This window comes from Tauraco erythrolophus, chromosome 2 (assembly GCF_009769465.1).
Source record: "Tauraco erythrolophus isolate bTauEry1 chromosome 2, bTauEry1.pri, whole genome shotgun sequence".
In the NCBI taxonomy this organism is placed as follows: Eukaryota; Metazoa; Chordata; class Aves; order Musophagiformes; family Musophagidae; genus Tauraco; species Tauraco erythrolophus.
The window spans coordinates 70021069-70072367 of NC_141466.1; the positions used below are offsets into that span (position 1 = coordinate 70021069).

The 51299-nt window shown below is 41.6% G+C and overlaps 1 protein-coding gene across 1 annotated transcript; it reads left to right on the forward strand.

Annotated features, from left to right (window-relative positions):
• The first annotated feature begins 10525 nt into the window (after positions 1–10525).
• On the forward strand, positions 10526–37413 carry RP1L1 (RP1 like 1). The gene is made up of 4 exons (XM_086625651.1): positions 10526–11164; positions 28878–29043; positions 30896–35622; positions 36628–37413. The coding sequence occupies exons 1-4, from the start codon at positions 10526–10528 to the stop codon at positions 37411–37413; spliced, it is 6318 nt and encodes a 2105-aa protein (XP_086481777.1).
• The last annotated feature ends 13886 nt before the right edge of the window (positions 37414–51299 follow it).

Consider the following 51299-nt stretch of genomic DNA (forward strand, 5'->3'; position numbering starts at 1 on the left):
TGTTGAAATGTGGAGGGATCTGATTTGATTTAATGTCTTTTGAAATAATTTTTTAAGAGTGCAAAAAACACATTAATGACAATCAAAATGGATAATAATTTGGAAGGAACTGAGGACATCAGAAAGGAAAGAGAAATGGTATAAAGGGGCCTAGAAATGTTAGAAATGGTCAGAAAAATGAGATCCATACTGGAAAAAAAAAAAGCAAATGTCACGTATCAATGGTTTAATAATCTCAAGTAAATGTTTTGTTGGAAATGTAAAATTGGGAAATGACGGTGGTGTAGTGGAAATTAACTTGTGCCTTACGGTGGACGAAAACACGAGGATTGAAACAGTTATTTTGTTGCACATGTGGATAGCCCCGCATTGAACTCAGGAGGTGTGTGCAATGAAGCGTCTGTGTGTTTACAGAGTTGGGAACTGTCCTGAGGAAGAAGGGTTGGAGTGGGTTTGCATGGAAACTGGAAAAAAATCTTCCAACACCTGCAGTTGCTGGAACCTACAGTGAGTTTCTTCTACTGAAATAAAATCCTAGAATGGTTTGGGATGGAAGAGACCTTAAAGATCATCTAGTTCCAATCCCCCTGCCACAGGCAGGGACACCTTCCACTAGACCAGGTTGCTCAAAGCCTCATCCAACCTGGTCTTGAACACTTCCAGGGATGGGGCATCCACAACTTCTCTGGGCAACCTGTTCCAGTGCCTCAGCACCCTTAATGCAAAAAATTTCTTCCTTAGACCTAATTGAAATCTCCCCTCTTTCAGTTTAAAGCCATTGCCCCTTGTCCTATCACTGCATGCCCTTGTGAAAAGTCCCTCCCCTCTCCAGCTTTCTTGTAGGTCCACTTTAAGTATTGGAAGGCTGTAGAAGACATACAGCCTTTAGCTGCCAAGTCCAGATCCAGTTATAGACTGAAATCTCTTCAAAGCTTGTGATGACTTTCTTGGTTCATCTCTCAGTAGTTGGTTCTTGGGTGTCATTTTTTCAGCATGCCTTGCCTCAGGTCCTGGTTTTTGTGCATATTCCCACTTCTTCAGCTGATCACTCTAGTCAGCTGTTTTGCTTTCCTGGATACTCACATAATCAGTTTTGCTCAGCCTCTTTCTTCATTCACCTTTAAAGACAGGAAGACGAGGAGGATAAGCTTGGATTGTTAAGGGAGTGGGTGCCTATGAGTTAACCAGCCTAGGAAATCTCATCTGGTTGTCTACAAAACTTCTTCCATGCCTAAGCTTTTATGCCCTCCTTGGTGATGGAAATAACCCTGGAATGAGAGACGGGAGGTGGAGGAGGCATATAATCAAGGGATGTGCATACCGGACAGACTTCATGGGAAGACAAAAGGACTTGCTAACACCTTGCTCAACCCACAGTTAATCCTTGTGATGCATGTATGTTTTTGTGATCTTGTTCCTTTCCTGTAGTCAATTGTATCAGTTCTAGGTTTCTGGCACAGAGCAAGCTGCTCTGTTATTGCCATGTTGTCACCTCCATCTCATGTGATAAATACACATCTATTTATCGGTTTCCAGGCATGAGTATGCAGATCAGCTTGGACATAAAACTTCAAGACCAGCTCAAAAGGAAACACAAAGTTATTCTCCCAGTATTACCAGAAATGTGAGTAAAGGGCAGTGCAGGTTACCTAAAATCCTGGATCCTTAAACCAGCAATATTCTTAGGAAATGCCTGGCTGTGACACTAGAAATACCCTCTGAAACCAAATCATTGTCCCCAGCTTCTAGCGATATTTCTGAACTGGTGCTGGAGCTGAGATGTGAGCAGTCTGAAACAGCCAGATGGGACTGTTGCTGTCGGAGCCTGTTGCAGAGACGTCTCAGAGTTGCATCACAGAGTTGTTACTTTGATAGACCACAGCTGGGTGTTGAACAGTGTGTGGCAGAATTGGCCTCTCTGCCTCTGGCTTCTTAAGGCCTTGGTTTCACTTTAGGAAAGACAAATCCTACATTTCTTTAGCAAAAGAAGACCAATCCTCTGTATTAGGGCTTCTCTGCTCCCTGCAGTGGAAGAATGCTTTAATTTCACAGTGGACTGTGATTAAAGCATCTCAGGGGAGCTGTCGCAGTACTATTGTATTGAGGAACTCGGAGAACTGATTGATGGGGGATGACGGGATATGCAGGAGAAGGAATAATGAATGGGCACTGCTGTGTCCCTGTCTCCTTCTGCTCACCAAGAGAACCTAACAGATGCTCCGTGTGTCGTCCATCATCTTGTTTTATTACCTTGTTCTCATGTACAACTATCCTATGTTTCTTCCTAAGCAGAAAGTAAATCTCATAACTCAGGAATATGAACAAAGCCTTCGTACAGGGCTGGGGACCCAACCTTGGTAAGGTCTGTCCTGACCAAGGTCTCAATCCCGTAACCAGATCTTCATGGCTTAGTCCCTATCCTCTGAACTGCTACTGATACCATGAGTTTTGGTCTTCAACTTCTTAAATGCAGCTGTCATTTGCATGGTGAGGGTGACTCTTGGCAAAGTAATAACATTTCTCAACTGTATTTTATCTCATGTCAAAGGGACTCAAGTTCATAATTTAAGTCCATGAAGACTGATGTATCAACTATAGAGATATTGTCTACAGAATAAATGCTTTTAAAAGTAAGGAACATGGAAAAAACACTATTTTTTAGCTACATCAGAGGGGTTTATTTCTTTGTACCCGTGGTCAATGGCTGAAAAATTAATTAGATAATGCATCTGGAATAGGAGGGAGATTTGCTGTAGGTGAATCTGATCCCTGAGACTAATTCTTATCCTCCAGAAAGCTGGGCTTCTTGATTACTTAGGTTAAATGCAATGTAATCCTTTGCATTGAAGGCTGTAGCTGGAAATACAACTTAGACTGCTGCGCTTTGAAAATTGACTTGTTTCAAAATGATATGGACCCAAATGAAGAAAAAGCAGTACATTCTTTCAAAAAAACCCAACCCCAAACCCAAAACAAACCCTCTACCAAAACCCCCCCAAACCCTAGAAAAACAACAAAAAACCCTGTCTACTAAGGTCTGCCTTATAATTACGAATTCAAATTTAATTTTCTTACGAGAAAATCCAGTAATCACAAAAGGGAAGAGCTAATAATATTAAAGTAATGAGAAGTGGAATATTCTATCAGATCACAGAAAATATCTCTGATGATGAAACAGTTCAGATTGCTACAAAGGATTGATCGTATTAAACTGTCAGCTGGATCTTAATTACCACAGGAGCCTGAGCCAAGGAGAATGCAGACAACCTTTAGAGAAGCTTCCTTCTCTCTGCTCAATCGCAGAATAAACTAGGCTAGAAGGGACTTTGGAGATTCTCTGGTCCAACCACACACTCATAGCCAGGCCCAATAAATCAGGTTGCTCAGTTGAGTTTTGAGCATCTCTGGGGTTGGCTGTTCCTCCACCTCTTAGGTCCCAGTCTTTGATAGCCATCATTAAGATTTTTATCTAATACCTAGATGACATTTTGCATGCTGCCACTTGCATCTACCACGTCTTAAGGCTTTACTGTGTACTTCTGGGAAGAGTCTGGCTCTCTATATACCGTGTCCTATGAAGTTATAGGCAATGATATGAATGCCTCCAACTCTCTTCCCCAGTTTCAACAATTCTAGTGCTCTTACCCTCTCCCTGCACATCATGTGCTCCTATTTTGTCCTACCATCTTGGTGGCCTTTGCTGGACCCACTCCGGTATGCCAGTATCTTTCTTGTACTATGGAGCACCAACCTGGACACAGTGTCCAGATGTGCTTTCAAAAAAGCCAAGAAGAAGGGAGTTATGACTTCTCTTGCCCTGCTTAGGACACTCTTGCTAATACATTGCAGTATGTAGATGGTGCTCCTTGTCATGACGGCTCACTGCTGACGCCTGTTCAACTTCTCATCTACCACGACCCCCACACTCATTTCTGCAAAGCTGCCATCAGTCAGCCTGAGTCTGCATTGCTGCATGGGGGTTTACTGTCCCTGACACATGGTTGGTGTTTTCTTCTCCTGGGGGTCATGCCAATTAATTTCTCCAGACTTTCAAGGTCCTTCTAAATGGCAGTCTTGCCCTCCAACACGCCGACTGCTCCCAACAGTTTGGCATTACTGGGGAGCTTGCTGAGAGTGCCTTCTGTCACCATACAGGTCACTAATGAGGATTTCTGAGTGGCTGTCTCAAGTGCTGCCCTGCCTGTCATTCCAGCCTTAGGGCTCAGGAAGGAACAACCTGCCTGTTAGACTGCTGCTTTGAGTAAGAAATCATCCAGATCATAGACACGGACACTAATATAAGAGCTTGAATAAGTGCATACTCCAAGAGATGACCTGAGAGAAGTTAACATTGTGCTTGTTTCTGCTCAGGACCCTTACTGTCCTTGGCTGTAAGAAATACATATTTCTTGTATTACATATTTCTTGTATTTCTTGTATGCTGGAGAGGGACTTTTTACAAGGGCGTGTAGTGATAGGACAAGGGGCAATGGATTTAAACTGAAAGAGGGGAGATTTAGGTTAGATATAAGAAAGAAATTCTTTACATTGAGGATGGTGAGATACTGGAACAGGTTGCCCAGAGAAGTTGTGGCTGCCCCATCCCTGGAAGTGTTCAAGGCCAGGTTGGATGAGGCTTTGGGCAACCTGGTGTAGTGAAGGATTTCCCTGCCCATGGCAGGGGGGTTGGAACTAGATGATCTTTGAGGTCCCTTCCAACTCTAACCATTCTATGATTCTGTTCTATGAAATAGGACATGGGCATAGTATAGCTTAGTAGAGGAGATATCCGTATAGTAAATTCTCAACTGAATCCCAGAAGAGAATGAAAATAAATAAACGATCTTAGATGCAATTAATCCAAACCCTCCTAGATGAATCTTCCCCATGTCCTCCTCTGAAAATGGTAGAGGAAAATGATATAAGCTGTAGGTACCATTAAATCCAGGTTGTTTTTAGCACAGAAGATAGAGGCTTGCATCTCCAGCATGCCCTCTAGCTTACTGGTCCAGCGGTGTGGTTGAAGGGATGGTGGCAGTGGTTGCAATCACTAATGCACTGTTCCTACCAAGAAGTGAGTTTACTTGTATTTAACACCAGCTCTGACAAAGACCTGGGTGAAGAACTCTGTGTTTTAAGCTCATTCAGCCATAGAATAGAACGGCAATGTCAGCTGTCAGAAATCTCTTTTCCAATCAGTGAAAAACTTAAAAGTCCTACACAAAGTTTGATGATCTTTTTCAAGTGATTTTAAGTAACAAATAAATTGAGGGAAAAATATGCAACCTACCTGTTTTGTTTGCAGAGAGTTCTTATATAATCACAGACAAATGGATATACTGTCTTCCAGTTCAATGCTTTTCTCTTTCAATGAATCAAACAGCTCAACTTTTGTCATTTTCCATACAATGCTATAGACTGGTCAGACCATAAATACTCCTTGTTAATAAAATCACTTTGACATTTAAAAAATATTTTTCTTTCTCAAAAAGGGCACAGAGCAAATTGAAATGAACCTTTTTAGAGAAACATGGTTAGATCTTACAGAACAATGATTCATCTTTCTTGCCAGAAACTCCCACCTTTTCTGGGAAAAATTTCAAATGAAATAATCTTGTTCATGATTTCCCTAGAATGCACACCTGGAGTTTTCAACCAGCTCCATTCCAAATATTAATGGTGACACGTAAAATTTTAATCTGTCTGGAAGAAATGACTTTATAAAAATGAACGCTACAATTACTTGTATGGGAAGAGAAACTTCCAGTAAAAGTCTGCACACTAATTTATCCACAAAAGCCATACAAGAATTGTCATTAGGCTTATTCAGGCTAGAGAAAAGGCACAGATGTTTAGCACTAAGTGAGATGAACTAGTGGAGCGGTTGCTGCTGGACAGGGTAAACTCTTGATAATTTAAAGTATTTAAGTTAAGTCTGGATGCTTCTCATGAAGGCCTTCTCATCTCTCAAATAGTGGTTACAGACTTGGTGCTTAATTCATAGAGTCAAGTTCTCTGACAGCTCTCCTGCCTCAGCTCGTGCACTTTCTAGAGTGGTATCTTGAGTCCTCTCCTTCTTCTATGTCCCTAACAGAGAGAAGGCTGCAAACAAACCTCGGTGATAACAAGCCTAGTGTGAGGGACAGAAGGTGAAGGCTGATATGAAGATATGTGCTGCAGATGTATTGAGTTTTGACTAAGGGTTCACATAATGGATGCCCAACCACATGGTCACACAGTTGTCTCTGTGTGAAGTTGAGGGGCACATATTTGATAGGATTTAAAAGTCTGTGACTTGCCTATGTGCTATAGTTTAGTCTTTTTGAGATGTCATTTTGAACTATGATGGGAAATTGAAAAATAGAGGCCAGGCTGCCTGGCACAGCCCTGATTGAGTAGAACAGCCTTCATGAGAGATTCAGTCTTTCCCACGGGTGGACTCCTACAAATTTTCCAGTACAGCTGCTGACCTCTTATATTAGAAGCAAGCCTACAGAGAGATGACTTTGCTCTTCTGGGTCAAGGATCCCACAGGAATGGTCTCTGGACCCTGAAAGATGTGCTTTCCTCAGGTGGAAAAGCAATGCTGTATAAGGAGGACGGCGTAATCGCGCGAACACCAAGCTTACGTTTAGAAGATTCATGTTAAGGATCTGAGAAGTAAAACTTGGTGAACCCATTCTTGCAGGATCCCCAAATCCCTGACCTTCCAATAAAAGCCCTTTATGACTCTGGTCTCTCTGCAAGCAATTGCTTTCTATAAAAGAAGGTGCTTAGTGCTGTAAGTGATATTGGTGCACAGGCGCAATGGCTGCGTAAGTAATAGATAAGTGTTGTTAGAAGACAAGAATTCGAGTCCATACAAAAGTGAGGTTTCCCACTGATTTTGTACCTGAATCCAACTGATTGATTTTTTTTTGCTCTCTGTATGTGTTTTCTTTGCAAAGAGGAAGTGCGAGAGAAAGCAGGAAGACTCTCTTAGGTGAATTATGAAAGAACAAGTCATTTCCCATTATTTATCACTCACAGGTTGCTTGTCTGTCCTTATTTCATGCCCAAATCTCAGTGATCCAGCTGTTGAGCATTCATATGAGAAGCCAACTTTGACATCTGCCATGAATGTGAAAATATTTGGGTTAGGACTCACCAGACTTTCCTGTTAAAATAATATTTCACTGAAAAATTTCTATGAATCTCAGTCATCTATGTCCTGAGTAAGTGACTATCAACCAGCCGAGAAGTAACAAACATATACACAAACCTTAAGAGCTACTGTCATCTTTACTCTAGCTCCATTGATTTCCCTGGAGTTACCCAAAAGATAAATCTGATTCCAAAGTATTGTTCATGAGTGAGTAGGTTGATGAGCTGATGAGTGGGGTGGGGTGGCTCAGGAAAGTTATCCAGGTCTCTGAGGGCCTTTATGCAAAAAATTACCTCTTTGGTAATATACAAAAAAAAACCCAACTATTACCTCTTTGGCCTTGACTGCATTCTCACTTATACTGGTGTGATTTGAGAGGAGTGCCACTGAGTCAGATTTATACCTGAGTTACCTGGGCACAAGCAAGAGAAGGATTGGGGAAACTGTGCCTAAAGCCCTGGTGGATTTGAGAGCCTTCTCCAGCAGCTTAGGTAGCTTTTCTTTCTATCCTTAGCAACACAGTCCTGATTAACCCTCCAAGCTGTGGTCAGTCATTCTGAGGACAGTTTGATTGACAGCATGTAATCTGCTAGCAGTTTTCCTTGCATTGTCCAGTGCATTAGATCCTGGAGGTGGTTGGTTGGCTGTGTTGGTTTTATTTTTTTTATTATTTATTTTGTTCATTTATTATTATTTATGTTGATTATTAATCTCTTGGACATTCTATAAGAAAAAGCCATCCTGAGCAAGAGGCATGAAGTATATCAATGTAAGTACAAAAATCTACATTGAAACTCCTCTCTCACGTATCTATAAATATATGGTTTTGGGCAAGATGACCATTTTTGTTGCCTTGCCAGATATACAGTAGAATCCCCTTCCCATTCTGAAACTTCAAACGGACAATACGAAACTTGTCCCTGTGGGAACTCTTTATATTTCATACAAGGTTTTTGTGGAAGGCTCTTTCTTCACATTATATACTGAATGTAAAAGCAGATCTGACAGACCATCTAGGCTTGGGTGGGTAATCGACTCTGTCACTCAAAACTTAAGGGACAATGTTACTTTACACTGGTGATCCCTTAACAGTCTCGTGAAATTATTCCCAAAGAAAATTATTATTGGGAAAATATGTTATGATTTGTCCCTTATTTTAATTTTTGTACTTCTTTCAATATGATTTAACAGCTTGAAAAAGTAGAACAAATCCTTGGGAAGCAGTTAGATTTCTGGGAGTGCAGCCAGCATATTGTAGACCACCATTGGTTCAGGGACTACAATTTGGATAAGGGGTTTGTTTGGAAATTATGCTGCTGGTGTCTGAAAGCTCTAATGGGGGATTCATGGAGAAAAAGTTAAAGCTACCTTTCTGAAAGCTGTTGAAAAATAGAGAAAGGAGATACTTTTTTCCCTGGAAGACAGAGTGACGGATCAACCTTTAACCGGGAAGTAAATAAATGAATAATTGCTTAGTGAAATATATACATGGAAAGAAAAAATCATACTGAAATCTTTGTCAGTGTGTATGGATAGAAAAAAGCAGAGATTTGTCAAAATAATAATCTTTCAAATGGTGCCTAATGTCTTTTCTCACCTATCTGAGGTTAAACTTGTATTTATTGCAGGAATGAATTTGCTGTAGTACCAAGTCCACAAATATTTCATTTGACAGTAGCATAGTAAGAAAATGATGGCTTCATTCTAAAATGTGGAGAAAATCAGCATTTAGAGCTTTTTGAATGCTGCACTGTCATGCAATCAATGACAAAATTCCTATTAATTACAGTGGACACCAAACTGGTCTTCCAAAGAATAATTTGTGAGTGGCATGACTGTTTTCTTGAAACTAGAACTTTATTCAGCTGCTGCAAGCAGTGTAACAAGGAGAAAGCTGAAGGAAACGTGTCATTAGAAATACATTTATTGTTTTCTAACTAATTTGTGAACACTAAAAAGAATTTATTTCTTGTGAGAGATTGTTCTAAAGTTACCATAGAAAACTGCTGTCAAGTAAGAACATAATTCAGAAGGTAAATGGGATGTAGATGCTTGTAGCCAGAACCACCTTCTGCAAGCTGTAAGACAAGCTACCGTGTTCTTTACTAACAATTCAAATGGTTTGCTGCCTATCTGCGAGCGGTAACTCCTGATCAGAAGATGACACATCTAAATGCCATTTTGAGAGTCTCCATTTAAGTTTGAGTAACTAACTCAAAAGTGAACTGTGAAATCACTGTTCATACTAATCAAATAGACATTTGTCGTACTCATTACAACCAATATTCTAGCAGTTGTAAATAGTGTTAATCTTTTTTTTTTTTTTCATGTGAAAATCAAAGTATTTTCTTCTTTGGCAGTGTAGCTTCATTCCATGTGGGGTCAGAATTTTTTAGTGATTGACTTCCAAGAAAATGCATTTCATAAGGACAAGCAAGAGAGTAGAGTCGAGTCTCTTTTCCACTTGTCTCCATCATGGCAAAGACATTAAAAACACTTGGATTCCAAAAGGTGGGGTTCGACCACCAGACACAAATGCCAAAGTCAGCTTAGATTTAGAAGTGAAGGACACCAGCTGCTCCAAGACAAATTGGGCAGATCGTTTTTCTCATGTCTATGCTTACCAGGCTGATTTCAAATTTTCCCGCTGTTTAGGAGAACCAAATTTTGCAGTTCTGCTTGAAGTTTTGTGATATTTCTTACTGTTGTTTGTTTGCATAACTGCCACGGATTTCCATCCAGACCTTACCTTAGCACACTATGGCATGAGATATGCAGTTGTTCTGAAACCAGGCTACTCTGCCCCTCTGTACACTCAGGACTGGTTTTGTGCTACGATGTGCAATCACTACATGAACAAATTCAGTTTTGTTTTGTTTTTCCAGCCAGTTCACGGGGTTAAAGGGTTACATGAGAATCTCAGCTCCCTGTTTGTAAAAATAAAACCAAAGTAATCACTGGCTCTGGTAGTTTCAGAGAAAACCTCAAAAATATAAGCAAGGAAAACACAAAACTCAAAAGGCCAACAATACACAAATATCAGTTTTTGTGGGTTTTGCTTGGGGTCTGACTCATGTTTTTTTGTGCCTCAGGGGTGACTAACACTGACTGAGTTCTCATTGGCATCTGCAGAACAAGGATGGTTTAACTGTGAGGAACAGAGTTATGACTACTTTTCCTGCTGTGTTTCCTCATACCTACCTGAGCCAGTGAGTTCATAACTCCATGTTGGTACAATATGCTCTTGATCAAGCATAGATGGTAAAACTCTTGTGACGAAAACAAACTTTGCTCCCGTACTAGACAGGCACTGATTCTGCACGATTCAAACAAACCCTATTTTGTTTTTACTTCTCTTGTAGTCACCTTTAAGCAAGAGGGATGACTCAGGTGCCTGCTGACTACCTGTCAAACACCAGCTCCTACAACTATGAGCAGCCCCTTCCCTCCGTGGCTCGGACAAGTACTGTCACTAAGGTACTTCCAGCCAAAAAAATAACCTTTTTCAAGAGTGGAGATCCTCAGTTTGCAGGAGTCAAGATGGCCATCAACCAACGAAGTTTCAAGAGCTTCAATGCTCTCATGGATGACCTCTCTCATCGGGTCCCACTGCCATTTGGGGTACGGACCATCACCACCCCAAGAGGAATACATTGCATCAGTGAGCTGGACCAGCTGGAGGATGGAGGATGCTACCTTTGCTCTGACAAGAAATATGTCAAGCCTATTAACATTGCTTATGGGGGACACAGACCAGGTCCTCCACGAAATGGTCGTCCCTCCAGTACCTTGAGAAGAGCAGCTCAGGAGGGCAAGCTTGAAGATTATTCCACACCTTTCACTCATCATGGCCCCAGAATACCCAAGAAAATCACTCTAGTTAAGAATGGAGAAAGTAGTTTTCGGCGCACAATTATCTTGAACCGCAGAAATGCCAGGAGTTTCAAAACGCTCCTGGATGAGATTTCAGAGATCCTGCAGTTCCCAGTGAAGAAGCTCTACACTGTTGATGGGAAGAAGGCAAGTATCCCTGATAACCGGTGCTGGTCAGTTATTCTAACAGGTGTTTAGAAGCACACCACCATTTGCATTCCCTGTGAGGTAAATCCTTTAGCTCATAGTTTATCCACATTGCATTAATCCTTTGGGCTTGTGTAATTAGTGTCACATTAGTTACTTCCCCACTAATTACATGAAAGGATGATGTAGAAGAATCTTGTTCAGCCATTCAAGAACTTCCTACCTCAGGCACTGTTTTGGGTCAATTTGAGGCAACTTCTGGCAGAAGCCAAGAAGCTCAATGTTTTGCAGCTGGGTATGAAAGCCTAGATAAACTTCTAGTAATGGAGTTTCCCACCCTTTCCTGAGAGGCACGTCCCAACAGAGGCTTACCTTTTCTATACCTAACAACGGGGAATTCAACAGAATAAGACAACCCTTAGGTAGCACCTTGTGGTTACATAGTTCCTAAGAGAACAGGGTCCTGCTCATGATGTGGGATCCTCAGCATTATGGTAATATAACTAATGCATGTATAAGTAAATAAGGTATGAGTGGTATCAGGAGACACATTTGTATTGATGATTTGGTGAATGTGCCAATTGAGGTGGACTCTTACAGTAAATTAAGCTGTTGAAACTTAAATTAACAGTCCATTGAACTTGGAGCTGGCCAAAAATAGGTGTCTAGATGCCCTCAGAATCAGTTAGGTTCTTTTTTCTTAGCTTCCATCAATTTATTTGCAAGGTGAAGTTTGCTGTGTACCGCAGCTACAACTATACTACTAAATTAAGAAGTGTTAGAGCAGCATGTCATCCTTCTTTTCCCCATTCTGCTAAATTCTCTACATCTTCCCTTGTTTCGTCTTGTCTCAGAGTAACAGTCTCCCAATAGTTTAGATTTAGAGCCTGGGGCCGTTCACCATAAGTGATTTGGATGTGGCCAGCCTGTGTTTGAGGAGCCAGGCTACTTCAGCTGACCTCCATTCTGAAGAACAGGGTGTGACACCTCTTTCTTTACTACTACAAATGTAGCCAACTCGAATTAGGAAAAAAACCCAAGAAACCCAACCCTGCTGCCGAGATGTGTTATAATCTACAGATAAGTGTTTCATTTTTATACTGATTTCTCCAGTTTTCAAGACTTGGAATCCTGTTCAGTCCACATGTCTTGTGGAGTGGTGTTAACTTTCTCTTCACTTCTGTTTTTGAAAATTTTCTCTCATTTCTCTAAAGAAAAGTTTTGCCTTCTACTTTTTATTCAATTCTTAATGCTCTTCTTGTGATTCCTAGAATCAAAGAATCATTTAGGTTGTAAAAGACCTTTAAGATCAGCAAGTCCAACCTTTAAATGAGTTTCCCACAATTTTCCTTCTAGTCATTATAACACTAGTATTTTAGCTGGGTTATATACTAAATACACACTCTGTAAACACAATATCTTCACTATTATTCAACTTCCATCTTTCTTTCCATCTAACGACCTGCAGTTATCTTTTACATTTTCAGCTCTGCAGTTGTGGTCATCCTGTCTAAAGGTGTCTATACTCCCAGAGTCAGATCTCATTCCAATGTGCCAAGACGTGGCTAGAATGACATGGGTACTAACCAACCCAGAAGTGATCACTGCAGAGTGTTTGAAGCTGATGGCACCTATTAAGTTTTACACGCTAATGTCTTTGCTGACAGTTTGAGTGACAAGCTATGTAGATCTCTTCAGGAGACAACGTGTCAAAAGCTTTGTCACTGGTTTTGCATCCCTGCTCTCAGTTCAACCTTTGTTTCTGGAAATGGTTCAGCCCAAGCTGCACATGAACATCACTTGAAAAGATATTGATGCGCTTTGCTGCAACTAGATTATCTTCACTGGCATGCCACAGAGTTTAATATTATCCTCTATGTAGTCATAATGATATTTCCCACAATAAATCCCAGGGGTCCCACAGAGGCTTTCCCTCTCTGATTTTTTTCCTCCAGGTTTTCCATCTGCACAAACGTAGGTGTGGATCAAACACTATCACTTAATCCCTTCATGGTCTCTTGAGATTCTTTTTTCGGATATGAAAATTTTCATTACCATCTTGTCAATAGGCAGTTCATCTTCTGTACCTTATTAATTTAATTTGTGCTCCTTTTATTCTTGTGCAGAATATTGCAGTGATAGGTGACTCTGGGTCCAACCCGATCAATGTTATCAGCTAGGAAATACATGATTATTAGTATCTTTTCTGGGGAATCTTTTAAAGTGATTTTTTCGCCATTTTTAATTTCAATCGTTTACTGCTTCTTTTTAACTGTTCCTTACTGCTCATTCGATGGTCATTCCTGTTAGGACTTCCTGAAGCTATTATTCCAGTCTTGGGTGCAATGCATTTACACCACGAAAAAAACAGTCACTCTGTCTTGGATTTTCCAATCTTTTCCTTTCGTAAGAATTGTCTAAACCATTTCTGCTTTTCCATCTAATTTTTCTTGTCATACCTCATCTTCACGGTAGTGTCCCAGAGTTTTTAACAGATACTAACAATTTATTTAAGGAGTGAAAATGACAAATTTCTCACACAATTTGGGGGATTTCCTGAAATAACCTCCTTCAACAGATGCTGAAGATTAATTTTGACTGTACATCTTGCCTTTATACTTACATTTGTATTTTCTGTTAGAGACAATGAGAACAAGTTTCTATTCTTCCCTGACTATTCAAAGGTGTCTGGGTGCTTCATGTTTCTTGGGCATTTCCTTGTTTCTCATGTTATTCTCTTTGAATAATAAATCAAATTATCTTTTAATAATTTTGTAAACTTCTTTTATCACATGTCTATGTAAATTTTTTGCAAGACTTATTACAGAGACCATTATTTCTGGGAAAGAGGGCTAGGATTGAGGGGAACAGTAACTTTTGACATTGATTCCCATGATTTGACAGATTAGCTGAATAACAAAAAGATTCATTCCTAAGCAATGCATTTAGACTATTGCTTCATTGACTTTGTATTTGTATGACTTAGAACAACATAGAATCATAGAATCATAGAATGGCATAGACTGGAAGGGACCTCAGAGATCATCTAATCCAACCTCCCTGTCATGGGCCATAATGGAACTTATGGAATCTCCCTGTCATGGAACATAATTCACAACATTTAACAGCAGATTCACAATGTCTCTTTTGCTGCAGATTTTTTCTTGATCATTTGATAGCTTGAAAACTGAACACAAAAAAGAAAAATCTCCTCTCCTACAGGTGAATTGATCTCTTCTATCAATGAAAGTGTTATTCATAGACTTCAGAGTGTTGCCCCTTCAATCTCCTTTTGTTTTCTTCTACTACTATAACTCCAGATCTGAACTCAAATCTTAAGATAAATCACCTCTGTAACATAATGTATGGTTGGCATATACTGCCCCAATCGCTCTGTTATATCTTTACCATTTTGTTGAGTAAATCCAGAACACCTCTAAATTATAAGTCTTTGGTTTCCTGTCATACCTTTATGTGAGTATAAACTTAGACACACATGGAACAGTCTTGTCGTTTTGTGATCCTTTCATGTAGTACTGATTTGAAAAAGCAGAGAAAAGTATTTTCTTCCTTTTATAGTTCAACTAGTTCACAAATGTTTCCAGTAAACCTCCAAGTTTAAGTCAATCAAAACTCACAGGGAAATAAACATTTTGGACTGCAAATCTTGCTGGTTTTGCACATCAGCATGTTTTCTTCTTCAGACAAAACTTGTATCATCTATTTTTATAGCACTCTTTTTATCTTGTTTGTTTGTTTTGTTTTGTTTTGTTTTTTCCACATTGGCTTTAGTATAAGGTTTTACCTGAAAAGGAAGAAATCCTAGTGATTTCATGAAGCCAATAAACTGAAGAGTTTACTCCTTTTTCTTTTTCATGGAACAAAGTCAGAAGAAGGTCATGGGCAGCTATGCAGAATCATAATACAGATGACCTTCATCATAATGCCAAAGGTGGTGGTGTAGCATCAAGATCTGTTGGAAGCCAGTAGAACTCTTGCTTTTGTGGTCACACTTATTTTGCTGTTATTTCGTCTTGCTCCCATTTGTCTGCTTATTTACTGCTCACATATTTTCAAAATTGTACTTTATGAACTTCCTAGGAAAGGTCAGTGTATTCACTGGTTGTTTCTTCTGCGGCCCAGATTATGGGGCCTTCATTGCTCTTGGGCCAGAGAGTCTTTCAGTGCTATGAATTCAGAATTCACCTATAATAATTATGCAAAAATCAGTTTAGTAGAAACAGTGATGGAAAGATCCTGATTCTAATGTTAGTACAAATCCAGAGTGGTTCTGTTGGTATTTACATATTTGAATCTTCATTCTAACTCCTGAAGCCTTGAATGAGGTGAAACCTGTATTTTTACTTTTAAACATCAAGCAGATTGCCTACTAGGAAGAAAGAGCCAGTCTCACTGAAATGAACAGGTGTTTAAGTATTTCAGCACTGATTTCAGCAGGGCCAAGAGCCCCTCTTCCCAAACTAACCATGATTTTTGTTGTCGGTTTCTAAATCAAAATAGTAATTGGATGAGTATGGGACTGTAGCGAAATTTAATTTTATTTTAGTTCAGAAAAATCAGTTAAATTTTCAGCAATGAAAAAGTGTAAAGCATATGGTTGTTTTCAGGTGAAGGCACTAGTTACTCTTTTCCAGGTGATTAACTGGAAATAGTGCCCAAATAGAGAAATCTGTTGTTTAACATTGACATGTCATTAACTTGTCAGCAAAATTTTATTTGTGCAAGTTTGCACACTAAAAGATAGACAGGCCTGCACTTAATTAATCTAAATCTGGTCAGCTCATTAGCCATTTAGGATGGGGGATAATTTTGCCTGTCGGCCTCTCTTTATTGACCATAGAAGAAGATCAGAAGACTCAGACCAGTCACCTAAATTTAGGAGGAATTAACCCAGGCCCGTTTTCATACACTTGTTCTAAAGCACTACAAATATTTGAACATTAGCAAACATAAGACATGGGACTCTACTCTTGGCTGATAAGACAGTTGAAATTTGCAGCTTTCCTAGTTTTTGCTAGGGACATCAGTTCCACAGTAAAAATGAGCCAAGTGTGCTACTAAGAGCAGATATCTTGATAAGAAAAGGTAGAGTAAAATTTGTAGGTTATCTTCTCCATCAGATGGACTTTCATCTCTATTCTGGAAAGTTCTTATACAACCCAGTGGATTTTCTTTCTCCATGGTCTAATCCACAGAAAAGTGCACCTATGTGCAGAGACTCAGTATGTGCCTCTGGAGTAGGAAGAATACTTCCAGGGGCAAAGAGGCAGACAGAGATCACAGAAAGGCCATAAATCCTCACAGACAATTAAACTATAAGAAATGACGTGTAGGATTACACGACAGCAACTGCACAGCAACAGAGGATTTCCCTTACAAATGGCAATTATCCAGGGTTCACCAGCTGAACAGTCATTAAGACTTCTTTAAGTCACAGGAACCCAGCAACATGACTGTGTCTAGTCACAGATGTCCTGATTTCTGCACTTACTCTTGAATCACTAGGCCTTCCTTTTACTGACTGTCTTGAATGAAAACAAAACAAAATTCTTCCTTAAAATCCAATAATCCATCTTGTACGGTGTTTGAAACCACATTGTGTTGTGGTAAATAGTCTACATAGTTTATGGCTACTGGTGGCAACAACCATGAGTTTCTCAAATGGGATTTATCAACTGTCAGAAGAGTTTTCCAAGGGATGTGGCTAGTTTTATGTTTGTTGGAGTCAGGCCAAGACTTAGATGGTTTTTTGCTTAGGCACACTCAAGGCAGACAGTAAGTTGTTACATTTAATGAGTGACTCTGATCCAGTCTGTTATGTAGGAAGGCAGAGTAGATGACCAGAAAGACTCTTTTGCCTTAGACTCTACAAGTGAGAACATTGCAGAATGCACTGTATGCAACCAAATTTCCTCGAGGGATCAGAGAATTACTGTTTGAGTTAATCAGGGGAGCAATCATGAGTTAAGGAATGCATCCTCAGGCACCACTAACTGTAGACTGTAAAGGATTAGTTATTAGAAACTCCTTGGAGCAGGGAACCTCATTTTCATTCTGTGTTTGTATAGAGTTTGGAATGAGACACGCTAGATGCTGTAGCAAGACTAACCATTCTGGGTCAAATCAAGCCATCTTTGTCATTGGCCAGTTGTAGCAGTCTTGGAGAAAGACAGAAGGGCATCTATGAGTTTATTATTTCCCCAGTGTATCTTCCCAGTCTCCAGCAACCTGTAGGCTAACCTTCCTAAGCCAGAAGTGACACCATGTGCTACAGGTATTCTAGTAGACTGAATAGTATCAGGGCACATACTCTGGTCCCACCACCAAATGGCACTATTTTGACACACCTATAGCATGTAGCCTCTGAAATAGCGTCAAATTCCCACAGCCACTAAAATTGGGTGGCCACATTCAAGCTACTACTTAAGAATGGCCACTGGCATATGTTCACTCTCAGCTCTGCCCTGGAATTTCTTGGAAGAGTGCCAGTTGATGCAGGTTTTAAATGCATCCAAGACCATTCTAACAGCTGAACAGTGCAGGCAACTCTATTTCTGTGCCCTGGATCCAGAATTGTTTAATTTAGTACTAAAGACAGAACTTTTATTTTTAGTTGTTACTAGTAAAGGCATTGGCCTAACTACTATTACTGAATCGTTCTTGATAATAATGAGTGCATTTACAGTGACCTTCGGGTGCAAGGCCAGGAAACAGGCTTGTCTGACATATTTCCTGACTCAGGTTTATGCATCCATATAGCCATTTCTATGCCATATGCCATTTCCCACAGGCATCCTCTGAGCCACTCATGTTTGGGCTGTCTACCAAGCTCATCTGTCTTAATGACAGGTGTCATCAAGACCCTGATGGAACTGTATGAGGGAAATGAGATACATGGAGGTAAATGAACTGGTTTAAGACGTGGTGTATATGTATAAACAATAAGAGAAGAAAGGTGATAATTGCCCTCCTTGGAACAGTTAATTTTCTAGTTCCATGTGGACATATTCAGTGTGACACTTGGTTTCGTGCTGTGTTCAGGTATGAATAATTGCAACAAATTTCAGCCCCTCATCTGGTGCAAACTGTCGTTATCAAGCAAGCTGTACCTCTTTCCACCCACCACGTGTGTGACTCATAGTCTAAAAACAAACCATGGGTTTCAGGTTCAATATTCTCTGATTCCATGCCAAAACCACAATGACTCCAATGAGATTTACACAAGTGATCTGTAAACTTCAGCAAAACTTTCCATGAACCTGATCCATAAGAAGACTCATATCCAGGTGTGTTTTATGAACCTTTGAGATGCCCTGAAATCATTTGGCCCAGTGCCTTACAAGATGTAGTTAAATGGACCCCGTGTGCTAGCCACTTTCTTATCTAACATATACCAAATCTAATACTTTCTTATCTAACATATACCAAATGCAAATGATTCCCTTAGCCTGAGGAGATTTTGTTCTTTTGATAATAATGTAGCAAAGTGTAATTACTTTCTAATTCTTTTGAATTTAATCCAGGGCAAAGACATTTCCAATCATATTATTGAGTATATGCAATAATATTTGTGAACATGATGCCTCTGTTTATTCATTTACATAGAGTGCAAAGAATAGCAGAATTCCACCCTCTTCTGGAAAAACTGTGAATTTTCTTCAAGTACTTTAAGTAGAAATCACCGTTTCTACAAAGAACTTTCTCAGGAAAGACTGTTTTTTTCCATAGGGAAATCTGGCTTTCCAAATGCAGATTTTGCAGTTTTTACCAATAATAGGAGAGGAAAAGAGAGGATGTTTTGCATTTTGATCAATTTGTGTCTTCCTTTTGATCTCTGAAGAATCCAAAGGATTCTGCTGCAACTCTTAGCAAGGTCTGCTTCTCTTTCAACTGGCATCTTTTCTGATATAAATCTGTTTAAGATGAGGGGAGCTACTTCTACTGTGTAGAAGTAAATAATTTTCCAGCTTTCATGTTTGTACTACGGACTTTGCAAATTGAGAGTGAAACCCTAGACTCAATAACAAGAAAACTATTCAATTAAACTAGGGTTTTCAGCTAAATGTGTTTCTCTTTATGCCCTGAGATTCTGGAGTCCATAGGCTGTATCCATAGTTCCCAACAAAGCACAATGCACAAACGTTTAGGCTAAGAGACACCCAGGATGGTAGATGATGGAACAATGTCATATGGATTTATGAGCTTTATCTAGAAGCAGTAGGGTTTATATACTCAGTCGTTGCTCCAATAGCTGGTTGGAGTGCAACTATGTTGTGCTCCCCTCTTTCCACCCACAGTCTCCAGTTGGAGTAGTTTTTCATCTGTGGCATAGATATTCCTCATATAAAATTCTGGTCATGAGGAAAAGCTTGAACTCATGAACCACATCCTTCCCACTGACTTAGTCACCACAAGGCTAATCACAAGAACAAAATGCTTAACGTTTTTCGAGACTTGTCAATTTTTAAGCTAATCCTGCCCTCCGAGAGGGTAAGGGCAGGCACTTGGGGTGGAGTGGATGTTAGTCTGACTCATGATTTTCAAATGCTGCTGTTGGATGGACCAGATTTAATGAGCCAGGTGCCAAAGGAACAGGTGATGGACCCCGACTTTTGGTGAGGGATTGCAGAGTGTCAGAAGGTGGAAAATACCTGCAGCAAAAACTTTCTAAGAAATGCCTTCCTCTCTTCTATGTTGAAATCTACATCCTTAACAGCAATTTTCCCTTTCTGCGGCTGATTTGCAACTAGAATAGACTCCATTTTGACCTGACAGGATGGGTGGGTAGGGAAAAGGCCATCAAAAGCTTGTGTATGAAGTCAATGCCATGTGGGGACCTCCCCAGCTGAATCCAGAACTCAGTGGAAGTCCTCAGAAAGACATCCATAGTTTTCACCACGAACCAGCTCATCCTCCACAGAGGCAGTTAATGTGACAGCCCCCATACGATCCTAGCACACTGTCTTCCAAACTGAACCAGGTTGTAAATCAGTTTTCTTCCCCTTTTTGTCCTCTTCACTTGTTTCTCAAAAACTTTTCTGCATTTTTTATGCCTTTTTTTTCCCTTCCTTCCCTTTTTTCCATGCAGTGTTTCTCCTCTCCTGTTACCCAAACAATTTCCAATGCCTACTGAACTTCTGATTGCAGTATTTCTCCTGATCTGCTGAAAGACATGTTCATCTAGACTATTTCCAGGGCCAAGCTCAGAACATTTTCTTTATGCACGTGCGAAGTGTCACACACAGGGAAAAGGCATCTGTGAGCACTTCAGGAAAAGCTGCCTGCAGTGCAACGGCTAAACATGATCTTCACCTGTGGTTGACTGAGAAAGCAGTGCAGTGCATCATTCCTCTATCTTTCACATTTTTTACTTGGCTGTTTGAGTGCTTCATGACCTGATTTCCAGATCACAACTCCCAAAGCTATCGTTTTTCATGCAGCTTTACACAGTGGTCAAAACAGAAAACTAGACAGCTCATGTCTGAGAAGTTCTAGAAGATGCCAATGTTTTTAGAAGTGTTGGTATGACAAATCATCTTATATTGCTGCATTTGAGCATCTGAAGCAATGAACTGGCCCATATTCTTGTGATACAAGCATCAAATAGAGGTAGCAGCATGTAATTTATGTTTACTGGATTACCTGCTATTACAGAAGCCTAGGACACTGGCATCTGTCCTACTTGCCGAGTGCAGATTTTGATACCTGAGGTTTGATGTAGTGTCTAGGAGACCATGTGAGTTTTGGTGTGCTGTGGGAGAGGAAGGGATGCTGACTACTGTCTTCTGGAATAATAGTTTGGACACTACAGTTTGCAAAGGATTTTATCCATTTCTATGCGATAGTTCCCTACTTTAAGTACAATATTAGCTTTTGTTCTGCATTCCTTCTGATGTGACGGGAGAGCCTTCTGGTTGCTCATCAAGCACACACCCATGCCACGTCCACCAGCCTCTCCGCAGATGGGAAAAGGGATGTTCCACTGTGGTAGGGCGTGGGGGAGATTGCCTATGCTGATGTTAGAGAAAGTGAGGTCAAGTAATGCACTTCCCTATACTTTCCTCCTTCTTTTCTTCCGCTCCTTGGCTAATACATATGTGGGCATGGAGTGGCAACACCCCATGATTCACCTTCTGACCAACAGATTAGCATAGCTTTAAAAAACCACTCCCCAGAAGAACCACTCTATAATTCCATCAGTGCAAAGTCTGGGGGTAGGGAAGGGCAGATGGGTTCTTTGCATGAATAAAATACAAAATTCATTATTGTTAAACTGAGATGCCCCAGCTCAGAGCCTAGTCCCCCTGGACTGAATGTAGTACAACTATGAAACAAAAGGGCTGTTTGCAAGAGTTGTAAATCTGAATGAAAGACAAAGGGAACAGATGAAAGAGCACAAGGAAACGAGGCAATGAGTCAGCATGATAGGCAATGAACTCAGCCCGTTAGCCTTTTCTTGAACATGTCTGTTACAAGCTTTTCCTGTTTCTCCCTTGTGTCTCTGCACTTTGGAAAGCGAATTAGCTTATGGACTAGTGATCTCAACTCTGTCTTGCATTATTTCCCTATTCTGTCCTTCTCTTCCTGAGTCTTTCAAATGTCTTTGGTTGGCTGGTAGCCAGCAGAGGAAAAACAAAGGATATTTCCTACATTTCACCTTCATAAGAGACTGGTATCGATATTCAGCTTCTGAGGTGAATAAGGTTTACAAAGGTTCTTTCTTCTCAGGGAAGAGCCAGAGGATATCATGTGCTCCACAACAAGCAACAGAGTCCTTATTTTAGAGATGTTATGCTCGTCTTCTGTTTAAGTATCAGCGTTTTATTATTAATTATGTTGCAGTAGCACCTAGAGGTCCTTGCTGAGATCACAGCCCCTTGGTGGTAGGTCCTGTACAGTAACATTCATGAAGTCAATCCATCTTCCAATAGATAGCACCCAAACTGAAAAAAAAATAAGTTCAGAAAAGAAGATGTCCTTTCATTTCCACCTTGCACATGGTTGCCTTGTCAGTGGGGCTGAGAGTAAAGTACACGAAACATTTTTTTTGGAAAGAACATTTGGCTTTTTTGAACAAATTCATACATGACATATCCCACTGTGACAGGAAGTTCCTGTAAAAAAAAAATAATCAAAAGTTTTACTGCTTTGAAAAGTAACAATTTTATTGTCAGAAGTACAAAGACTTTAATGAAACCTAAAGACATAACTGACATTTCCTTGGAAGAGTCTGTGCATATACGTTTAAAGCACAGCAAATTGCAATTTTTTTTCACAAGAAAGCATCTGATCTTTAAGACACCGCAGTGGTTTGTGAGCTAGAAGTTGATTGATGCAAACAAAAATACTTCAACAGAGGCAAGTGTTGGCAACAAGTTTTCTGCTTTCTGGTCCAGAACTTCCCTCACAACCTCCATAATTCTTTTGGTTCCTAAACCAGAGTCTGTAGAAGTCAACAAGTTTCTTTCTATCGGTTACAGTGGGATTTGGATAAGGTCTTACAGTAAGACCGAGAAACTTAATTTCATTTTCAGCTGTTACACAACAAAATTTTAACGGGAATCTATTTCAGCCCATGAAGTACAAACTGATAGAAATTATTCCCTGTAAATTTTGCTTGTCTCTGAATTTCAAGTGCCTTAACAGAGAGCAACCCTTCCCATGAGCTCATATGATAGAGTAGTTAAATTAAGGGAACTCAAAGGAGGGCTCGAATGGGGCCTGAGTGATACAAAGGAACTCTTTCCTAACCCATCAGAGATCTTTACCATAAGCCATTAATTTTCTTCCATTTTATTCTTCACTGTTCACTTATCAAAGATTAAAATATTCTTGAAGTTACCATGTTTTGATATTCAGCTTGCAAATGAAGACACTTAGTTTCGTGACTGTCTGTATATGAATATGCTAGATGTTTCCTGCTCAGTTTTCAGGTGATCGTCTGGTGGGGCACAGTCTTGTATCTTGTCTACCATCCTCATGCACATGTTAGATACCCTAGAACATCTCAGATGGTAAATGTCCCATTGGACATGCCTGCTTCTTTCACCGACTAGAGAGAAAGTCAATCATGTCAATGCAGTTGTCCAAATGTAGATACTTAGAGCAATTTGAGATGTTCTAGGGTATCTAACGTGTACATGAGGATGGTAGGCTTTCCTGGGGTAAAATAAACTGTCCTCCAGAAATATTGTTTGTCCTCCACCGATGTGCAAGAAGCCTAGATTGTAAAAGATGATTTACAATCAAATGTAATGAGTTAATGGAGAAACAATCGGGCAGGGCATTCCCTTCTCCATCACAAGTCCTTCAGGTAATCACTGGATTTTAAGTATTCACAATCAGTTGCCTTTGGTTTTTGTAGCTAAATTGGGCTGGGATGTAATACTGTTTTCTGTAATACAGTATCCTGGCATGAGTACTCAAGAATCTTGCTGTGGCAGCCAGAGAGAGGTGGAGAATCTGTTTACCAGAAGGATTTCCTTACAGGCTATTTCTTGGAAAAGATAATGGCATCTCTGAGCAAATGAAGAAAACTTTAACATCAGAAAAAATCTATGCTGACCAACCAGTAGCCACCATTTTATTTCACTGGGGCATTTTCTGATCTAGTTCCCACCTTAAAGCACCAAATGTCCAAGTTTTCATGTTGCTTTAGAATGAAACACATCCGATCGTACTAGCATTTATTTTTCTCCACTGCTTGTGGAGGGAGGGATTGGAACTAGATGATCTTTGAGGTCCCTTCCAACCCAAACTATTCTATGACTCTATGATTCTATGATCTACCTTATACTGTTCGAGTTCCACCACACGTCCTCAGGCTGATGTCTATACAAAAATAACAACCACCTCTCCTACAATAAATCACAGAATCACATTATCACTGAGGTTGGAAGAGGCCTCTGAAGATCATCTCATCCAGCCTCCCTTTTTAAAGCACAGTCAACTAGAGCAGGTTGTTCAGGTGTCCAGCTGGGTTTTGAGTATTTCCAAGGATAGAGAGCCTACAACATGCCTGAGCAATCTGTTCCAGTGTTTGGCTACTCTCACAATGAGAAAGTTGTTTTCTTATGTTTAAACAGAATTTTTTGTATAAATAAATAGATAAAGAATCCAATACAATAAAGGTCAGACAACGACAGCCTCTGAAGTCATGGGTTTTCAATGACTGTAAGGAATTTAAAGGGCCCTTTAAAATAATTTAGTTTTTACTGTAGTGACAGACTCCCTGCTTCAGGCTAAACCTACAATATTTGGCCAAACATACTCTTACTGATTTTACTTACATTGAGATTATGTCACATGTGATATTATACAGCTGAAGTTAATAACTGTATTCCTAAAATAACCATGAATAGTAGTAATCCACTGAAATAATATGGCCTTCAAGAAGGACCACGGGCCTGGGACCCTGGAAACTGATATTCAATATTGAGCTGAGATGATGCTTCCTGGTAACTATTGAGTGGTCATATTGTCTGGAGCTAATCTGCCTTAGTTTAGATGTCTATGTCTCTCCTAATCTTTCCAAGGGAGAAAAAGGCATCTCCAGAGCATGATTTGTCTCACAGTAGGAGAGATACCTGATGCAGAGTACAGGAATTGCCCTTTCTACATGGACTATACAACCTCAATTGACTAGCTCAGTCCTACACACCTAACTTTTAGATGTACAAAATCTGAAGCAAAATCTAGTTATTGTATTCCTGTCCTTTGTTTTCAACATTTACAGAAGGATGTCCATTACTTGTTTTTCACAACTTATCTAAGGGAGATGATGACAATATTTTCCTTTATAGAGCTTGCTTATGAAATTTCTTCACCGAAAGGGTTGTCAAGCACTGGAACAGGCTGCCCAAGGAAGTGGTGGAGTCACTATCCCCAGAGGTATTTAAAAGACTTATAGATGTGGCACTTAAGGATGTACTTTAGTGGTGGACTTGGCAGTGTTAGGTTTATGGTTGGACTCCATGATCTTAAAGGTCTTTTCCAATCTAAATGGTTCTATGATTCTATAAAAGCACTGTTAAAAACCTATATCCCAGAACAAATAATTGTAGATTATTATAGTTGCAGTCTAACTCCTGAGAGTTAGACTAGAATTGTGCTCTGCAAGGCACATCTCAGCCTTGAACAACATCCCATATGCTGGAATTCACACTGTTCTCTCTGCAAGAACATTCCCACCTCTTACCCATCTTGAACAGCAATTCAACATCCAATTATTTTCTCATAATTTAATCAGATCTAATATTTCATCTCTTTCTCTGGTGCTCACGTGCTTCTGAAAAATCAATAGCTACTGTGTCTGCTATTCACCATGGTGTTATTTCCAAATTTTGCAATCTGATCTCTCCAGTCAAGTCATCAATTTTCTGTTTGATGTCTTGTTTCCTCCCCCAGCATGAAAGTCAAAGGCAGAAAGTGCATACAGCTTCGCAAGTCATAGTAACTCTTTATCCAGTGGTTGTTATGTCCAAACAGAAGAATAGAATCGTTTCTCTTGCAGGATAGCAAAAGAAAGGTCCTGGTTTTCATGTTGTTTCCTAGTTTCAGGCAGTGTGATGTAGACTCCAGAAAAGCCAGGGGAGATTCTGCCACTGGTTGAAATGGGGCCAACATTTCACTCAGCACATTGAGGAGCAACAGTAGACACTGGCATGCCTGCAAGTTCAGAATCTAATCCCTTCACATTAGAAATAATTTTTATTTTTTCCTTAAAAAGAAGCAAATCCGAGAAGCAGTGCATGGACCTCATCCTGGGTCATGCTGAGTGAGGAGCAAGTTGCTAAGCACCTAAGAGGAGACGTACGGTTTAGAGATAATTTAGCACTAGTAAAAAATGTTGTATTGATTGACCCGAAGACAGATGCCTTCTGAATAGCCCAGGCAGCGTCGTGTTGTTGAGTGGATGGGATTTGTGCAGCAGTGTGGGAAAGGTCTGTGCTGAACAAACTGAGATGAACTACTATCCCAACTCCACAACCCTGTACTGCCCTGACAGAAGGGCTGTTGCGTTAAACCAAATCAATGTGAGAAAAATGATTTATCTAACCCTTAGGAAACATTCCATTGTATTTACAACTAGCAAAATGTTTTTAACAAGGAAGCACTATGAAGTAATCATTTCCCAAATTTAGATGAATTTCTACAATTATTTATTCAAAGAAATTAAGCTTGCAAGATATTAGGAAGAAACGCTATGTTAGAGGTGTAAACACTGCTAAAGAGCTGATGATGCCTGAAATACTATATGACGGACCCTTTATTTTAAATCACATAACACAAGTATACGAAAGGATTTGGTTTTTGCAGTAGTTATAAGTTCAATAACTCAGCTGGCTCAGGTCCATTGGTTCCTGAAGCTGTGTCATTGGCACCATCTATTTTCTGCACACACAATGCAGCAGTGATGAGTGTGATTGAAGTATCTGTATGCAGAGACAGTACCATGAGAGGAAATGTCCGCAGCAAGAAATGACTTTCACTGAAAAAATGCCCTTTACAAATGGGAATAGTTCCTAAACTTAGTGGGGGTTTAAAGACAACTTGTTTTACATTAGGCAAAAAGAAATTTCATGTCTATTTTTCTTTCTTCTCTCCCTCTTTTTCCTTTTCTCTTTCTCCTTTTTTACCCTCACCTTTTTTCTTCTTGTATGAGGACGTGGCAAAAGATCTCACTAAAGGAATAAAAAAGAAAAGAAAAAAGAACAGGAAAGAAGGAAAAGAAATACATAGGTGGCAAAAAAACTACTGAAAATATTGTTGTTTAGTAAATTACAGGCTTTCTATACACTTTTCGAGAGAGCTAGAAAGATGTTTCCTTTAGAAATATACAGACCAAAAGTGGATTTATTGACAAATGACAAACAGTAGACACAGACAGACTGAGATTTGTGGATTATTTTGTTTCTATTTCACAGTACTCATCACATAGACTCAGCAGTTTTGTTGCTTTACACACAGTGGTGCTTATCGTAAGCTTTATTGAGCAGAGCCTCTCTTACTGTGTGCTTTTATAGCACCAGACTCAATGGGCATCAGGTTCCAAGTGTTGTTACAGCACAAAGTAAATAAAAAAATAATGGGAAGACGATGAGATTTTAGCATTTTCCTACTAAAGTTGATGCCATGTGCTTTACTGTAAGAAAAATTACCAGAAGTGTTTGACTGCATCTTGAGTGTGATTTCGTCTGTCTCTTGTCTTTTTCTTTCACCCTCCACTCATTCACCCTCCTTGTTTGCCCAAGATCCAGCACTATTATCTCATTACCTCCCAAAGCCTTAGTGGCACTAACAGATCTCAGAAAACCCCAGAGGAATTTCATAAACTAAGGGCTTGGGCTCTGGAGGGGACCTGATTCTGCGTTCCTTTGCTGTAGCAAAATTTAGAGGATGAGGTCCTTTCTTCATACACTGTTGTGCCAGGCACATGTGACAACTGCAGAACTGTCATCACACCTCCTCTTGAGATTTGTTCTCTTCCTTTCTCGGTTGCTAGCTAAAGGGCTGATAATTAAATGGCACAGTGAGGTCAGGGTGCATCTCACGGGCAAGATAGTGCTCAGCTCACTACTGGTGCTAATAACATCTTGGTAGCCCATTGTGTTGATATTTCTTATTGATGAGTCGCCATACGCTCTAGAGATGTTCTCCTCATGTAGCAGTGTGAGGAGGAAGGAACATCCTGGCCAGATTGTAGAGTCCTCTGCCAGCACAAAGCTGTCAGATGTTGGCATCTGTTGGCAGCTCTAAAGTCCTCTCAGACAGCAAGAGAGCCCTCTCACTCTTCTAGAAGCCGTCAGGTGTTTTACCAGAGAGCATAACTTCAGTCTTACAAACAAGGGATTGCAGAAGCAAAATAGATGAGGAGTCCAGGCTTCGTTTAGCTAGTGCTCATCACAAGACTGGTTCCAGCTCCTTTAGATCCTAGGCAAATATTGTATTTGGGTAAAAGTGACTTTTTGTCGCCTCCAGCCTTATTCACTGTTACTGGCTGTAGTTGACATGAGGAACTTTGTGTCTAACCCAGAAGTAGGTCATAAGGTGAAGATGGAGAGGCAGTGTCTAAGCCTGGCTTCTCGTGGAGGAATGGAGAGTCCTTCACAGACACTTCCTGCACTGAGGGACAATGTCCCACATTGTCCAGCATTGAGGCAATACTAGAGGTAATATTTGAGACAGTGTTTGAGATAATATTAAGGGAAGTAGCGCTTCTCATCTCTTCCTGAGCAGAGGAAGAAAGAGAACTAATGGTCAATCTGGCATGTAGAATTCAGCGGGTAATAATTGCTGTTCCGTGTGGTAATTAGAACTAAAGAGTATAATTCTCTATAAGGGAAACCAAGAAGCCTCCAGTTCCACCCTCTTCCTCACTACCCCATTATCATGCCTAAATTTTTCCCAGAAGATGAAAAACCTTCAAATAAATGAGATATCTTCTCCCTTAGGCAATCTCTCCCATCCCTTCCCTGTCTTGGGAGATATGATTAAAACATAGCAGAGCTTCTCTTTCAATGGAAGAATGCTGCAATGGAGCCTGCCAACAGGCTCTGGGAGACCCTGAAGTTCTCCAGAACTCTGTTTATTTTATTTTAGGTGACATCAAAATGTCAGTTGATTCTGGGCCTAGAAGAACCTATTTCTGCCCTATCAGCTCTTGGTGATCCACTTGCTCTTCTCTTTCTAGATCGACAGCATGCAGGCTCTGCTTCACTGCCCCAGCATGCTGGTGTGTGTCGGCCGGGAGCCATTCAAACCTATATCGATGGAGAATTTGAGGAAACACTCGGTGGAGAAGCTGCCCGATCTGGCTCCCCGTTCCAATGGCAATATTGTCAATGAAAACAATGAAAGTAAGAAAAACTCTGGGGCATGTTGCACAGTCACCTCTAGGCCTGTGTCCCACAACGGGCACCTATTGTACTGCCCCAAAGTGAAGATTTCATGTGGAAAATGTACTTCCCTCTCTCTGCCTCCCAGGCCTTTCCATCCTCCCCTTCTTTTTCTCCAGTTTCCTTCTAGGATTTCCTCCCTACACCCTCCAGTCTTTCTTTTACATACTCCTCGTGTCTGGCTGACTTCCCTTCCTCTTTCATATCTCTGTGTCTCCTTTTCCTTCCAGAACTCCCTCCTTTCCTGTGTCTGCCTCCAAGACTCCCCAAACCCTTGAGATTTCCCACGAATCCTCTGTCCTCTTGTCTGTCTGTCACATAACACCTGCACTTCTGCATTTGTCCACATCAGGGGATACCCTGGTTTTGTCCTCCAGGTTACAGATGCAGTCTAGTCCTTTGGGAACCAAGCATGTTTTTATGGAAAGGTTCAGGAAGGAGTATGTTATGGGTTATTCAGGGTGATATATGTTAGGCACTTCATCCTGAGTTATCTAAGGTCACAGGTAATTAAACCAGCCACCCTTGGTAGCCTATGAAGACAAACTTCCCATTTCTGGAGGGCAATTCATCTCACCTATATTAGGGATTTGTTTTAGGATGAGATGAAGTGTGCTCTGGAGGGCACTTGTTTCTCTCCATTGTCAGTATCAAGAGCCGAGAAAGACTCATTCATGTGTTGATGACTAGTTGTAGAAACTTGAGGACAGAGGTATCCTGCACTCGCTGCCTGAGATACAAAAATGGGAGGGAGCAGTGCGAATAAAATGAGGCTCTTTGTCCATCAAGAAACTAAGCAAACATGTCAGTTCAAATGCATAAGGATGGTTAGATAGAAGCTATTTCATGTGTTATTGATCTTGGTTGAAGTGGTCCCTGTTCCATATTTCCTTCCTAAAATGTTCTCCTTTCAGCTGCATATCCATATGCCTACAGATCATATGGTCGTCTGGATATATAAAAGCAAACTTTGAACAAGCATATGTATTAGAAACAAGACAGATGTATATCTTAAAAGACAGCATGATAATAATGTACTCTGCTTGAAATGAAGGGTCTAGGACCTCAATAAATCTATGCAGATCATTGCACTGGGCCATAAAGATGTGCTTCAGATTACAATTCTTAAAATTATCTTTCTATCACTGATCTCCTTTATAACTACCACTATTTCTCTTTGTAGCTAGCAGCAGCTTACAATTTCTTTTGTATTTTTCCTTTATGTTTTAATAAGCACTATAATCATTCATAGTGGCATATCCCTGCAGGGACTGAATGCTGTCGTGGTCTACATGGCCACATGTGTGTTTCCTGGCATGCGAGTGGAGAAGTAGATGAGGCACAGTAAACGTGTTACACTTGGCCTTTAGCTAAGGAAGAAGGTCACTTTTCCATGTATTTTCCCCTGACTGAATAAGGAGGATGAAAACAGGCACAGTTAAGCAGAGGCCTATTTGCAATGTGATAAAATACAGAAACTTTGAGACTAAATTCCTCTGTATACATATATTATTTTCTTCCTGGCATGCACATAACACAACAACAAAAAAATGTTTCAATTTAGTTTCAAAAAAATAATAAATTTAAAGTATTGAAGATTTTAATACAGACTATTCATTCAAAACTTGAGATTTATGGCCATCACTTAGTCCAAGTCAAATTTTCAAATTATGTCAACTGGCATAGGCTTAGCTTTAATGGAATAATATCAGTATTCACTAGTTTGAGGGTTTGATCTATATATTTTGTGTCATCTTTATACAAGCTAACGTTTCTCTCCATCTTTCTTTTCTTTACTTATTTCAAACTCCAGTGAACTTTGGACTGAAAGCCAAAAAAAGTGTTATCCATCCACGGTCAGCATCAAGCAATAGGTCAATGAGATTTTCTTTATCATCAGAGAAGTCGTACCCTAATGGTCTCGCTGCCTCTCCAGATAATGGCGCACTTTTCTCAAACAGTTGCTCACATCCCAAACCCAGGGACCTGGTCCATTCCTTGGTCAATGACGACATAGAAAAACGGGTACACGTGAACAAGGATGGTAGCGTGTCGGTTGAGATGAAAGTTCGCTTCCGCTTGCTAAATGATGAGACTTTGCAGTGGTCGACACAGATCAGAAAGTCCAATCTGATGAACCAGATGCCTTGTGAAGCGTCAGGTGTAAAGGAGGACAGTGGATTAGACTCCATACAGAAAATGAACCCAGAAGCCAGCTCTGAAGCAGATGAGTCATTATATCCCTGTGATATTGATTCTTACATGTCAAGACTTGAGGAATCAGACTGTGATGAGGCTCATTGTCATAACTGTGGCAAGAAACACCAGGACTATGACATTTGGAAAAACCCCATGCACACATCCCAGAGGGAAGAGCCCAGCATACGAAGCACCTGGCACACACGGTCATCATGCTCCAGCACATCTTCCCGAAGGAGAGTAGTCCACAAAAAAGTAGCTTCTGTGGATAGCTTCCACACCACATCCAGTGAGGAATTCTCTGAGCACATTGTGCAAGAGTCTTCATCTTACTCAGAGACTATAGAGAATAGAGTGGCGTATCGATCTGTTAAAAAGTGTACGTGTCGAAGTGATTTGTCTACAGGTGCTTCCAACGGAGAAGACCAGCAAGAATACACTCAGACAAGCACGAGCAATAGTCAGAGACCTTCATCCTTGGGTTTAGTGTCACATTCAAGCTGTGAAAACAACCTGGATACTCAAGATGCCCCCGAAGACCAGGAGGCCAGCAAAAACAATTCACAAAATGAAGATGAAAATTGTTTTGAAGTTTCCTCTGTGAAGTGCTTAAAGGATGATGTGGACGAGTTTGAAAGCAGCAGAGATGGGAGTCTCATGTCAAGATCATCTCTGCAGTCCAGACAGAGCAAGAAGAATATATGTGAGGAAACAAGTAGTGTGGGTAGGAGCATGTCCTCCTCCAGCCTTCAAAAGGCAAATCAAGAAGATAACACTAGGTTCTCCACTCCTGCCACCAGTGTGCACAGCAAGTCTAGTAACTGTACCACACCAAAAGCAAGGCGTGAACAGGATGACCACTCTGATGGCAATGTAGTGGTCTCCTCCTTCTCCAGTGAGTCCTGCCCTAAGAAAGAGGCTGAAGAGGTTGAAGCAGAACAAGAAGAAAATGAAATCAATGAAGTCAGCTCAGTGTCAGCAAAAACAAAGTCCAGCCAATCAATTAGAGATCACAGCAGTGATGAACGATGTTCTACACAAGGAACCCCCCGTTCCAGAGCTAGTGACAGGAATAGCAAGAAAAGTGACAGTGATGAGATCATTCTGTGCAATGCCTCTTGCTCTTCCAGAGGATCCAAAAAGAGCAAACACAGCCACATTCATTTGGATGCACAGTCTGAAATGTCCGTGTCTTCACTTGGATCCACTTTGAATAAAAAGAAGAATTCCCTACATGCTGATGATCTGAGATCATGCAGCAGGGCATCTAATTACTCCAAAAGCTCATGTGAAATCAAGAAAAAATCTATCGGAGACCCCATGTCTCATAACTCAGGATCTTTTCAATCAAACATTTCATCTACTAGTGAAGCAGAGGCAATTGCAGGTTTTACTGAGGAGAAAAGCTTGAAAAGTACCACCAATGGCTACAGTGAATCCTCAAAAGGCTCAAAGAAGAGAAGCCATAAAGAAGAAAATAGCAAGACATCATCCCTCTGCTCAAGGGTTTCAAGCCCTAATGGAAAAGCTGGAGAGGGTCATTCCAAAGTTAATTCAGAGGCCCCTTCTTCAAGGCATGGAAGTGTGAGTGAGAGTGTATGTTCAAAAGGTGACCACTCAACTGAGATTGGGATTAAGAATGGAAATCCTGCAAGTGTCTCTTCGAGAGTCTCTTCAAAGTCAGAAGTAAAAGATAAATGCTTGTTGACACAGATATCCCAGGAAAGTGATGATAGGTGTTCACGATCAAACATATCTCAATCTTCAAAATCAAGGCAGACAAAAACTAGAAATCTTCATGTGAAAGTGTCAAACTCCAGCCAAGCATCATTGTCTGAGACTTTGTCAATACGTAGTATGCATTGCCCTGTCCCTCCAAAAGGGAAGCCAAACAGCAGAAAAATACGGTCAGCCATGTTGAAGAATTCCTCCATTAGCAGCATAGGTACTGAATCAGTGATGACCACAGGAAAAGAGCAGAAAGAAATTATAGATTCCTCCAAAGCAACTTCCTATGGGTCTAAATCAGCTGCAACCGAAGTAAATGATCAGAAGAATAAAGAGATTGATGACTCTTGCAACAGAAAAGTGGAAGAAGAGTTAGATGGCACAGGTATGCAAGAGGAAGAGAGTGATTTAATGCCATCTAGTCTACCAAACGCATCTCCAGAAGAAGTTGTGCAAGAATGGCTAAGTAAAATCCCTTCAGAAACATTGCTTATGAAATATGAAATGGAGGATGATGCAGAAGAGGAACATGTAGAGGCAACCACTGAGGTATCATACTGTACAAATGCTGAGGAAATCTCAGAGGATGAAAAAACTGAGAAAAAGAATGTGGAGGAAGCTGATAATGAGGCAAAGGATGAAGAGGAGAAAGAGACAGAAGAAGGCACTGCTATTAATGAAGAGGCTGAAGAATGTGTGAATCAGGAACAAATCTCTGAGGTTGTGTCCGAAGCTGCCAAGGCTGACCAAGCAGAATGCAACCAGTCGGTTACGTCCAGCCACAATAACAGCAGAAGAGTCCTGCCATCCTCTGTCCAGACTTCCGTCCAGATCATGAAGGCTTTGCTCAGTTCGAAACACGAAACAAAATTTGACCGATCAAACAGTTTGCCTGAAGTGTCCCCCACCATGGGGAGAAAACTGAGTAACTCTGCCAACATTTTGATTACTTGTCTTGCCAGTCTCCAACTCCTTGATGAAGAGTCAGAAGATCCATCAGGTAAATCAAAATGTTTGAATAAGCCAAGGTATATGGAGCTGCTAAATATTTTTCAAGCCCTGTGGTTTGGATGCACAGCTGAAAACAATTGTCCAAGTTCAAGTCAAGAGGCAAATGAGCAGGCAAAGACAGCCACTGTGTTTAAAGCCCCAAAATCTGTAGATTATGACTTCACTCCCATGTCCTCCTCTGGGGTTGATGTTAGCAGTGGTTCGGGTGGCTCAGGAGAAGAGAGTACAGCTGGTGCCAGAGATTGCACTTTAATGGCTCAGAAAACTGCTGAATTCAAATCAGCTGGACAAGTGGAAAATGTAGAGACTGGCACTGAAATGACTGAGGCTGAGGAGCAAAGTAAAGAGGAAGAGCAGTCATCCCGACCTTCATCAGCCTGCTCAAAATCAAATGGTGAGGAAAATGCACAGTCTGCTAGAGAAGACTCTGTAACTAAAGAGGCAGAAGAGAGTAAGGAGGATCAGTGCAGCAACTGTGAAAATGGTCAGGAGGAAGGGGGAGAAAATGAAAATGAAGAAAATAGCAAATTAGTTGAAAATGGAGAACAAGAAGAAACTGAAGCTGTGAGTAATGAACTCCCAAACGAAAATCTTGAAGAGGTAGCTGATCGGCTAGCCACTACCAATGATACAGATGTCAATGATGCTGATTGTGGAACAGAACTGAAAGCTGATTTGGAAGAGCAACTCAAAAAAGAGTCTCCAAATGACTCAAAGCCCAGTGTCAATATGGCCACCAGTATGAGCACATCCTTGGTCCAGCAAAACTCAGTGGATCCTAACCCAGTCTGGGTCCTGAGGCTGCTCAAGAAAATTGAGAAGGAGTTCATGGCTCACTATGTCAGTGCCATGAATGAGTTCAAAGTCAGGTGGAACCTACAGAACAACCAGCAGATGGATGAAATGATACTGGAGCTGAAGGAGGAAGTGAGCAAAAGGATACAAAACAGCATAGAGAAGGAGATGAGGAAGATCAAAACCAGAGCAGGGAAGAAGACACCAAGACCTCCAGATGAACCACTCAAGCGTGAGTCAACACTCCAAACCGAGCAGAGGAGAAGACGATTGCAGAATATGCACAAAAAGTCACTCTTTAGTGACAGGAATGGAACCCAGAGCAGGCTAGAGGACACAGCTGACTTATCATTTGGTGTAGATGAAGATATAACATGTAGTGTAGCTTTTGAGGCCGCTATTAGTAAACAGACAAGTGAGGAGGAATACTGCCCTTGTGATTCTTGTGTGAGGAAAAAAATGGCTTCCAAGCCCACAAGAAATCCAGTGGTGGCCACCAATGCCCCAATCATGAAAGCATTTGATTTACAGCAAATCCTGAGGTTGAAGAAAAATGATGAGGAAGCCTGTGTCTCAGAAGCAGCCCAGGACATCAAAACAGTTCCCAGAAGTTCTGTGGAGAAAGCAGCAGAAAATGACAATCCAAATGAGGAAAATGATGAGGGTCAACTCCAGCCAACTGAAACAGAACTGGAGGGCAATGAAGAAAAGGAGACAGAATTAAATGAAATGGGCAGTTCAACATTGAATGGAGATGGAGAAGCACCTGAAATATCAGAGGATCAAAACAGTGAGATGGAGGATGAGGTTAAAGATGAAGAAACCAAAGAAGAAGAAAAGGAAGAAGCAGAAGAAGTAGGGGAAGAAATTAAAGAGAAAGAAGAAGAAGAAGAGGAAGCAAAAGAGGAGGAAGATGAGAAAGAGGAAGAAGAAATCATGAAGACAGAAGAAGAGGAGGAAACAAAGGAGGAGGCAGAGGGAGAAACAAAAGAGAAAGAAGATGAGGAAGTGGAAGAGGAAGCAGCAAAAGAAACAAAGGAGGAAGATGAAATCAAAGAGGAGGAAGAGAAGGAGGAGGAGGAAGAAATGAAAGAGGAGGAGGGAGAAACAGAAGAAGAGGAGGAAGAAGAAAAAGAGGAGGAAGTGAAGGAGGAGGGAGAGACAAAAGAGGAAGAGGAGGGAGTGGATGAGAAGGAGGAAGAAATGAAAGAGGAGGAGGAAGACATAAAAGAGGAGAAAGAAGGAAAAGAGGAAGAAGAGGAAGGAAAAGAAGAAGAGGAAACAAAAGAGGAAGAGGAGGAGGAAGTGGAGGAGGAGGGTGAAACAAAAGAACAGGAAGACATGAAGGAGGAGGAAGAAGGAACAAAAGAAGATGAGGAAGATGTGAAGGAGGAGGAAAAAACAGAAGAGGAGGAAGAAGTGCAAGAAGAGGAAGAAGTAAAGGAGGATGAGGAAGCAAAAGAAGAAGAGGAAGTGGAGGAAGAGAGTGAAACAAAAGAAGAGGAAGACATGAAGGAGGAGGAAGAAGGAACAAAAGAAGATGAGGAAGATGTGAAGGAGGAGGAAAAAACAGAAGAGGAGGAAGAAGTGCAAGAAGAGGAAGAAGTAAAGGAGGATGAGCAAGCAAAAGAAGATGAGGAAGAAACAAAACAAGAGGAGCAGGAAGTGGAAGAAGAGGAAGAGAACTCAAAAGAGGAGGAAGAAGAAGAAACAGAGGAAAAAGAGGGAGGAAAAGATGAGGAAGAAACAAAGGAAGAGGAGGAAGCAAACAAGGAAGAGGAAGAACAAGAAGAAACTCGAAATGAAGAGCAGGAAGTTGAAGAGAAGTCCAAAGCTGAAGATGAAGATGGAGATGAAGATGATGCTGAAGAAGCAGAGGAGCCAGAGAATGAGGACATTGGGGCTGATGATGAGGAAGAGACATCTGAATGCAGAGGAGATGCTGATGGCTCTGGAACTGACAACAATCCCGAACGAGATGCTGCAGAAGGAAGTGAGGAAGCTGAGCAGGATGAAGCTGAGGCAGTGGAAGATGCAAATCCAGAGTCTGAAGATAAGGTATGTTCAGCTGAGGAAGAAAATAACAGTGAAGGAGGTGACGAATATGATGAGAATGATGAGGAACCTACCAATGACGACCCTGACAAGGCACATGAAAAACACAAAGACGAAGGCAACAGCAAGATTTCTGAGAAAGCCTCAAAGGTCAAAGGCAAAAAACCCACCAAAAGACTAGAGACTCTGAACAAAGCAGCTGCCTTTTCTTGTTATTCTTCTATGGGAAACTTCTCACAGCAATCCCAGAAGGGGTCTGAAGATGAAGAAGAAGAGGAATGCAAAGAAGGCAACAACCCCATGAACAACCACCCCAATGGAGACATTCAAAGTGACGAGTGCAGCAAACCCTCACAGATGTATCCTGACAGTGAGGATGAAGAAGAGGACAAAGCATCTTCATGCACTGATCCTTTGGGAGATGAGGACCAGGCAGATGCTGAAGGTGCAGATCCAAAGGATGCTGATCATACTGAGGAAGTTCAGGCTTCTAAAAAGAAAGAAGACTCTGACAAGATTGACCAGGATGACTTGGACTTTTAGAACTGCTTATCAAAAACTGCTTCTTTCTTTCTTCCTTCTTTTCTTTTTTTAAAGTATATTTTCATTATATATTACAGTATATTTGTTGAGTTGAGCCATCATAATTGGCTTTTCTTCTGAGTTAAATGTGTTAAATTTGATCTTGAATCCTGTGAGTAACGTTGCAATTACCTGCCCTCGTTTCTAGAGGGCTAGTAAACTCATTAAATTCAGTGGTTTCAACAGAAAAGCGGTTTGGGGAAAGTGAAGGCTGTTTTGTTTGTGATCTCTTCTTATTCCCACTCTTTAAGCCATGCTGTTTGCTGCTTGAGTGATCTGTGGCTCTGCTGGGCATCATCTCTGAGTGACTTCAGGATGCCTTTTGTCTGTTGCATGCCATTTTCCTGGAAAGATTGCCAATCCACAAAAATGTGACAAAATCTAGATTCATTGCCAAAGTCTGGTCAGAGCCCACAGAGATACACATCCACTTTCCCCTCTTACCCAACCCTACCCTACCCTACCCTACCTTCTCTGTACCCCGAAAAGAAGTCTGAGATATCAGTCTTTCCCCACTTTCTCTGTTCTTCTTTAGCAGAGGTTAAGATCATTCCTCACTTCGCTGGAAATCCTCAACATTCTGAAAGGTCATTCCAGTAGATCTTTCCTCTTCCAGACCACCAATCTGTACTGTGACCACCACTGAAGTATGTAGCGATGTAGCAGTAGATAACACGCAAAAGTTAATTCACCTGCTGGGTATCTGAGAAGTGGTTGAATGAGATATTGACCAAATTAGAAATGAGTAGAGTTCGGTTCCTTGTGATTACCTTTACTATGTCAATGATGGCATCTAAGCACTTTACAATCATCTGGGACCCCTCAGACAATTTCGTACGAGGCCCTGTTCCAAAGCTATTAGGATTTGCCATTACTTAGTGCCTCGCCCTTGCAGACAACCAGTAACATTTAAACTAATTTTACCTTTAGCATGGAAAAGATATGGGCATTTGTGCTGCAGTGAACAACTGGAAAAGGCTCAAGCGCTTAATGGAGAGGTCGGACTTTACAAATCATGACAGAACTGCAAACTTCATTTCACAACTATTTTCTACCAGATTATATCTCTTTTTCCCCTGGGGCAATATATACATTTCTGGATAAATGTCCAACTAACGCCAGGAGAAATTTGACCATGCCTCAGCTGCATACATTTGTATACCTCTTTTGGAAAGTCTATTTAATCAATAATTTACAGGGAGAATAATACAGCAAAGAACTAAGAAAGGGTGAAAACAAAATGCCTTAAATTATATGGTGAAAAAGTATGTGTGTAGTATTGTGCCAGGTTTGTGAAGGTGCACGCAGACATGTTGAAATAATCAATATTCAAAATCAAGTAATTAATGTTACCATTTTAAGAATTAATTTCTTAAACTCATAGCCGATCAGTTGATTTCCAGCGATAAGATTCATTTCACTCAAAGTAAGAATTGGGTTCAGCTCCAGATGTGCATACTTAATTTTAGGTGTTTGAGAAATGAGTCTAAGAGGAGTAGTCAGTGGAGAGCTGGTTCTCAGCTGAGCTGCCCTCACAAAGGCTTACAGTGCCATCTGAGAACCTCCAGGGACTCCAAGACAACCACACCATCCTCAAGACACAGAAGTTAAGAAAGATCTGAGCCTTCCTAAAACAAAGGGCAATCCCATCTGTTAGTCTCATGTGGATGTCCTGGGTTTCCTAGGATGTCTCAGGCGGAACTACATTTCTCTCTAGATGCAACTCAGTTGAACCCTGAACCTATCTCAAAGTTTGATATCTTGTCTCATTTAGTAGTCTCAGCTCCATGTTTTCTCTGTAGACATTTCCAGACCTCAGTTTACCAGGTTTCAAACAGCTTAGGGACTATGTAGTTGTTTAAACATAGAAGTTTAGTGGCAGTTGAAAGAGCCTAGGAAATCCAGTATCACGACACAGGGTTGGTCTGAAGGGGTGCAGGTCTCTTGTAGGTTGAGAGTTATATCACAAACTCCTTGTAAATGTCAGGGCTGCTCCAGGACATCTTTAACTGCATTAGTCATGGATGTAAAAAAAATGAATCATAGAATCCACCCCTAAAATTGTGTAAACAAATCCTGCATCAGGAAACTGAAGTACAAATTTAAAACTAAATATTAAATCTCCATTGGCTTTGAAGTACAGGGTAAAGAAAACTTATTCTCCTCTCACACAGCAATATTTATGCACTTTCTAGTACCTCAGTGTTGCACTAGCAGGTTAATTCCCACATCTAGAGCACATGGTGAACACCATACCTGCTTCAAGGGCCAGTCTTGTGGCTTCTGTACCATTAAAGCTCCCTTTAAGATGCTGCTTGAAGGTTCAAGCAGAAACTGTTGTGCATGAGCTCAGTGCTGGGTTTTGCACGTAAGTGAACATCACTTATACAAGCTGGATTTGATTGCAAATCCCTTCAAGCACCTACTGTTCACAACAGACTTGATAGTCTTACTGAATCCTCCTTGTCTGGACCTATGCTTGTGGTTAAAGACAGCACTCACACAGCATCAGTGATCGCTCTGGCATTTACTGTCTGAGTCAGGAAGAAACAGCACTGCTGCAGGACAATTTTCCCCTTCTGTAGTGGTGTCCCATGACATCAATATTCTGATTCTGTATTAAACCTTTCCAAGGTTTCCACAAGCCAATTCAAAAGCATTTTATAAGGTATTGGGAATACAAAATGTCAAAAATACAGTTGCATCCATTGATTTGTAATTAAGGGAAAGGCATCGAGGAGAAAGTTACTGCTGGAGTGGATTCATATCACTAACTTTAGGCATGTGCATCAGGTGTTTTTTCCTGGGTTCTCCAGGCAGTGTGAAGAGACAAGGTCTCCCCACAACTACTCAGAGTGTGACAAAGGACTGTCATCTGGAGGGCTGAAGCTCATGCACCATAGCATCCTAACCCAGGCACTTTGAGCAAATGTTTGAATTCAAGCTGTGAACTACCTCTGCAACTAGGACACTAGCCAAGTACCACCAGGTTGCTTGGTTCGCAACCCAGCCTACGGACATTGGGTGAAAGCTGCGGCACTTTTGTTCACTGATGCGTGCTAGAGAGCTATTCCAGATGGTGAGGAAAAGGAGTTTGCCACCAAAAGAATCCTGTTATTCAGCATTTCAGTGGCCCTGCAGCATGCATCTCTCCACGTCGGCAGTGACTGGCAGGTATACAGTCATGTGTAGAAGCATTTTCATCTCATAGGGAGCAAAGTGAAACATCTGCTTTCTGTTGCGTCGATTCTTGCAGGATTCAGAAACACACTGAGCCAGGTAGTCGTAGCTCTGATCTTGGTACGAGATACACACTGAAAGTGGTATGCGTTGACTTAACTGCAAACGTTTCTGGTGAAGATGTTTCCCTCTGAGTCCACCATCCAGACCCCCATTGTAACCAGTGGGGAGAGAGAGGCAAAGAAGAGCATGATTCATCTGCTGTAGACAACTACGTTAGGAGGAGATGAATTCCACTCTCAGTAGGTCTGCTTCTCTCTGCTGAGTGCACAAAAAGTCTAGACAAGTCTCTCAGATGGAGATGCGTCAAGTGGGAAGAGCTGATCCCAGCGTAGCTACCCATAAGCAGCTTACAACACTTACAGCGGTGACTTGCAGACTTTTGGCAACAGCTCAAGCCAGTCATCCCATGGAAGTTTTAAAAGTGTTTGTTGGCTCCGAGATCGCCCTTCTCTGCTGTTGCTAAACGCTGGGACTTAATGGGTTAGTGAAAGGGCAAACGTTTCCCAGGATTTCTCCTCCAGATGTTGACTTTGCTCATTTTAAAGCCGCTTGTACACAGTCAATATCACACCCCATCCATGTTTAGTCAGTAAGTTCCCTGCCTGCAGCACCAGTAAAGAGAAAGAAATCAAATAAACCACAAAAATGTAATCATCAAACCACGTAAACAGAAATCACCGAAGTTCCCCTCCATGAGACCTGTCCCACTCATGTTGTGTTTGTCACCGTCTGTGTTTGGGCCGTGACTCACGTGTGTGTCTGTCCTCGTCGGGGCAGTGTGGGCTCTGCCCCCATAGGTATTATTTCCTCCGTCAGCCTCTCCCAGGATCACCCAGAGCATCCATGCAGGAAGCACGCAGCTGAAAAGGATTCCTCCCGATTACGTCTCTCACAATCGCGCTGCTTCCAAAGTTTGCATTTCCCCTCGGCCGGTATGACTCACACGCGTGCTGGGTCTTGCAGCTTCCCTCACCCTCTTACGGCATGGGAACACGTGTTACCAGCCAGCTCCGGAGCTGTCACGTTTATCCCAACTGGAAAGATAGTGCTTGTCATCACCTGGAAGGGATTACAACTGCTGTCTTTCAGCAGAGCCTAGAAGGAGGGAAGAGAGGCGACGTGAGACTCGCACAGCTGCGTGGCGTGTTTTGCTGTGCATCTCTGTTTGTCTTTTGGGTGGTGGTTGTTTTGTTGGTTTGGGTTTTGGTTTTGGTTTTTGTTTTGGTTTGGTTTTGTTTTGCCAGCCAGACAAATTGCTTCTTGATGTATGTCGGTTTTGTTTGCTTGTTTATTTTTGAAATAGGGAATATTTGGTGAAAGATGATGGAAAGCATGGTGAAAACGAAAGTGTATACCACTGAAATAAAAGAGCTGTGCTTTCTAAAGCTGAGTTCTTCGCAGGTATGTGCAAGCAGACACTCTTCTCACTAATGGAGAGCAATAATCCCCCTTTCCTTGTGGGTCCTTGCTGTCCTAGCACTGTGTTTATCTCCAGCCACTTGAAATTCCAGCTGCCTTACAGGAAGGGGTCGTTTATTGTTATTTCTGGACCTCAGGCTCCTCGAGTAGGCTTTGTTCTGGGGGGCAGGGAGAATTTCCAAGCCGACTGTGTATATGCCCTGCAATCTCCTTGTTTTCTTTAATTGGAAGGTGGGGAAGTTGCACCACAAAGCTTCGTGGCTCCTTGGCAAGTGGCAGGAATAAGTGGCCCTCCTATCATGGGCTTAGGAACAGGATGGGAACACTCAAGATCCACACATCAAGATCCAAAATCAGACATTCAGAGTCGCAGTGTTTTGCTCCAAAAGTGCAACACTGTTTTCCTGCAGAAGGACAGACCTTGAGGGTAAGTAAGTCTATCAGTACCACTACTCTTCCAGAGAGGTACATCCTCTTGGATGCAGAAGGAGTGGGCTGTGGTTAGGATATGGGATAAGGACTACACAACAATGGTTTAAGCTGTTGCAGTGGGTGTTTCATACAATCACATGTTACAGCCTTGGTCAGTCCCTACAATTTGTCCTCCTCCAAGTCAGAAACCTTGAGTACATAGAAGATAAACAACTGGGAAAGGGTATCTAAGGTCTGAAACAAACACAGGCTATCTGAGGCTGTGGGATCTCTCTCCATCTCTTCCATCCCACTTTTGGTGAACAAATATTCCCAGAGTCAGAAAGAGATGCAGGACATACTTGACAGAGAAGAGGGCTCAGGTTCTGGGCTTTAGAATGGTGAATTATTCAGTCGTTTATATCCCAGAAAAGCGCCAGATACCATAACATCTTCTGAGCTGTGTCCATCCAATGTAGCCTTTCTGGAAATAAACTCGACTGGGGATTCCCTAATGATTTCAGTCCCTATTATTTCAGAGAGGACAGCTAGGTGTATGCACATCCTCTACATGCCGGGGAAAGAGAGGGATTATTCAGGGAGAGATTCCAGATATCCCCAACCTTGTGTTCAAGACAGAAGGAGTGGTATTTTTTGTGATCCCCTAGAACATATCCAGGCTGGAGATGTTTATTTTCTCATGCCCTTAAGCTACAGACCCCATCATCACGTCAGGCTGAAGGAGCAACCTCTGTAACCCTGCAGCCGCTTCTAATTTTAACTCCATCCTCTCTGAGCTGAGCACCAGGGTTTGTGCAGCTCCAACAGGAAGCACCCCTTTGACTTTTCTAATTTCAGGAGCTTGATGCTTGCTTATCCCTGCAGCCCACAGGAAAACAGGCACCTCCGAGCAACCTGCACAGTTCGTGTTGTTTCCCATTTGCTGTAACAGAGAGGACGCAGCCGTGCTCAGAGAAGGATATATTTATTCTAAGCCTTGTGGTGTGAAAGTGGGCTTGAACCATGAGGGTTGAAAGGACAGGCTGGGGCAGGCTTGTGTTTTCTTTTTCCTCAGTGAAAAGGGCTGGCTCCTCCTTAGCTTATTGCAGAGTCCCGGCCAAAAAAAGTGACATGTATTAACCTTTCAGCTCTTGCATAAAGGATGGTGCTTGGGCTCCTTTTCCAGTTTTAAAAGAGCTGAGCAAGGCTCTTTCAGTCCTGTGACAGAGAGGGAGTAGGCGTAGGAGCAAGGTCAGGACGGTGCTTCCTAAGCGGATGGAAATGCTTCACCGTGGTGCCTAATTAGTCTGCTACAGCACAGAAATATCCCCCCTTCACTGATCCCCAATCTGGGAATTCTCCATGGTCCCAGGTGATAGGATTGCCTTAGGACAATGGCTATTTTGGCTCCTGTTCTGGCACTCCTGATCCCCTGTGCCAAGGTATAGAGAAGTCTTACAGCTCTAGGACCCAGATTCAATAAACATAATTTTTTCACTTCCCACTACAAGGCTATCTTGAAGTAGTGTCTCTCCTCTCCATGACAGCAACCTCAACCACTCAAGGCTCATGCCATGTTAAGCTTCATGAATGACATGGGTAAGTGTCTGGAATATGCAAAAATCTCTTTGTTGTATGCTAAAACATTCGAAGAATAATTTGCTCGTTGCTAAACATTCAAATTTCTGTATTTTTCTTTCAAGCATTGATTTTCCCTCAGGTCATCCAGAACAAGAAGTTTATTGAAATAAAAAGGACCAGCCCCTGCTCTTAAGAGTGTCACTGGGCAGTAGGACTCACCCTTATTGAAGAGTTTGCCTTCAGGAGCAGGCAAGGGATGCAGCCAGGTCTGGCTCTCACTCATCTGTCTGTCCTGATTCTGCAGTCTCTCCCTTGACATGCCTTCATGTGTCAGACACATGATTCACCAAACACCTATGTCAGGCACGGTGGAGGGCAGCCACAGCCCAGTGCTGCAATCCCTGCAGGGCTTCACACACCAAGTTGTCCTGGGGAAAGGCACCCAACCTGGCAGCTCTCTCACCATGTGGGCTCCACGATGCTCGCTGACCCCATGCACCAATCAAGGGGTGGACTGGGGAGTGTTAAGGCTTCCCCTCTTCTTTATGGTGATATTAGACATGCGAGGCTGGTTTGAGCTGCTAAACCTCAAAGCCAGTCAGATGGTGGAGCAGACAAGAGAACAGAGATTCCACATTAAAATCTACAACGATTTGAAAAGAAGGGTTTTCCTGTTGATAAAAGCATCCCAGTGTTTCTGAAAAGCCCAGATTATATTTTATGGCAGAAGCCTTGTTCTCCTTCCCAGTCTCCCACCTTGCCTCAAAACTAACCTTGAAAGCAGATACTCATGAACCCCAACATGCTGTATTTTGCTTCACTTCCTAAGAAACCTGGACACTAAAAGCAGGACACTAAGGAGTTCCTTGGGGACAGAGCCATAATCCTTGCCCCAGAGGTGAGGAAAGCTTCATTCAGACTTGGCACCATATTGCACAGCCGAGAATCCCATCCCAAGAAGACGAGTCCACAGCAAAGGCGTAACATTTTGGAAGTTACTCATGGAGCAACTTAATTTTCTGAGCCACAGCCTTGGTGATGTATTTAATCCATATGGGAACTACAGGAATGAGACCAAGCTAGTGAGGACAGTAATTCCTGGCAAAATCAGTCCACAACGGCGAAGTGTGCCAGAAGAAAAGGAGAACGTGGGGAGGGAAATTCACCCACTCTGTGAGATCTTTATTATCTCCCACAACTGTTGCCTACACTGAACTGCAAGGATTTAGTTACATCAGATGTCTTTTGGAGCTGCCAGCCAGTCGCAGCGGGGTTCCTCATCTAATCTCATCAAGTTTCACCTTCCTGTGACATCTCTTGAGCAAGGAAAGAAGATTGTGCATCTCTGGCCACACCCTAGATTCACATCATGTGTAGGAGTGCTGCTGCTGGAGAGGAAGGACAGAAGATGGGAAAAAGCTGAGTCCCCCTACCCGCCCCTTCCCCTCACTATCCTGTTACTCCTCCCTATCTCTTCCTGTCTGGTGATCCTGGCAGAGACTATCCCTTTCCAAGCAAGATGACAGGAACACAAGATTCCTCTTGGACTTAGAGCTATTCCCTGCCAGGCTGGCAGGGACGGAGATGAGATGGAGATCCTATTTCCCACAGCCACCAAGGAAAAGAGGAAGAACAGAGCACCCATCCCCAAATGGGGTTCTGGATACATGAGCAAGTTCAGGTGTCTTAAAGTCCCTTTTCCAAATCAGAAGTGGTTCAAACAATTCTGCTCTTGGTTTTTGCCATGTTGAAGCAGATTAACCTGCAGAAAATGAAAGGGATGGATTTGGAATAGTGTCATTAATAACCAAGAATTAGAATTCAAGTCTATGCTAATTACATCTGCAGGATGAAAAGATGGGAAGACGTTTTACATTGTCTTGACCCTCAGGGTCTTAAGAGACAACTCTACGACCTTGGTCTCATAATTCTTATTGTTTTATGTGGACCGTCCACATAGAGAGGAAGATCCACTTCCCTCTAGCATGGATTGTACAAACCTGGAGAAGAACTTTGAAATAATCACCCTGACTTTCCGGCCAAAGACATTTTGGCATTGTGCTTAAACCACAGCTCTTCGCTTAGCCCTTACAGCTGTCTAGCTAACTCTGCAGGTACCTGTCCTTCTGCTATTGGTCATGCACAGTCACCCAAACCCTGGTCACATTGGGAAATACAGTGTCTACAGGCTGGTGTTTCTCCAGCCATCATACTCATTGACGTTGATCTGGTCAGTGTTCTCAGAATAGGCTATGTCACCTGTAGACACAGTGATGCTTTCTCAAGACCCAGTGTCTTTCACTCAGGAGCATTAGTAGGGAAATAAAATCTTGAGTGGTCTCAGGATCTCTCATCTGGAAGCTGTTTTGTTTTGCATAATATATAAATGGGGAGAACATGGTCTTTCAGGGCAATGCACTTACTGCTGAACTATGCGATCATTGCAATACACCGTTGGATAGCTTTGACGGAAGAGAAACAATGAGGAGAACCAGAGTACCTACGGATTAGTGCCCTTTCCTATAACATGGGAAATGTAGGTTCAAGCTACACATGGAGTTGAACAAAGGCCTCCTGAAAGTTGGGAGAAAGGATCCATCCACTAAACAGGCAGGAGGTTACTTCCTCCTGCTTCTGCAATTTGTGCAGGGAAGAGGCTGGCATCTTCTGGATACACCCACTAGATCAATCCCCAAAGCTAAGCAGGTACAGACATGCTCAGCTAGTGAATCCCAACGAGGTTTAGATGTGAGTAAGCTCCTCACTGATCATCGCTGTCGAGACTTAGGCAACTCCAAACATGTCCAGAAACAGAGAAATTTACATGCTGTGAGGACTGGACTGATTGGAATAAAGAGCATCTGGTGCATCCAGGGATAGGTGGCTGCAAACTGAGTGTTTGAAGGATCAGAAATGAAATTCACAGAAAGAAAGTTCAAGGGCAGAAGGAGGATTTATAAATGATGGCATGCCAAAACAAGTAAATACATTTAAAGTAGGAATAACACTTAGGTGTGAAGTACACAGATTTAAATTTTAATGAAAGTAATGGTTATGAGCCATTTACATGCTTTTGTCCAGTGTGAGGCCAAAAGTTTTCTAGATTTCTTATTGATGAGTCAATATGAGAAATATTAATTGAGGCACCCAAATCTTTGTCCTTCTTTATCCCTGCTGACTGCTACTGTGTCCTTTGACTTACACCACCATGAGTTCAGAAGTGGGTGGGCTCAGGCTGCACCAGCAATGTAGCTTGAATACCGGAGTGAAAATTGTCCTAAGGAAATTAGTGAAGTTGTAAGAGAGTTTCCAGAGAGGACACTATGATTTGGGCATTAAAAATTCACCACCCAAGACATAAGCTTGTTAAATGCTACCAGGAACAGGTGAAATGGACAATTGATGTGATCTCCAGTTGAAGCTTTTTGATATCTTTAAATCCTTCTTCTGGACACAGAAAAATTTTCAATTAGCCTGGCTATGAAACAAGCAACATCTTGACAATAACACTCCAGGAGGAAGGTTCCTCTCCCTGGAAAACATTGAAGAAACACAAAAATTTTTACAGAGCAACATTAGGAGACAAGAAGTGAGTTTGATCTGTGGTTGTTTCAGTGATAGCAGAAAGAAAGATACAATTTCCATCTGAATTATAGCCAGTATCATGCTGGCACCAGTGGCATGTTTATATGCAGGAGGACTTTTTGCCAGGATTTCCCAACTCAATAAAGACATGCTAAGTTTTCTTCTGCAACCCATGCTACAAAGGCAGGCTACTTATCACAACTGAAAATAGGATGTTCAGGCAGTTACCACCCAAAGGAGATGTGTCTGATGATGGTTTCCAAGCTGGTTGTGAGCATGGCTAGATACAGCATTTATAAGTGGGGGTGGCAAGTCAGATGGGCATTCAAACTCAGAGGCAAGTTTCTCTGCAATAGTAAGATGAGGCATCCAGAAACTCAGGGAAACATTTCGGTGCTACTATTCTTGGCACTCCCATAGACATCCCTATATGATTTTCAAAACTTCCATTAGAAGACACATAGTTCTTGCTTCTGGAAATTAACTACTCTAAAGGTTTGCAACACTATGAAACCCTAAGAGACATGGATAGCACAGAGCTCTTGCTAAGCTCAGGGAATCTAGAATGCCCGTTTTTTGAAGAGTTGAACCAACTAATCTTCTTCATCTCTAATGCAGAAGCAATTTGCTTAGCAGAACTAGATAGGACCCAAATAGTTACAGTGGAAGTCCTAGCTTTACTTCCTGCACCTTTTTTCTGGTTATTGTGAATTAGACATCAGGTAGAATAAGCTAGGTGTTAGCTCAGTGTAAACTATAGTTGTAAGCTTATGATGTTCTTTGAGATGAGTATACTGAGCATCAGTGGTGGTTTTCCACTGAAAATAAAGGGGGTATCTGAAATAACAAGCTTTTCCCTGGACAGGTAGCTCTACAGCCATACTCAGAAACACATGTAGGAGCCTAAGTAAGTCCCACAGAAGTTGTTAGGACTTGGGACCCACATATCTTTCTGAACACAGGTACCTCATCCAAATTTTTTCGTGACATACTCAGATGACTGCAGAAATTACTATGGCAGGTTCTCAAGAGTCCCATGGTATTCAGTGGATCGAACTTTCCTATGGCAATGAAACAGTGAAGAGGTAGACGTAAGGGCCACTACAAAGGTGACTGAAGTCTCATGTGAAGGCTAAGAAATTGCCTCCCAGTTTGGGAAGTGCTACATGCAATGTTGATCGGTGATGAACTGAAACTTGATGATGCCTTCTTGGAGTCACATGCTGTCACGTTACAGGAATCACCCATCCACACATGCACACAGTCAGGAAAGAGAAAAACAATCCTGGAAAGGATATGTGTCACCTCAGTCGAGCTCCTTTGAGAGCTGTGGCAATATTTCATCGTTGCCTTGCACCATGAATGTGTGCAGCCCTCTCATTTCACCTCCATTCTGAGCTCTTGCTCAGCCCCAGAAGCTGCAATGACAGGTATCAGAGACGAATGAGTTCGACTTAACTTGATGCCACATGTACAAATCGCAGCTGTCTGATTACGGACTTGAAGCAGAGCAGACTTTGTCATGAGGTCAAGGAAGGTGATTCTGTCCCTCTATTCTGCTCTCGTGAGACCCCACCTGGAATACTGCATTCAGCTGTGGAGTCCTCAGCACAAGAAGGACATGGAGCTGTTGGAGTGGGTCCAGGGGAGGCCACGAAGATGATCCAATGGCTGGAGCACCTCTGCTATGAAGACAGGCTGAGAGAGTTGGGGTTGTTCAGCCTGGAGAAGAGAAGACTCCGGGGTGATCTTATTGCAGCCTTCCAGTACTTAAAGAGAGCCTACAAGGAAGCTGGAGAGGGACTCTTTACAAGGATAGATAGTGATAAGACAAGGGGCAATGGCTTTAAACTGAAAGAGGGGAGATTTACATTAGATCTAAGGAAGAAATTTTTCACTCAGAGGGTGAAACCATTCTATGATTCTATGATTCTATGATGATACAGAAAGAGTTTGATTACAGTGCCACGAATCACCTTTGGTCTTGGAGATATTCACACAGGATTGACAGATAGGATGCAGGACCTCTGCAAGTCATTCTCCTCCGGAGCAGGAGACGTGAACCAGAGAAGACTAGCTGGTACGTTTCAGATGGCATTTCATGATGCTTGTGTACATATGAGCAAGCAAATGGGACTCAGTTCCAGATCAGGAGTATCTACAAGCAGATGCCTCCGTGGGAATGAGATGACACTGTAGTCAAAGGAGATTTAGGTATCTTTAAGCGAGGTAAGGCGAATCCTGTCGTAAGCCTTAAGGAGAGAAGTCAGTTACTCACACAGTGAAAGATTTTACCTTTACTGTGCTTGTGCATCCCAGAGCATGGTCAGAGAATTGTACTGTACCAGGAATAGTGTAAGAGCTGCAATAACTCCCAGATCTGTAAAAAAACATGAATATCCAAGCATAGAAAATGAAGTTTGGCCACTGGGGTGACTTCCCTGCTATTCTTGCCTTCTCCAGGAAAAAGGTGAATCATTTTGATCTGGCACCTCATGGTGCACCTTCCAGATGGAGGAATCCAGGACAAGACCACCGTGCCTCCAGGTCTCCAGTTCCTTCTGTTTCTGCAAGACCTATGTGACAAGTCTTCTCTCAATGCCCACAAAGAGGTAAGATAAAAACTGATATCATGGGACAGAAGAGCAATCAAGCAGGTAGACTGAGGCATCATCACTGGAGGAATCCCTGTTATCAAATACACTACATTTAATAATAGCAATATGCAGAAATACTAATTATGATAACCTAAGAAGCCCAGCAACTTCAAAGAACTTACCTACATTAAGCGTGAACAAGTAAAGAGTAATGACATATCGCAATCCCATCCTTCAGAAATGAATTCACTGAAAGCCAGACAGAGAGTGAAACAGGTTAAGTGGATTAAACAAAGAGCAAAATAGAGAAGGTGACAAGATAACAAAAATTGCACAGATTGAAATGCTCCACTGTTACAGACAACAGCATAAATAAATCAGGTGTACCAGAAATAAATGAGACTACCACATGATCATCCAGTTCTGCTCCCTACCCTGAAAAACAGTATCTGCCAGTCTTTTCTTGTCTGGGCAAGTTTTAAATCTCCTGAGCAAATGGGTTTAAACAGTGTCATGTGTATTTTCTTGAGTATTTCACACTCACATTCAGTGAACTGCAGATACTAACGCAGATGGACAAAGCACAGAAATGTGGTAGCAAGGAAGACAGGAAGAAAGAGTGATGCAAAAGGAGGTAGAAATGTACACAGCAATGCAAAAAGGCAGCTGGGAATAGCTGGAGATCAGCTGTAAGAGGAAGGTTTCAGTTTGATATATGGTGCCAGAGACATTATTAATGATTTGCTGGTTTTTACCTTTAAAAACTTTGGGTGGATTATTTATTATGTCACCACAGTGCTCATATGATCTATGAAAGAGCCAATAATATGTTTCTGCTCCTGGCCTCTCAGATTCACAGTGTTTTTACAGCTTTTAATTAGGATTTAATTCTGTACTCCCAACACAGCGGAGGAGTATGCGGTATACGTAAAGCAAAGGCAAAGAGTAAAAACACTCTCCCCTTATTTAAAATCCCCTAAATGCCCTTCTACCACAAATGAACAGTTCTGC

Excerpts from the sequence above, each read along its gene's own strand:
- RP1L1 (XM_086625651.1), top strand. The coding sequence starts at position 10,526 with ATGACTCAGGTGCCTGCTGACTACCTGTCAAACACCAGCTCCTACAAC. Across the intron at positions 11,165-28,877 it reads ACACTGTTGATGGGAAGAAG|ATCGACAGCATGCAGGCTCT; the intron begins GCAAGTATCCCT and ends TTCTCTTTCTAG. Across the intron at positions 35,623-36,627 it reads ACAGTGAGATGGAGGATGAG|GAAGTTGAAGAGAAGTCCAA; the intron begins GTTAAAGATGAA and ends AATGAAGAGCAG.